Genomic DNA, 71,576 nt, shown 5'->3' with positions numbered 1-71,576 from the left:
ATTTTTGTGTTTGCGTTTTGAGGGTTCTTTGTTTTTGGGTTTTTCGGGGTTTAGTTTTTTTATCTCCATCTTTTGTACTCTTTATTCTTTTGCTATTATAGTAAAATTATCTTTGCCTGTGGTTTTTTTTATCCTTTTTGTAGGAATTTTTCACGTTAAATTTGTGTGTTCAATTTCTCAAATTCTTTCGCTATTTTTACTCGTTTGTTGCTTAATCGAGTCGATTCCCAACAGTAGATTTGATTTGAGTATATATCATCAGAAAATACATTCATTTGGAAATTTATAATTATTAATATAACATATTTAAATAATACATATGATGGATCAAAATTATTTGCATCTACATTTTTCTTTTTAAAATACATTCATTTGAAAATTTATATCATCAATATTCACATTTTAAAAGAACGAAACTATACCCAAAAAAATAAAAATAAAACAAATAATCCAAGATGAAAAAATAATGATATTTAAAATATTTTACATATAACAATAATAATGGTATTTGAAATAATTATTTGGTTTTATAATATTAGAAATAACCATATAGGTGGAGAAAATAAATATTTGAAATATAAATATTATATATAAAAAATATATTAAAAGAATCTACTGATGTTTTTAAAAAATAAAATATATTTAACATAATGATAAATATAAGAAATATATATTTCTATTATATAGTTATTAATTTCATTTTTTTTTACAAAGACTGGGCTGCAATTTTATTTAAAAGAGGTCAAAGAAACAAAATAAGAAACAAAAGAAACATAACATAACTAAATTTTTTGGCCCAGGCCGTCCTATATAAAACCTAGCCCTTAACAATAAAATAAACTCATTTCAAAACAAAACCCTAAAAATTGATCATGACAGCCAGCCACCATTTATATAATATTTTAACTTAATGTGATATATATAATATTTTTATTATATAATTACATATTTATTATTTGATCTTTTAAATAGAAGAGTTATTAATTAAAAATGAACCCATGTGATGGCGTGATGGTTAAGGGTATTCACTGCCCCAGGTGTGACCTGGATTCGAGTCGCACTTATTGTTCGAGCTTTACCATGTTATTGTAATTCACCAAAAGAAAAGATGAATTAAAAATAAATAAAAAAACTTTAAAACAAGAATCAAACTTGGTACACAAAGATGAAATCACTATTATTTAACAATCTAAAATACAAATATGAGAAAACGAATTCTACAGGAAGTGTTTTCAGAAAGCACATCCTAAAAGGTGCGCTTTCCTGCCACTTCAGCTAAAAACGCGTCCAACAGTTTTTCCCTCCAAAATCGGTCTATTTCCCTAAATTTTAGAAAAATCGACATAAAACCTTAAATAACTTTTAAAACTTACATATTCTTAAAAAAACTAACCATGGATTCTTACCAATTTATAATATAATATTAATTCTTAATAAAAATATAGACTTTAAAATTTATTTGATTCTTAAAAAATATTTACTCTTAGTGAAATATTAATGGTAAGATAGTATAATATACAATACTTTAGTGATCATTATGAAATAAAATAATACTAAATGTGAATATTATACCAAACCATATATAGTAAGGTTTTCATATATTTTAGTAAACATTAGTTAGTGATGAGTTCAACTTGTAATAAATATCACTTCTCATTACATATAACCTAAACATTTTGTACTATTATAAAAAGAGAGACCCATTTTTAAATACAATTTTAGTAAATTATTAAAAATAATTTTTTATACATTTAAATGAATTTTAACATACATTTCTAATTTATTAATTCTTTAAAAATTATGTCATCTATTTTTCATAAATAATGTCAATAAATAAATAAAAATATTTTTAATGAGTTTTAAAATGTATTATTGATTTCATACACAATCCAATAACCTAAAAATAATTATAATTTTGATCTTTCTATTAATTGATTTAAAACTTTATATAAATATTTTTGCTAAAAAGTTGTCTTATACACCATTATTTAGTTACTCTTTTTTTGATAATAGTGTTGAAAATAATTTTGTCATTTTGTTTAATTCACACGTTTTTTAAAAAAAAATCCATTTTAATATTATTGTTTAATTTAATTATATGTTTTATATGCTTAATTTTTTTTACTTATTTAGTATTTAAAAGCAAGTTTTTATCTTCTTATGTATTAATTTTGTAGTTAGATTATTAGTGAAATCTTAAGTTAATTAATACAAAATTTAAACAAATCATGTAATATAATTCAGTTAATACATATATCCAAACTCGTTTGATCGGAATAAAAAAACTAGTTAGTGGATATATTGAAATGGATTTTATCTAAACCCAATCTCAACTTGATCCCAGAAATTCTAATAAAAATGTCTCATCCCTTTTCAAGATTCAATTTTCGAAATAGAAATAGAACACGCAACCCCAAATCATTATATCTCCTTTGTTAGGGATTTTCAGACAGACTAATGAAAGCATAAAGAATTTAAAATCATGTTATTTGTTAACATAAGCCATAAAGTTTAGGGTGAGGAAGAAGAACATGATATAGTGCTAAGAGTTAGAAGAGAAAGTTTAAGTTGCGATGGTTGAAGGTCTTGGATTTATCTATAATTTTTTAGATAATTTGTGACCTTAGGGTTTTTTTTCCAATATACTTGTGACTTAACATAATAAATGGTAGAATTGGACTATTTGTACCTTTCTTGATGGGTTACCCATGGTGCAAGTGTCAAGTTTAGGGAAGTTTAATGGAAATCATGGATGACCTTAACACTTGCATTGGAAGTGACTGGAATGTGTTGTCCTATTTAAGGGTTTTTGTATGGGTTCAGTGCGACTTGGAAAGAACAAACCCATTAAGTATGCAAAATTTGATTGTCTAAAAAGAGGATTAGTCATTCATATCTCATTATTAGTCCTTGGCTTGAGGCTTGTAAAAGCCACATTTCCTTATGAAAAATAGTTTATCTAGACATCTTTTGTCTTATCACAATCTTGTTAAGGTCAATGATATTTGAACTAGATCGGATTGACCGATCGAATCTGATCAAGAATTAATTAGGGTATTGGTTCGAAGAAAGGTATTGAATCGGTTGGATTGAAAATCGATACATGAATCTGCTAAAAGACCTATTAAATTGAGGTTTTTTTAAATATTTTCTTGAATTTTTTATATTTTTTAATCAAACTAATTGGATCGAAAAATCAATGGCCTGACAAGTTCAAGCATTGGTCCAATTTTATAAACATTGGTTAAGGTGATTTCATGACCTTCCCTTTTGCCAGGGACAATTGTTAGGCTCCAAAATAACCATACTTCATTTGCTACTGTGGTTAAGGAAACACGATTAAGCCATACTGAGTTGTAAACCAAACACCGTACCAAAGAAGAGTCTTATCGCCAAACATGATAAAGAATCACTACGCCAAAAATGACAAGATCACACAATGTTGAGGATGACAATAAGGCTGCCTTTTTGCTCATCCCAACTCTAACTCTATTTGAGGTGTTCCACAATTTGAAGCTTAAGAAAAAGGGGAGAAGAGTTGATATGGCAGTTAAAATGGATATAAATAAAGTGTATGTAGGATTGAATGAGACTTTCTTAAAGAAATGTTGCTTAGAATGGGTTTTGATAACAAATGGGTGAGTTCAATAATAGAGCGTGTCTCTTCTATTTCCTACAATATTATTGTTAATAGTAAACAAACTAACACAATCATTCCTACTAAAGGCCTTAGGCAAGGAGATCATTTATCCCTTTACCTTTTCCTGTTTATTTTTTATGTCCTTTCTAGGACTATCAACTTTGCAATTTAGTTTAGAAAGTTGAGTAGAGTTAAGATTGGTAAGGATTGTCCCACATTGTTTCATGTATTTTTGCAGATGACTCATTATTTTTTTCTTGTAGCTACTAATGATAATTGTAACAACCTTAATAGTATCTTGAAGGAATACGAAGATGCATCTGGGCAAGTTGTCAACTTGAGTAAATCAAGTATTTTTTTTTAGTGCAAATGCTAATGATGGTAGGAAATGAGCTATTGAGGCTAGAGTGGGAATTTTGGGTGTACCATATTTTTGGGATAAAAAGAAGATTGTTGTTGTAGCTCATAGTAAGGAGAGAATTATGGGAAGACTTTAGAGTTGGAAGAAAAAATTTGTTGTCACAAAGTGGAAAAAATGTGCTTATTAAAGTTGTTGCAAGTGCAATTCCATTTATTTGATGCAATGTGTTTTTTTTTCAAAGAAAGTTTGTGATGAGATTAATGTTATGGTGACTATATTTTAGGGAGAGGCAAGTTGAAGATGAAAGGAAAGGTCATTGGATTGGATGGGAAAGTTAATGTTTCAAAACCAGTGTGGTGAGTTGGGTTTTAAAGATATGCATGTGATGAATAAATCATTATTAGCTAAGCAATATTGGAGACTGCTTGCAAATTCTGATGCTTTATAGGTGAGATTTTTGAAGGGTAGATATTTTTCTAATAGATCTTTTATAGAAACTTGGAAAGGGCTAGAGCATCTTTGATTTGGTCTAGTTTTTTGGAAGGTAGAGAGATGATTAGATCTAAAATGAAATGGCATATTTTTAATGGTTAGAAAGTGAATATTTGGTATGACAGTTAGATTACAGATATTAGATTGTAAGTTCTTGACAATTTGGAAAATATGGATGCTAGAATTCCTTGTAAAGTTCCTCAAATTATGTGTAGGGAAGAGGGAGTGAGAAATTTGGATGGAATCAAGGATAAAATTTTAGAGGAAGAAGCTGTAACTATTAAGAAAATTCCAATATGTAGATTCAATGGTAGTGATAGGATTGTTTGGCCTAAGAATGTCAATGGTGATTTTTCTGTCAAGTTAGGCTATTTTGTTATTAAAAAGGAGATTAGAAGACATGATACTACGGGGCCATGCTCATCCCATGTGGTTAATGATGTGGTATCGAAGCTAGTAGGGCAGATTTCAGTTCACAATAAAATCAAGATTTTTTTATGGAGAGCACCGAGCAATGCTTTAGCTACAAATTGTAATTTAATTAGAAGAAAGGTGAGAGGAGATTTATTCTGCTTGATTTGTGGTAGTGTAGTGGAATCTGTTGAACATGTATTTTTATTGTATGATTAGATGAGTTGTGTTTGGTTTGGATTGGGGTTAAGGTATAGAGTGAATAAAGAGAATTACTACACTGGATGACTGGCTTATTGTTGTTGTTAATGATAATAAATTGCAGGCTAGGGAGAAACAATGGGTATCTATTGTTATTAGTCACACTTTTTGGGTCATTTGGCCGGGGATGTTGTTAAGGTTATAAATTGAGTTGCTGCTGAAAGCTAGGGATCAATAGAAAGAGTGGAGAACAAAAAAACAACTTTGAAACGAGTTGAAGGGTGGATTCCACTAGAGGAAGATTAAGTTAAGCTCAACTGTGATGCTGCTTTTGGTGAGAATAAGGTTGGGTATGGGGTTGTTGTAAAGAGTTGTAATGGTTTTTTAGTGGATGGAACTAGCAAGTAGATTAATGTAAATACCTATATTGAAGTTCAACCCATTATTGTTGTTGAAGGTGTTTCCTTAACCTAGAGAAAATGTTTTAAAAATGTGAAGAGGAAGTCTGATAGTGAAGTAGTGGTAGTTGGACTTAAGAAGAAGGATGGTAAACAATGGAGGATTGAACCAATTTTAAGAGTTGTTTAGGAAATGAAGGACTTGTTTGAGAATTTACAGTTTAGAAAGATTAGTAGAGCAACTACTAAAGTTGTTGATTGGGTCACAAAACAATTCAATGAGAGAATAGGATTTACAAATTGGGTGAATCAACCCCCATTCTCTCTTGTTGACATCTTGGATAAAGATGGATTAACGGCTCCCCTATTTTCTTAGTGCTTTGAGTTTGGATTTTTTTTAGAGTTTCATGTTGATTGATCTCCTTTCTGAAATATCTAGATTTGTTTCTTTTCCAATGCTAATGTTGTTTACGTGCGTGGTGATAAAAGTGTTGCTCATGTTTAATGCTACAGGGGTCTTTTATTATGGTAAAATGTGTCTTTTTGTGCCAATAGCTTGATCATGTTGTACTTTTGTGGTTGATTGAAATGATTTTTGATGTTTCGGCCAAAAAAAAAACTCCAACTCTATTTTTATTTAATTGAACAAAACAAACTATATTTTTATTTATTTACTTGAATAAGTTTAGTTACAAATTTTATTTAGGGTAAACTATACTATCAATCACCTAAGTATTAGTTTATTTTTATTTGGTCCCCCAACTACAACAATTTTAACCTTTCTCACAATGTTATCAATATTAATTTTTTTTTACTTCTCATATAACAACTAGATTTTTAGTGGTGTCAAAAACTGTAGTTTTAAAACCTCATTTTCGTAGTGTGAGTTTGTAAATATTAATATTTAATATTTGCGAGGCTAGAATTAGAGTTTATTAAAGTTTGGTCTTGTAATTTTATCAAATTGATAGTTAATTAAGGTACAGGGACTAAATTGTAAAATTGTTTTCGTTATAAATTTTAAATGACCAAGGGATCAATTAAACTATTTGACCATTTTAAATTGGACAAATAGTGGTGGATGACCAATGGATCAATTAAGCTTAAAGTTTTGTCTAATTAATGTTTAATTAATGTTTAAACAAACAAGGGATCAAATACATTTTTATTTCTTCTATTCATCTTCTTCATGAAGAAAAATAGAAAAAAAATAGAGTTTTGAGCTTTAAACATTCTATCCCTCAAATTGGTAAGTTTTCTAGTCATTTTCTTATAATTTTTATGTTTTGGGGGTCATGAGAGCTTGATTTAGCTAGTTCATGTACCAATTTGTAAAAATTTTAAAGTTTCTAAAACTTGCCATTGACGACTTAAATATATTAATGTCAAATTGATAGATTTTAAGTTTAGATATGAAAAAGGATTAAATTGTCAAGTTTAATTGTTAGTTTTGTCCAAAAGGACCAAAGTTTAAAAATTGAATATTTGATGTAAAATTTCTATAATTATCGATATTAGAGGGTCCTAAAAGGATGTAATTGAGATCGATTTTGAAACCGAAGCTCAAAATTGAAAGTTATGACAATTTTGGTTTTAGGGACTAAATTGAATAAAATGTAAAACTTTAGGGGTATTCAAAAAACAAAATTAGTCTAATTTATGCATTTAATAGGAGGTTATAAAATGTTTGGAATTAATAAATTGAACTGAATTATTGTATAGATCAGGAATTGAACCAAAATGAAGATAATTGAGGAAAAGGTAAAATTGCTTATTAGTCCTTAAAGACTTGTTCGTTTGTCGTTTTGCCAGGTAAGTTGATATGGAACTTACTATTTTACTTCATGTTTTAATTGAATTTTAATTATTTTTCTTATTAGTTTATATAAATGTGAATTTGGCGTCAATTGAGTTGAATTGCAAAATATGAAAAATATGGTATTTATGAATAGGTACAAGGTGCCAAAATAGAATGGAATGTTTATAAGATTGGTATGACATGTATATGCTGTTACAAGGATTAAAATGATATGATTACAATAATAGTGTTTGTGGAAACTTAGTAAACAGTTAGGATACATATGACATGTCATTAGGGTCAAATATGGAAATGACCAGGCATTTACATAGTTATATGAGATCCAGCATTTGTTACGAATTATAGGATTATATGTATCATTAGTTTAGCCTGGACTGGTAACATTGATACAATGTTAACTTGTCACACCCTAAAATCGACGAATCCGAAAAGGTGAGTAAAGTATGTATGTGAACTATTTGGCGCTCTCTAGTAACATAATCCGCCACCCTGTTGACCTGATGGCAAGTCAGAGTATTAACGCATCTAGCGTTAAAGCATTCACCCGTTGGCGGTATCTAAGGAATTAATTGCAAGATGTTTTCAAGTGAAGAAAGATTACACCTAAGAAATTGCGCACTTAAGAAGAGTACGCCCCAAAGTTTTGTTTGAGCACTAAGAACCTATCAAGTGTATGAGGAAGCTATAGGAGTCTTTAAGATCAAGCCAAACGTAAGTCACTACCAAGACATATTACGCCTGATTTGCATGAATATTGTTCAAGTGGGTATTGTATCAGGTTTAGTTGGGAGTTGTTGGAAATTTGCAGCAACAGAAGTAGAGATTAGAGTAAATAGCATAGTAGCAAGATGTATGAAAGATTGCTTGTACACTAAAACAAGCCAACTAAACATCATCATGACAAAATGGTTGGCCATTTCTCAATAGGAGTCAATTGGATTGATTTGACCCTTCCCATGACTGGTCAACAGTAAGGTAAACCTTCGCCAAATTTTCTTTTACCTACCCTGGATTTGGTAATGAAATTAGGGGGACCGAGGGTATAATTATGGGAAGAGGACATTTCAGATGATTTTTCTATCTACTTAATGTTCAAAATCTTTTTTTCTAACCTAACATTCTCTTATTCTTCTTTGTTAAGATCGAACTAAGAACTCTTTTAATAAGTAGATGATTCAGCCCTCTGGTAAGTCTTATAGCTTTGCATGTTAGATTATAAAAGGGAAGGGTGTTTCAAAAAGGCCCTGCTTGGGATTCGCCTGTAGTTGAAACGTTAGTAAAATGTCTGTAATGGAGATTCTAATAGAAATCTTATAATCTTTTAAGCAGTTGCTACTACGAGATTGTAAAAGACAATTGAAATAGAAACTCTAAGTCGAAGTAAAGGTAGGTTTCTGGTAAGTCTCTAAACCTGACTTCTGCACACTATATTAATGATTCCTTGTATGGTCGATGTGCATATCTTCTTAAGAAGTTACTGTGTACACGTATGGTTATATGTTCTCTGTAAAGCACTCATATGTATGCTTTGAAGTGTGTGATGCGCTGTATGAATATTACCATGTGTGGTAAGCATGCATGGGAAGTTATATGTTAGGAAGTATGACTTTATTAAGATTATGAGTGAAATCTGTGTAGATGCATCCATTATGTTATTTGAGTGGTGCAAGACAATGTATGTTGGCGTTAAGGGGGTTCGGGCGGAGTGTCGTGAAAATATGTTATACAATAACAGACCTCGTGATGGTACTTTGATGACGTCCGTCAGATAGTAAACACGAGAAAAGGCCAGTGTGGCAATTATTGTGAAAAGACCATGGCCATGACATATTCTGTGAAGCCTTTGTGGCAAACCCCCTGTAAAACCTTATTGGCGTATTATTTAGAAAGCCTTAGTGGCGGAGTAATCTGGGGAATACATGTGGCAAGTTTTTCGGAAGGTCTATATTGTAAATTCTGCAATACCTAAACGACGAGTTGATGTTACACCTTTGTGGCAAGACCTTGGCATGTCTATGAGACATTATCTGAAAAAGCTCTCGGTAGTGTACTCGTTTAATGATTCCGCCATGTTAGAGAATTTTATGTATTTGGAATATTGGTGGTGCAAGTGTCCACCAAACTTGGAATTTCTTAAGTTTTGTATTGAAGTCGTCTAGGATTCTATTGCTTGAATTAAAACGTTATATTCTTCTAAGCAAGTCTGGTTGTCTAGACTAATTTGAAAATATGATGTAACTGGTGTTCTGATAATCACTAGATCTTGTAAAGGGATTTGTCAAGAGTAGCACCTTTAGGTATCATTTTAAGAAGTGCATTAAACTACTATATGTGAAGAAAGTGTGTAACGGGATTCAGAATATGGGGTGAAGTCTGTGATCCACCAATTGGGTGAAATGTATAAAAGATGGTTAAGTGTAGAAACTGGATTATGGTTATCCACCAACTAGGAATCAGAAATGTATCTGCCAAGGTCTCAAAGGAAGTCCAGAATCTTAAAGTCAAAGATTTCAATAATAACATTAAAAGGTAATACTAGTTGAGACTCATTAGGTTCTATTGAACTTATGGGTGTTTATTTGCAATGTAGGTTTTTAGGTTTGAACCAGTTCACCAGAAGGGACCAAGCTAGGAATGCACCAAAGTAGATGATTGTAGAGCGATATTATGCATATAGAGGGACACTTTTAAGAATATGTCAAATGGTGAATAGTAATACGCCATGGTCGAGTCTGTTTTAATAAAGTTTTAAGTGGTATTGTCTTATACTATCATTGAGAAACATTTGTAATCAAACAAACATTTACCTTTAAAACCTTTGACTTAGAATAAAAATAAATAGGTAATAAGCATATTCAATAAAGTCTTCATTCGTTTTAAAACCTTTGACTTAGAATAAAAATAAATAGGTAATAAGCATATTCAATAAAGTCTTCATTCGTTTTAAAATTTTTGTTAGGGGTTTAAGTCTGGTGGCATCCTATATTTAAATCCGATAAATCAGGTCGGGTATAGGGTGTTACACAGCTTGTGTGAGCAAATTCAGAAATGTCAACTTGTATGAGCAACCTTGATCACTATCTGCTCGTGTAAGCAATATAGTCTCATGTATCCGAATTCATTTTACTAAGGTTCTTTCGGGCGAAAATGTAACTTAATGGAAATGAAATTATTAAAATAGATTAAATATGAATTGAATTACATATGCTTCCAAATTGAATATGATTTGTGTTATACATAATTTCAAATTGCATTTTTGAATATGATTTCTTTTTCTTTTTAATGTTCATGATACACAAAGTTTTAGACTAACCTATTGGTTGTATATGTTGATATGCATATGATACTTTAAAGTATGCCAAGAGATGCCATATTGATTGCCAAAGTGTATAAATGTTTAGTTTGTTGTAATGTCAAGGTAAGTTAAGTAAATTTCATATAATCTTACTAAACATTCAATATTGATATAGTTTAATTGATTGCCATATTGATCCCATTGTCTCATTTTCCTTGTAGATTGTTAACTTCTGGAACGTGTCTAGTGGATCATCCAGAAGCTCACACTATCCCATTTTCGAATCGGTAGCCTTTCGAACGTTTAAAGTCCAAAATTGTGGCATGTACATAGGTGTTATGTATTTGTTAAGCTTGAATGTTGGTATAGTTTTGAAATTTACCAATTTCATGATTTTGGCAAATTTAATTCCTAAATGAATGTGTATGCTTTGGTAAACATGTTTCAGATATCTTGGTGACCGTTGACATGGCATATTTTGATGTAAATAGGCATGTTTCAAAAAGTTTTGAGATAGGTAAATGTTTGAAATTGGCAAATGGTTTGGATTGTCTGTCATGGTATTGAAATGATATGTCTAATGATTGAATAGACGATATACATTGATACGTGATTGAAATGGTTTGTTTTGACATGTTTTGGTATGTTTGATTAAGGTAAAAATAGTGATATTGTGAGCATATGTGAATGGTTTGGTTGGTAAACTTGAAATAGATACCAAATTTGTATTTTTTGCCAAAAATAGGGGAAGTAGTAGAGGTGATATGGGCCTAAAATTTTGTCCAGGCCCAGCCCGTGGAAAAAATCCTAAGCCCAAGCCCGTCCCGGCCCATTTTTTTAGTGAAGAATTATATTATTTTACTTTTTCAAAAAGTTACAAATTTTATAACAGTTTTGAGAAAATAAATATAATATATTTTAATTAATACATATTACATAATAGTATAATACTGAACTCATATATTGCACGAGATAATAAACTAGTTATTTAACTATGCTAGCCTTGTGATACAAGATCAAACTTGTCACATGTCTTTAAGTAATACTAAAAAACACACATCATTTAGGAAAAGTCGCTAAGGTTGATTGTTTCGAAGGAAAAGGTGTGAGATAGTGATAGTAACCTGCCTGGGCCTGCTGTTTTTTTGCCTCACTAAATAGCTTGTTTTTGTAATAAAACAAAGCAAAAACAAAAAAAGATGAGATTAAATGAAAAAACTAAGCTTCTGATCTCAGCCCTGCAAATTACATGCTCTATAAAACATAAATCAATTCTCATCCAATAATAATTGAATAACACAATTTTGCTTTTAATTGTGGTAAGCTACCCTTAATCCTATAGCCTCGTATTAAACAAGTCTTCCATTACAAAGAAAAGAAGGTAGTCAAACCATAGTAGTTTATTTACATTACTAGAAATAATGTTTTACCAAGAGTGCCTTAAATCACATTTCGTACCGTCTTCTTGATAGAATAAAAGGGAGAAATATTGCATAGAGTTGTGAATAAAACATTTCTAGCATTTTCCTGCATAAGTTGTTCAGTGTTTGAGAATTTCATCCAACTTTTTCGTGTTAAATTTGATTTGAAATCGAGTCAGTTCGTATCGATAAAATCGATTAAACCTCTGGTTAAAACAACAGAGTTGTTCACACACTAACATTTGACTTATCTATCGATAGACTGATGCATCAAAAACTAAACAACACCAGAGTTGTTTCACACTAGCATTTGACTTATCTATCTATAAATTGATACATCAAAAACTATTACTTTTGCTTTAAGCAAAGGTTTGCTACGATTTTTGTCTCTGGAAAAAGAAAAGAAAAGCTAAGAAGGACATCATCAAACATGCTTTTTGAAAATCAAAGACAAAAATAAATGTTGTGTGAATCTGAATCTGTTATTGGAACATTTATTACATTCAACTTGGAAGTCAAGGTCAAGAGAAACTGGTGTTTTTTCTCATACTTGACAAAATCAAACTGTATTATAATTTTTTGTCATGTCATCAGTCCAATCTTTTAAGCTTTAAACAACATAGAAGAAGGTCATAATCATAATTTGACCTAAAACAATTTTTGTTTAATATAATAATTTGGTATTTGATTTAATAAAAAGATTGTTTTCAATTAAAATTGATTCAAATAATTATGTTTTTTTATCCAAACCAAAATGGGATAGCAAAGTAGTGAAAAGTGAATAGCCAGGACTAGGACACTGGGTTGAGAGAAACGACACTGGGAGTTAGTAAGGGAAGACTGCAATTGCTGCAAATAGTGGCAAACAGTGGCTAAGGCATAGTCCTTTGCCTGCATCTGCATGCTGTCCAATTGCAAACATCCATTACTAAAATTTCGTTTGGGGACAAGGGAAAGCTGTTTATTTTGATTATAGCTTGTGGTATAGTTATATAAGAGCACACTCCGTCAAATAGTGCAACAAAGGAATACTTTGAAGCAACGACAGATCTAAAGCTTCCACCATTCCTAGAAAAAAATTGCTACTATAATGAGCTTAAAATTTCAGATATAAAAAAGATGCTTAAACCAAACTCAAGGATCTTGACAAAATTTTGTCTTCTAAAAAAAATATAAATTAACCGATCTTCAAAAGGGGGGAGTGAATCTGAAATCAAGGGTCAAATACATCTGCATATCATCTCCGTGTCACAATAACGATTTCTCAACTGGACTCACAAGAAATCCATGGAAGATTACTTATATTTACAGTAAAGATCAGAGAAAGAAAAAAAAACAAAATATTAGAAGTGTGTGCTGAAAGATCAACAAACATATCTGTTTAAATATAGAAACGAAGAACGAGAAGAATAAATAAGAGTTACCGAATGAACTTACCAAGCGAATGTGCAGGTGGAGGTTTGTAGAAGACGTTTGTAGCTTCGCTCTAACCTCTGATTCTGGAAATGGGTGGAACCGTGGAGGACCAGAGGTGGATCGGTGGAGGTGGATTGCTGCCGGAGGTGAACTCGAATTGAGAAAAAAAGGGAGGAGGGCATGAGCTTAGAGAGAAACGTGGAAGAGGGGAAATGGGAAATGGGGAAATGGGTTAATGGGATTGGGAAATGTATTTTAAAAACAAATAAAAAATATATATTTATTATATTCGGGCCGGGCCTGGGTGAAAAATATTTTACCCAATTTTTACGCAAACCCATATTTCAGGCCTATATTTTTACCCGAACCCTTTCAAATTTCGAAAGGGCCGTCGAGCCAGGCCGGGCCGCCTAACCCATGATCACCTCTAGGAAGTAGTGGGCTGTTTCCAGAATTGTGATACCACACTCTGGATATCATGATACCAATTTGTTATATTTTGAAAGTTTTACAATTTAATCCTTAGATTGGGAAGTTTGGCTACTGTCTTTGATATCGCAATACCAAACCCTGGATATCGCGATACCCATCTGGCTTAATTTGAAGTTTAGCTACTATCTAAGGAATCGCGATACCAGGCCCTATATATTGTGATTTCCACTTGGCACATTTTGAAAATTTTCAATTCACTTCTAATTCAACCTCGAGATCACATTGAGCTTTCGTAAGCTCAATTAAGGCTCAGAATTTGATTGTGTATCATAATGTAAATGTGATAATACATGTTTGTATGATAGAATGATGTTTTACTGAATAATTTATTGTAATTGCTCTGACAACGATTGTAGCATTCTGTAGCTCAAAACCGGTGATCGGGGCAAGCAAGGGGTGTTACATCTCCATTAAATTGATGACATTTTTTATTATTAAATTAAAATAATAAAAAATTTATCTCTCAATATTTACATTTTTTAATTTGATATTGATTTTATTTAAAATTATTAAATTAAAAAATTAGAATTTTTCCAAAATAAAAAAACATTTATTATTATTAAATTGTTTAGACTAACTCAAGTGGTAGGGTTCTTACCCAACAATGCCATATAAAGGCATGGGTTCGAACTAGAGGTGTTGATGGGTTGAGTTAGGCTCTAACAAAATTTTAGGCTTGTTTGATAGGCATGACCTGAAAAATAAGCCTAAAATTTTGCCCAAGTTTGACCTGAATAAAAATTCTAAAAGCTGGGCTTAGCTCAGTCCGTCCGTATTAAATTTTTTATATAAAAAAATTAAAAACATAATACATCAAAAATACTAAAAACATTAAAATAAATGTTTCTCAACAAATTGAAAATAAATTAAAATAAGTCTTTATACTTAAATAACATAAAGATATGTGCAACCTAACAAGCAAATGCCTTTAAAATAGTAGCAAAATTAACAATAAAATAAGAGTTATACAATATTCAAACAGTAACAACAAAATAGTAGCAAAATAATAGTGAAATGACAGCAAACAGTGGGAAAACAATATCAAAATAATATTCTTTTTGCAAAATCGGGTCAAGCCAAAAAAACTTACTCGAGACTCGACATATTTTCTAAACAGGTCTTTTTTTGCCCAAACCCTCCCACTTTTCAGGCGGGGCCCGACCCATGGACAGGTCTAATTCGAACCCCACCATGAACAAAATGCTAAAACATTTCCTTAATGGATTAGGCGATCCCACTAAATTCCGTGAATCCTTTGTGCTCTCTTTGGAGTCAGGAGACAAAAACCCAGGGCTAAAACCGAGCATAGACACGTAAGGAACACTACCTTCATTGAGGGTCCCAAACACTCCTAAGTAGACACGCACTTTCAACAAATCTCATACAAAATCAATATCCCAAAATCATTCAATAAATAAAAAAAATACAATCTTGCATAAAAATCTGAATCTATAATAACAAAACTCACAATACTAATTCTCTAGATATTAGTCAATAAATCATGAAAAAGAGAGAGTTGTTATCAAATTAGATAGACCAACATGAAAGTATTGAAAGATTGAACACCTATCTAGTAAAAATTCTAAAGCAAGGGAGGAAATAAAATAAATTTGAGAGAAAAAGTAATGTGTTAGAACAAAATAAAAGAATTAAAAGTTTTTGAATTTTAGTGGGTAGAGAGAGATTAATTTGTTTTTATATAAATGACTTTATTTTATAAAATAATTCATTTTAGTCGCATTCCAAACACGTAGAAAAACGTAATTTTTAGGCTTTTTGGGCCTTCTAAGACCTATAATTTCAAAAGAGAAGAAGAGAATAGGGAGCCATCAGAGAGTATTGAAGAAAACAATTCGAAGAACACCATTGAAGCTGACTCTGAAGTAGATTTCCATCAAGATTGAAGACCTTCTTTTAATTTCTCTGAAGTTTTTATGAGTTTCTTTATTTCTTGTGATTATATTGTCTTTGAGATATTTTTATCTACAATTATGAACTAATTCTCTAGATACCTAGGGAAGTCTAGAGAAGATGAACCCTATGATGAATACTATTATTTTATTTATGTTTTACGCGATAAATACTTGATTCTTGTTATTAGTTATGTGTGCTTATCTCTTATTTTAATATTTCCTGAATATTAATGCATGTTTAATATGCTTAAATTAGAGGAGGAAAAGTCTCTGTTTAAGAGTAGGTCTAGCATAATTAAGTGAAGTTGCATACAATCCTAGAAATAGGATGACATAAATCTACTAGATTAGAGTCAAATCTAATAAGGGGATCCATAGATCGAGTTAATGGGACAATAGGAGTTTTAATTAGAAAGAAATTTCAATTAATCAACCAAGAGTCAGTTGCTCTTACTATCAAAAGAGATATTAGCATAATTTAGGGATTTCTATGGATTAAGATACCAAGTTAATAAATCGTGGCGAATAAACTGAATACTTCATTTCTAATTAGAAAATAACTAAATACATAAATGTCTGAAAACAAAGATAAAGCAAATAAAATACAAACTCTTACTAAACCATGTTGTCCACAAATAATATAACACCCATATGAGCAGTATGCTCATAGAAGACCTTGGGTGGTAAACCTTTTGTGAGCAGATCCGCTATCATGGAGTTTGTCCCAATGTGCTCAATGGATATTTATCCACTTTGCGCTCTCTCTTTCACAACTAGGAACTTTATGTCAATATGCTTTGACTTAGATGAGCTCCTGTTGTTGTTGGAATATAACACCGTTGACTTATTGTCACAAATTAATTTGAATGGTCTTTCTACATTCTCCAAAATACGCAACGTAGTGACAAAGTTCCATAACCATATTTCGCGGTTTGAAGCCTCGTAGCATGATATAAACTCTATTTCTATAGTGGAAAAAGCTATAAGTGTCTGTTTAACACTCTTTCAAGATATAGCTCCTCCAGCTAATAGGTAAATATAGTCTGATGTAGATTTCCTGCTATCTTGGCACCCAGCTAAATCAAAATCAGAATACCATACAACTTCTAAATGACTTGATCTCTTATAAGTGAGAATATAATATTTTGTTGTCTGAAAAACCCTCATAACCCATTTGGCTGTTATCCAATGGTCCATACCAATTTGCTTAAATATCTTCTTAACATCACAACAATGTATACAATATCTGGGTGCATACATACTTGAGCATAAATTAGACTTCCAACAGTTGATGTATAGAGCATCTTTTGCATTTCCTGAATTTCAAGGTTACATTTAGGGCATTGAGTAAGACTAAGTTTGTCTCCTTTAGCAACAGGGGTGTCACCTAATCTATAACCTTACATGTCAAACCTCTTGAGTACTTTATCAATATAGCTTTTTTGTGACAATCCAAGAATACCCCAAGATCAGTCTCGATGTATCTAAATTCCTAAAACAAAAGAGAAGTCCCCAAGATCTTTCATCTCAAAATGCTTAGATAAAAACCTCTTAGTTTCGTGCAATAAGCCAATATCATTAATGGCAAGCAAAATGTCACCGACATATAGAAATAAGAACATATATACTTACTCTCACTGAATTTATGATACACAAAATTATCAATAATATTCATCTCAAAATTGAACAAGACAACTACTTGGTAAAACTTGTTGTACCATTGACGGGAAGCTTGTTTGAGTCCATAGATGAATTTTTAAAAAAAATTTCAAATCATATTCTTTGGATCTCCCGACTCAATTTTTTGGTTCCACCATATAAATTATTTCTTCAATGTCACCATTGAGAAATGTAACCTTAACATCCATCTGATGTAACTCAAGATCAAGATGACCAACAAGCACCATGATTGTCCTGAAACATTCTTTCGATGAAACTGCAGAGAAAGTCTATTTAAAATTAATGTCATCTTTCTGAGTATATCCTTTAGCTACAAGATGTGCTTTATACCTCTCCACATTACCATTTGCATCCCTCTTGATTTTAAATATTCATTTACAACCAATTGGTTTTGCACCTTCAGGTAATGGGACAAGTTCCCAAACTTCATTGTTTTGCATTGTATCAATCCACTTTTGAGAATTAGAACTCTTTATGGCCTGACAAAAGTTGATTGGATCATCTTCCATCATTCTATTGTCATCCTTATATTCTTGGAGAAATGCAACATAATCATCTAAAATAGCATTTATCTTCTCTCTCGTAGACCTCCTTGATGACACTTGTTTTTGAGGTTGTTGAGTTTGTTCTTCTGGAACAATTACCTCATCTTGAATAGGGAGTTGTTTAATATTGTCTTATTGAGATTCTCGATTCATTTCTTGATCAATGATAAGTATGAGAACCTGAACATCTTCAAAAGTGAAATCAGGAATTGAGTTAGAATCTAATTCCTCTTCAAAAGCAATGTCTCTAACCTTATTTCTCCCTCCAAACTCAAAATCCTCAAAAAATGTTGTAGTTGTCGTCTAAAAAATATTCCTAATTGTAGGATCATAAAACTTATAGCCTCTAGATCGCTCAGAATAACAAATAAAGTAACTGCTCATTGTTTTGGAGTCTAATTTCTTTTTATGTAGCCTATAAAGACTTGTCTCAATAGGACATTTCCAAATATGAAAGTGCTTTAGACTAGGCTTTCGAACTATCCAAAGCTTATAAGGTGTTTTTGTAGCTGCCTTAGTGGGTACTTTATTCAGAATGTAAGCTATTGTCTTTAGAGGCATTGGCCAAATGAGTAGTTTTAAACTTATTATGCATCAACAGTTCTTCCTCTTGCACACAATGAGTAATGAGCTTATTTAGAGTGCATTTTTCCTTATGATAGTTGTTACTAATTTTAAATTGGTTAAACTGTGCAAGAAGCAATACCAAAATCATAAGAACAAACAATTCATCAAAAATCTTGATCTTAAGTGTCTTAAGTCTTGAAGCAACATGGAACATCTCCATAATGTACTCCCTCACATTTCCTTGACCCTTATAGTTCATAGACATCAAAGAAGTCAGAAGTAATGTCATCTCAACCTTATCATTTTTGGCAAAATGTTTCTTAATTTCGTCATGGAAACCCTTGGCCTGAGTAATGTTTTCAGATTCTGTGTCTCTAAAGGCTTCTAGAATGTTGTGCTTCATGATCATTAGACTCATGCGATTTGAATTATCCCACCTCTCAAAATCTCTTTTAGCATCAGGGGTGTTTGCCACAGTGAGAGGTACAAGTTGTTCTCTCCTTAGTGCAAGTTCTATGTCCAAATAGTCAATCACTATAAGTAAGTGTCTTTTACATTTCTTGAAATTGGTCCCTTTAAGCATAGGTGTATAATTGATATTAGCAGATATTGTGGCAGCAAAAGATGAACTAGCTAAGTATAAAATAAAAATAAAAACAAGCTCACATCAATATTCATAAGTAAACAATAAATTCAAAATAATGACTAATTTTATCTCAAGATACCAAACACAACATTAATATAAAGTCTTTGGACTGTAATATTAACAGTAAGCAATACTCTTGTTGTAACAATCCTCTTGTTGTAGCAATCAAACATTGACAATAAATTATGTCAAACAATAAACCAATCTAATATATTATTCACATAGAGTACCTTATAATTGCCACACATTTATCACAACATATTTCATTGAAATTCTACCAAACATTAACTTATCTTTGGATCAATTAATAAACGCATGAATCACAAATACATATAATCATCTTGATATTTTAAATAAACTAAGCTATGCAAAAGAGGTCACTTTGGTGACATTTTGTTTCAACTAATCTATTTAAAATATTAGACATCCTTAATTAAAACCCAAAGCCAAAATCTAAATTTATTTGTTTCAAAATATTTCTCTTAATTTCATCTTTGGACAAGAATATTAACTTGTAAGTGATATCTTATTGTAGTAGTCAAAGATTAACAATAAAAACATGTCAAACAATAAATCTTCCTTTGGGTTGATTTATTACTCACATGTGAAACCAAATAGTTGTCACATGTTTATTACCACAATTGCACATGTAATTTTGTTAAATATTAACTTTCCTTTAGGCCAATCAATTTTAATGTAGCTTAAGTTACATGCACACAAACTTTTATATTTTAAAACAAAATAATTTCAACAGAAGTCACTTTGGCAACTTATTGTTTCAATTAAATTATTTTAAAAATTATATATAAAAATATCAATATTCAAATATAAAATTTTCATAACAGTTAAAATTGAAAATTTTTATTCCACTATAATTTCTGAAATAACCCAAAATAGACGCTATCAAAAACAAAAACAAAAAAAATCATAATCTTTGATTGATTTTATACAACCAAAACTCTTTTACATCAAATTTTAGAACCATTAATTTAAAATAATTAAATTAAATATTTAAAAATAAAATTATAATAATTGACAAATCCTTTAGTTCAGTAAACTATATCATCACACCTTAATAAAAAATTCGAAATGATAAAATTTCAAAACCAAATATTATTAAATTCCTTAAAGCATGCATCATGCTTGACATTAATTTACATCAAAATACCCGACATGAATATAATAACAAATATACGAAGATAGAGGCAAAACCATATCCATAATAAAACTATATAACTCAAAAATAAATAAGTAAATAAATAATATATATGTGATTTCACAATGAAACCCAACTATTAAAACTTAATTTTTAATAGAATTTTATGTTATTTCTCAAATCAATAAAAGCTTTATCAGAGAAACACCAAAACACTCAACAACCCTATCAACATTCAAGAATTAATGATTATATGGATTGAATTCAATCCCACAATTGTTCAACAAGATTCTAATTAAAAAATGTTAGTATCGTCCCGATTAAGCAACAAATAAGTAAAAATAGTAGAAGAAATTGAGAAGATGAACACACAAATTTAACGTGGAAAAACCCCTCCAAAGAGGATAAAAAACCACGGGCAAAGATAATTTTACTATAATGACAAAAGAATGAAGAGTACAAAAGATGGAGATAAAACTAAACCCCGAAAAACAAAGACCCACAAAACGTAAACACAAAATTCTCTGAATGTGTTATGAGTTCTAATCTAATGGGTGTGTATTTACTAATGTTGTAAAAGAGCCTATTTATAGGCTAAATTCATATGTCAAATAATAATAAAATAATCCAAACTAATCAGTGTTTGACTGAAACAAATAAACAGAGTTTAACTAAAAGATTTTTCTCAAATTTGACTAAAAATAGGAGTCATACTTAACAAAAAACGATTATAATAAAACCCTAAAAAATTAATTGATAAAAATTAAAATTAAAAATATTATATATAATCAAAGTATCAAATTCATAAAATTTAAAAAACGATTCAACCAAAAAATAATAGAGAATCAATTTGTTCTCAATGATTCCATATGACGAGGCTTGGATGCCACTTGTTACAATTCAAAGAATATGATATAAACCTCAATAAATCAAGATTTGTCATGTAAAATTATCGAGAACAAAATTAAATGCGGAAACGTACCTGAATCTATTGATTTCTTGGAATCTTTGATCTCGTGGTTTTAATATTCCAATTTAGCACACAAGTAATAAAGAGAAAGTGACTCCCTCTTTTATAAATATGGGATATTAGAAATGTATGTGTAATTTGGGGACCATAACCCTGATATATAATTTTTGCACGTTAACCCTAATTTATTAGATGAATCTCTTTTGCACGTTAACACTACTTTTAATTTGGACTAATATTTTATGAAAGAAAATAATAACAAGTAATTACTATTATTATATATATGATGTCCATATTTTTCAATAAAACATGCATAGTAGGATCTTTTTTCTTTATTTGCATAGAGAAGGAAGGTTACATGCAAAAGTAATGCTTCACAACAACATTTTAATTTTTTTTATAAGTTTCATGTATTATTTTAATATTTATATTTTTTTGAACTTTTATGTATTTTTTAAGTTTTTATAATATTTTGAGTTACTAAACTTTTATTTGAAATTTTTTATATTTTTTATGTATTATAAATTTTTAAATAAAATTAAGACCAAATTGATAGAATATGTAAATGTTAAGAAATAAATTTAATAAAATAAAAAAACCTTAATATAGTTATTGACAAAATTGAAATTTTTTATAATTGGATAATCAAAACAAAACACACTAGTTAGGCAACAATGGTGTAATTACCCTTTTATTAAATATTTTAGCACTCGGTTTTGCTCTCATCCCCACAAGAATTTTTTTTCTGATCCGCATCTCATCCATCTTGAACTTTTATGTAATATATTTTTTTAACATTAATCTTATTAGGTTCTTATCATACCTATTTTTTTGACACAATGATCAGAACTACCCATAACCCTCCCCTAACTCATAAGAGAATAGTACACTCAAACCTACGTTCTCCTACATTGACAATATCCATACCCTACCCCAATATTGAATGGATGTTTACAAAACAAAACATATGTTATAAAAACTTGTAATCAAATTAATATACATTATAAAGCTTTAGTAAATTAAGAAAAGGTAAAAATATAAAAAAAAATATAAAAGAAAAAACATTTGTCTTGACTTATATAAAGTGATAGTTAATGTTATTATCATAGACTTGTTTGACACGGACGCATCCCTTACCCCAATATTGCATAAAAAGAAAAAAAGAGAAGACATGTTTAAATATAGGTGAATGTATTTGAGAGGTCCATCTATTATAGAGACCTGATCAAATTAATCCTTTTATTATTTAAATGGATCAATTCAGTCTTTATATTGTTAAAAATAATCAAATAAGGTCAAATTAAAATGGAGTTAACAATTACTATTTTAAAAATATTATTTACCGTTTACCAAAGTTAATATTTTTAAAGCTTTTATGGTTTTATGATTTTATAAATGAAATCTTTTGTTTGGAATAAAAATAATAATTTTAAAAATATTTTTATACAATTAATAAATATTAACTATGTTACAACTTAAACTTATTTCATTTTTTAATAATAATAAAAATACTAATTTAATTCAGTCCATATAATAGAGCACAGGTACCCAAGTCCTTTAACCAACTTATTACTACTTTTTAGCCAAGAATGAAATTATTTGTTGATTGACTACTCGGGAGGGAAATTTGGTCTTTTTTTCTCAAAAAACGACAGTTTATAAATATAATACAAGATCTTGTTGGGGAAGGTCATGCATCCAAAATTTTAAATATTTTAATATGATTATTGTTGTCAAGAAAACGTGAGTTTTAGTGCGTTAGAGTGTATTATTTTCTTATTTATGAGTTAAAGAGAGGGCTATGAATAGTTCTAGATATTGTCTAAAAAAACAGATATGATCAGTACTTATAATGAAATTATTAAAAAATATTTTATTTATTTGTTATAATTTAAAAAAATTATATTCAACGATAATTTTTTTTAATCAAATATTTTTTTAAACAAATTTTGATATAATTAATATATTTTTTGTAAACTTTATCTTAAAAAGGATATAGATACAAATGGTTGGACCCATGGCCAATTGGCCAACCTTTTGTTTTTACATGTTAATTGATTGTATAAAATCAAATATAAGCTTCTAAATTTGCTGACATGGGAAGTGTAAAAAAAAAAAAGACACAAAAAAGCGTGACAAAATAATGTATCATAAATCACTTTATTTACTACTATTAAGCTTCACGTGCTTTAATAAAAATAGGAATGGACCCTGCTTGCTTGCTTGCTTTTTCACATTTTCATTTCTTAATTTCCAAATGGTAAATTGTAGGATACAATACATTATTTGCCTCTTCAATTTTATTAAAAAAATCATGTTAGTTATTCATTTAATTTTTATATTTTTAACCCTTTAACTTGCATTATTTGTCAAATTACCTCAAATTAATGTTTATTAACGTTACGAACGTGATATATACGTGGATTACCACAATGATTTAGTCATTATGTCTACTACCTGATGTTGACTGCCACAATAAACTAATTCAAGTGCACCATCCCTAGTAAGATTCCTTAGAAAATGAAATCTCACATCAATATGCTTACTGTGACCATGCATAACTAGATTTTTGGGCAACTTAATGGTTGAATTGTTGTCACACATTACAGTAATACGACTTTCATTTGAGTACCCCAGCTCCTTTAAAATTCTTTTCATCCAAATTCCTTGGCAAGCACAAATTGCAACTACTACAAACTCAAGTTCTGTCGTGGATAAAGTCACAATTTGTTGTTTCTCTTTAACACCATGAAACAACTCCTGAACATATTAAAAACACATATCAAAATGTACTTTTCATGTCCTCCTTATCTCCAGCATAGTTACTATTCGTGAACCCCGACAACTCACCATCTCTTTCTTTCTTATAATGAATTCCATAGTTTCCAATCTCTTTTAAATATCGAAGAGCTCTCTTAATTGCTTGTAGATGAATCTCCTTTGGTTTTGCCATATATCTACTTATGAGAAGTAACAAACATCATGTCAGGCCTAGTAGCGGTAAGATACATCAAACTTCCAACTAGTTGTTTGTAATGAGTTTCATCAACAGAGATTCCATCTTCATCTTTGCTTACTTTGAAGCCTGGAACAATTGGATTCCTTACTGAATTACTTTCAACCATACCAAACTTCTTCAAATTTTGCATGGCATATTTTTTTTGGCATATAAAAATACCATTAGATTTTTGCAACACCTCAATTCCAAGAAAAAATCTCATCTTGTTGGAAAATAATGGATATTTTGGACCTTTGAGGCATATTATTTTATTGATAAAATTGATGGTTTGAATAATAAATTATGGATTTATATTCTATATAATATGCTCAAAATTGTTGAGTGGTGAATGATAAATTGATACTCAAATTAAACAATAGTTCTGTCTCTTGATGAACAGTTGTATCTTTTGAACAATTGTATCTCTTGGTGAATAGATTCATTGCTTTTGGTTTAATATTGGATCTTTTCATTCATTGTGTCTGTTCACTTATATTTATTAACTTTTCAACAAAACTCTTCATGAATCGGTCTAAATCTCTTCATTCATTTCCTCTCCTCTATATAAAGCCAAGTTAGGAGACTTCCAAAACACATCATCAAAAACTATCAATATAAAAAATTCCTTCTAAATTCATTCCTCCTGATGATAGAGAAATACAAGATTGTGTTCGATTGATTACTTTTGTTGTGCTACTACTGTGATCGTTTGTTGTTGTATCCTGGAATACAGACGCCCAACGTTACTCAAAACACCGAGGAGAGGTTGAATTTGTCTTAAGGAAACTGTTCATACAGGCCTCAACAAAATTCTTCTTCTAATTTTTAACTCTGTCTGATTACAGGTATTTTGTTGTGTTACTGCTACTGCATTGTATTGCATTATTACTGTTACTGACATATTAATACTACATACGGTATTATATTTTCTTACATTCTTAAGATAGATAATTTGTTTTAGTTTTAATCTAAGGCGTACAGATTACCATTGTAACTTATTTAGGTTAGTTTATACTTCTGTTTCAAATTTTAATTTATTTATGGATCCTAGTTTTTCATTCTAAATACAGAAAAATGTCTCATACGTCAAACTCATCCAATTCAAGGGCTCAGGCTGCGAGCCAAAAGTTACCTATGACTATGAGTCACAATGAAAAGCCTGCGAAATTCACTGGAGAGAATTTTAAAACATGGCAACAGAAAATGTTGTTCTATTTGACCATGTTGAATATGGCTAAATTTCTGAAAGATGATCCTCCTATTTTTAGAGAGGATGAGGAAGATGGTATTACAGCTTTCAACATTGTCGAAGCATGAAACAACTCTGATTTCATATGTCGTAACTATATTTTGAACGGTTTATCTAATGAACTTTATGAAGTATACAATATCAAGAAAATAACTAAGGAATTATGGGAATCGCTGGACCATAAATACAAAATTGAAGATGATGGTGCTAAGAAATTCTTAGTTGCTAAGTCCTTAAACTTTGTAATGGTTGATTCTAAAGCTGTTGTAAACCAGGTTCAGGAATTCCAATTGATCATTCACGATATTCTCGCAGAAGGCATGGTTATAAGTGAATCCTTTCAGGTGGCAGCCATTATTGAAAAATTTCCCCCTACTTGGAATGACTTAAAGAACTATCTTAAGTATAAGAGAAAAGAAATGACAGTGGAAAATCTGATTGTTAGACTTCGAATTGAAGAAGACAACCGAGGTGCGACTAAAAGGCTAAAAAAAACAACCAATCCTAACTTTGCTAAAGGAAACATAGTGGAAGTCAAGAAGGACTCTAAGAAAAGAAAACATTCTTAGACTAGGTCTAAACTAGGACCAAAAAGCGGTGTCTTTAAGAAGCCAAAATTCCTAGGAAAATGCTTTAATTGCAATAAGATGAGACACAAGTCATCCGGTTATAGGATTCCAAATAGGGTCAAAACAAACGAGGCCAATGCTGTGGAAAATATTTTTAAGGCAATATCTGATCTTGACCTCTACACTGTGATTTATGAAGTCAACTTGGTTGATTCAAATCCAAGAGAATGGTGGCTTGATACTAGTGCCACACGTCAAATTTTCTGTGACAATGACTCCTTTGTTGAGTTGGTTCCTTACGAGAAAGGGGAGAAGCTCTATATGGCAATGCTGCAACTTCCAAGATCAAGGGGAAATGCACTGTGATTTTGAAGATGACTTCTAGTAAAGAGTTGAAACTTCAAAATGTGTTGTATGTGCCTGACATACGCAAGAACCTTGTCTCTGGGATCCTTCTAAGTATGCATGGCTCTAGAATGATATTTGAATCCCAAAAGTTAGTTTTATCAAAATGGGGAACGTTTGTGAGAAGGGGATATGTATTAAATGATATGTGGAAACTCAATGCTACCTCTATAAAAGCTAATACTATGAATAAGAATGATGCTTCTTTTTCTATTTATATGCTTGAGTCATTTGATTTATGGTATGATCGGCTCGGACATGTTAATTTTAATACTTTACATAGATTAATTAACTTAGAGTAAATTCTTTCATTTCACATTAATTATAATCATAAATGTGAAATGTATGTTGCGGCAAAATTAACAAGGTCTTCATTTCAACCTGTTAAAAGAAATATTGAACTACTTGATCTAATACATAGTGATATTTGTGACTTAAAGTTTATTCAAATTAGAGGAGAGAATAAACATTTATTACCTTCATTGATGATAGCACAAAATATTGCTATGTATATTTGCTTTAAAGCAAAGATGAAGCTATAGAGAAATTTGTTCTCTATAAGTAGGAAGTTGAAACCCAACTTAATAAAAGAATTAAGAGGGTGAGAAGTGACCGTGGTGGTGAATATGTTAAACCATTTGGTAAATTTTGTGCACAACATGGTATTATTCATAAAGTGACACCATCATACTCTCTTCAATCCAATGAAGTAGCAGAGTGAAAAAATCGAACCCTAAAGGAAATGATGAACACAATACTAGAAAGTTTTGGGTTGTCACATAACCTGTGAGGGGAAGTTGTTTTATCAGTGACTTACATTTTAAATAAGGCGCCCCGCAAGAAAAAGAACAAGACACTATATAAGTTATGAAAGGGTAGAAAACCTTCCTACAACTACTTGAAAGTGTGAGGGTGTCTTGCAAAGTTAATGGTTCCTTTACTGAAGCAAATGAAAATAGGTCCTAAAATAGTGGATTGTAATTTCATTGGTTGTGCACGCCATAACAACGCATATCGATTTCTTATGCATGGATCAAAAAATCTTGAAATTCATAAGAATACGATATTAGAATCTAAAAATGCTTCATTCTTTAAAAATATATTCCCTTGTAAGACTAGGGAATTTGGGTCAAGTTCAACAACGAACTTCAGAGATTATTGATAGTCAAGACTTTCAACAAGAGGTTGAAGTCGAGGGAGAGCCAAGAAGAAGTAAAAGGGCAAGGGTGGAAAAGCCATTTGGATTGAATTTTCTAACCTATATGTTAGAGACTAAACCTCAAACTTATAGTGAAGCTATATGCTCATCTGAAAACACTCTTTGGAAAAATGCTATCAAGATTGAAATTGATTCCATCATGAAAAATCATATGTAGGAATTAGTGGATCTACCTCAGGGAATTAAACCACTAAATTCAAAATGGATTTTCAAATGAAAAATGAAAGCATATGAAACAATTGATAAGTACGAGGCCAGATTGGTTATAAAAGGTTATAGACAAAAGGAAGGCATTGATTACTTTGATACATTTTCTCCTGTATCAAGAATAACTTCTATAAGGATAATACTTGCTATTGCTACTTTGCAAAATCTAGAAGTTAATTAAATGGATGTTAAGACAGCTTTACTAAATGGAAATCTTGATGAGTAGATTTACATGAAACAATCTGAGGGTCATGTCGCTCTAGGGTAAGAAAGAAAAGTATGTAGATTGGTGAAGCCTTTGTATGGACTTAAGCAAGCACCAAAGCAGTGGCATGAAAAGTTTGACAGTGTCATGATATCAAATGGATTTAAAATTAATGAGTGTGAAAATGTGCGTATGTCAAAACCATTGTTGATGAATATGTAATTTTATGTTTATATGTTGACGACATACTCATTGTTAGAAGTAAAAATGAAATGGTAAAACGTACCAAAAACTTGTTAAATTCAAAATTTGACATGAAGATATGGGACTTTCTGACATGATTTTAGACATCCAAATCAAAAGGTGATCTGAAGGTCTCATATTGACTCAATCACACTACGTAGACAAGATTCTTAAAAAATTTGGCAAGGATGATTTTGGTGTAGCCAGAACTCTGATAGATATAAGTCAACATATGTCTAAAAAAAAGGTGAAAGTGTTGACCAAGTGAAATATGCAAGAGTCATAGGCAGCCTAATGTACCTTATGAGTTGCACTAGAGTTGATATTGTTTTCACTGTAAGCAGTTTAAGCAGATTCACAAGCAATCCAAGAGAGAATCACTAAAAGGCGATTGTGAGAGTACTGAGATATCTCAGATATACTCAAAGCTATGAATTATATTATTCCAAAGATCTTGCTATGTTAGAAAGATTCTTCGATGCCAGTTGGATATCTGATATTTAATATACCAAATGCACAAGTGATTATATTTTCACATTAGGAGGAGGATTTGTATCATGGAAATCCTCAAGGAAAATGATTATAATCAGATCCATAATGGAATATGAGTTTGTAGCTCTAAACAAATCTGGAGAAGAGGCAGAATGGCTACGAAGCTATTTAGAGGATATTCCTAAATGGCCAAAGCCTGTGCCCATAATGTGCATATATTGTGATAACTAAGCAACAATTAGTAGAGCACAGAACGTAATGTATAATGGTAAGTCAAGACATATGCGTCGTCAACACAATATCGTTGGACAATTGATCTCAACTAGAGTTATCTCTATTGATTTTGTAATATCAAAAGACAACACTATGGATCCGCTAACCAAAGGGTTAAACTGAGATCAATTTAATAACATACCGAAAGGAATGGGACTAAAGCCCATGAATATTTAAGGCGCTATGTGAAGGAAAACCCAACCTAGTTGATTGAAGATCCCAAGATCTAGGTTCAATGGGACAATCTACTTGTATAGACCTTGTGAGGCCACTGTGGAGGCTCTTATCCCAAGTCTATTCCTATGATGAAAACGGTGATTAAAATGTGAACAAGGTTAAGCAATGCTTTTAATGACCATTGTGTGTTTCGGTGAAACGAACAACATAAGTCACCTATGTGAGAGTGAAGTGGGGCCGCTTCAAGAAGACTATTGGGGAATAGTACTCTAAACTCTCATAGAACCAGGAAGATGTTCACGACCATATGAACATACCCATGAGAACCAAAATCTTGCCAGAGAGGTATTTGTGTGAGGTATGTCATCGTTTACACAAACGGTAGAACAGTTCAAGGACATCGCGTCTACTGGTCAACTAGTAAAGTAAATATACTTTCACAATGGAAGTTTCAAGGGTTGATGCCTACCTATCCTATGCAAATATCAAACGTAGAATCTATCACCTCTTTGAGTCTTGTTGATCCATCAATTTCACTCATGAGGGGACTATTGGAAAGTAATGGATATTTTGGAACTTTGAGGCATATTATTTTATTGATAAAATTAGAGTTTTGAATAATAAATTATGGATTTATATTCTATATAATATACTCAAAATTGTTGAGTGATGAATGATAAATTGATGCTCAAATTAAACAATAGTTCTATCTCTTGATGAACAGTTGTATCATTTGAACAATTATATCTCTTGGTGAACAGATTCATTACTTTTGGTTTAGTATTGCATCTTTTCATTCATTGTGTCTGTTCACTTATATCTATTAACTTTTCAACAAAACTCTTTATGAATCAGTCTAAATCTCTTTATTCATTTCCTCTCTTCTATATAAATCCAAGTTAGGAGACTTCCAAAACACATCATCAAAAACCATCAATATAAAAAATTCCTTCTAAATTCATTCCTCTTGGTGATAGAGAAAGGTAAGATTGTGTTCGATTGATCACTTCTTCTTTCCTAAATTAGTCATATCAAATTCTATCAACATAGAGTTTTTAAATTCAAACATCATAACTTCACCATCATCAGTAAAAATTAAATCATCAACGTAAACACTTATAATGATAATTTTCCCTTCGCTGTTTTTTTGTAAATAGTGTTTACTCGCTGTTGCACCTTTGAAATCCTTCTTCGATGAAGTGCGCTTCAATTTGACTAAACCAAACTAGTGGAGCCTGTTTTAATCTATACAAAGCTTTGTGTAATTTGAAGACCAGATGCTCTTTACCCTTTTTTTTCATATCCTCTTGGTTGTTCCACATAAATGTCTTCACTTAGCTCACCATGGAGAAAAGTCGACTTAACATCTAGTTGAAAAACTTCCAACTCTTTTGTACAGCTAGAGCAATAATCATCCTTGATGTATCCATCCTTGCTGCTAGTGCAAAAATTTCAATGTAGTCTACTGCATGTTGTTGAGAGTACCTTTTTTCAACTAAACATGCCTTGTACTTGTCAATCTTTCCATGTTCATTGTACTTTGCTTTGAAAACCCACTTCACACCATTTTTTTGCTTTAATTGGCAGCTCAATAAGTGTCTATGTTTTTTCTTCTCAATGGATTTGATTTCGCTTTCCATGGCCATTTTTCAATTTGCACTTTTCACTGCTTCCTCAAAGTATAATGGATCATTCGATACTACTTGAGTCATATTGTCACACTTGGATTTCCTCTAAACAAAAAAATTAGGGACAAATTAGAGGTAAAAGAAAGACACCATAAGCTGGTCCCTGTAACACCCCTAACACCATAACCTGTTTTTCTAAAAGAAAGACACTTGGATTTCTATTGGAAAACAGGAAAAAATAGAAATGATATTGGACAAGGTTGAAATCCAATTCTGGTTCGGTTGGATTAGAACCAGCTGGTCCCTGTAACACCCCTAACTTGTCTTCGTCTTCAATTTAGGGTTACGAAGTATTACTGTATAATTAAAAACTTTCAAACATTATAATATTCAATAATTTAATCATTTCATAAATTGTTCGTAAACATGCATGTTGTCCCTAATTTGAACCGTCGAGGCCCCAAAAATAGCTTAGAAGTAATTTGGGACTAATTTAAAACAAGGCAAGAAGTTTAGGAAAAAGATGCAAAATTTGTAAAACAGAGGTCACATGGTCGTGTGACTAGACTGTGTGCTTTACATGGCTGTGCCACATGCCCGTGTCCCCAACTGTGTAACTCACTGAGCAAAGTCACATGGTCGTGTGTCGGGCCGTGTAACTCTCTGAGTTGCCTTATATGCCCGTGTGCCAAGTCATATGTTAGGCCGTGTAACTCACTGACTTGCAACCTAAAGAAATCATCAGATGACAGATGATCGTGTCACTAGGCCATGTGCCTCACGCGGTTGAGTCACACACCTGTGTCTCAGGCCATGTGGACCCAAATTTACGTAAAATCAAGTCATTTCCAAAACCATTTCATGCATGACCTTTCAACCCATTTAAACACATTTTAAAAGTACCTAAACATCACCAAATCACACATCAAAATACCATTTCAAAATCCTAATTCAACTAACCAATATGCCATTCAAAGGCACCTCAAATGCATACAAACAACATTAACCTAGTCATGTAAAAAATTACCACATTTCAAGCATCATATCCTAGTTCAACACTTACCAAAACATACCACATATTGACCATTCTAAACCCATTTAAAACATACCATAAAGGACCTTATAAACATGTATAATAAGGTAACCAAAGTGATAATTTGTCAAGGCATCAAATGGTACCAAACCAACATGACTTCTAAAGTTTATACATGCCAAAGTATCAACAACACATTCATCAAAATATTATTACAAAACACTCTATACATGCCATTTTAAACCTTGGCCAAAATGTTCAAAAACTACCGAAAACAGGTGGATAGTGTGACTTGAGTGCTGATCCGGTCGTCTAGACTTCAAGAATATCTACAAGAACAGAAATCAACACAGGTAAGCTTATTGAAGCTTAGTAAGTTCGACTTGTAGAATAATAAATCTTACCGTAGTAAATATAACAATTAAATTGAAAATAATTTAACAATAAGTGTTTCCTGCCATCCACAAAGTCGAACCAGTGAATTCCATAATTCAACACAAAGTTCAAATGGAAATTCTCAGAAAACATATATATATACATGTTCACCATGAAATCAATTCAAGAGATTAAATACATGCTATTCCATTCGAAATTACTAATAAGTTGTAGCATAATAATTTACAATCTGATGAATGACTTACGGATATGAGTACATCGATATTCCAATCGAAACACACCAGATGCTCATACGAGCCAGTCCACCCGATAACACACTAATGGCTCCGAAGAGCTAATCCAACTAAAAACACACCAAAACAGGGAGTATAACACTAGAGTTCGCAACAAATGCTGAACCTCGATCTACTCAGGAAACATATATATATCACTCACAACCATCTCCACTCCAATCCCCCATAACACACCATGTCTCAAATGTACTCTATCTCGTATTCAATCCGATCCAAATATTGAAATTCAATAATATTTCTTAAATAACCTTACATCAATAATAAAACAATTGTATCTATTAAATCATATTATATCATCAAACATTGCATATAGATATTAAATTATAAACCGTATGAACCTACTTGGACTAAGTTGTAAAAGTTCCAAAAGTTCAAAGACTATTCCGTAAATTTTCCTTTTCCACGTAAATCAACAAGGTCTTAATCTATAATGTAAAATTCTCATTTATTAGCTTACCTTTCATTTTCCAATTTACTTTACATTTTATACCCTTATATTTTTCAAAATTACACAATTGTACTTTTACAACTTTTGCAATTTAGTCCCTTAACCCGAAAATAATCAAATTAACCATTTTCCTCAAAATCATATTACATCCAAATATTATAGGCCCTAAAACAATCCACAAAACACCTCTTATTCACCAATAAACCATGTAATTTTAATATTTTAACAATTTAATCCTTTAATCAAAAACTAACTAAAATCACTTTACAAAACAACCAAAAATCACATTCAAAGCTTCAAACACATAATTATCATCAAAAGCAACCAATATTTATCAGTGGTAACTTCCAAAATTTTTAACAGATTCAAAAACGAAAGTACGAGATAGATGGACCTAGTTGCAACGATATCAAAAACATAAAATTACAAGAAATGGGTATAGAAATCACTCACATGCAAGGTATTATGTTTGGCCGATTCTCCAAGCTTTATTTCCATGGTATTTCGGCAAGGTTGAAGATAAATGAAGAAAGTGTTTATTCTTTACTTAATTTTGTTTTAATTATAAAATTGCCATTATACTTAATTTTCATTCAATTTTATCTTTAGAATAAACCCCATTACCGTCCACTATCTAAAATAAAGACTAATTTCCCTATCGGTCCTCCAAAATTTATTAATTAATCCATTAAATCATCTAAATGCATTAATTAATAAGTTTTGTACCTTTTACAATTTAGTCTTTTTTCTTTAATTAGCTATCTAAACGATAAAATTTTTTAACCAAAAATTAATACGACCTTAATGACTCTATAATATTATATAAATAATATTTATAAGCAGACACGATAGAAATTTGTGGTCTCAAAATCACTATTCTGTCACCACTAAAAAATGACTCTTACAGTCCCTTAGTGGGGGAAAAATTATTAAAATAAGTGGATTTTATACGATGAGAAACTGTACACAAAAGGTTATAAATAGTTGAGAGATGAATTATCAGGGGGATTTCTCTCAATTCTGTTTCATTCTCTCTTATTTATCTTCTTCCTTGGTTGCTTCGAGGAAGCGATGGTTATGAGAAGCTCTGCATGGAATAATGATTGTGAGGAATTTATTGGAAAAGTAGAAAACCCGAGAAGCTGGTAAGGTACTTAGTCCTTCTGTACACGTAAAATTAATAAGGTAAGCTAATGATTCTTAGAAAACCTTTCTAAGGGTACTGTATGTTTCTAAGAACCAAGTTTAAATGAATATTATGAACTTAACTATGATTTTGGTTTATATGTTTAACTACCAGGAGAGAGAATGAGCTCTAACATTTGGGAAAGTTAAGCTGGGCGAAGAAGGTGAAGAAGCTTTAGGTGAGTTTCTATCCCCTATTTATGGGATGTTGTATGAATAGCAAGAACTCTGTGATGATACATGTTAAAGTTGGTATGGACTATGTTACTATGCTTATGTGATTATGTTTGTGCTTGTATGTGTGATGATTTGTGAAACACAGCGGGAAATTATCGTCTGGTTAAATGAAGTTAAGACTTGGGAAATAGGGTGGTTCTATTAGATACCGACATACGGTGTTGTTGGGGACACTGTGGTGTTCGAGTATCAAGGTTAGAAATGGTGAAATAGAGGAATGGATAGACTGAAACAGAAAAGTAAACAGAAAGATCATGGTGAGGCCATGAGTTCAATATGAGGCTATACGTCTAAAAATGAGTAAGATCATAGCTGAAAGATGTTATGGCATCATGATAAAAATGAGTAAGATCATAGCTGAAAGATGCTATGGCATCATGATATAAATAATTAAAACTATAGCTGAAAGACATTATGGCATCATGTGAAAACATGTCAAAATGGATAAATAGGATTAAGACCATGGCTGAAAGATGCTATGGCATCCTTTAATAGTTGTCGGGATAGTCCACCAGGACAATAAATACAGGATAGTCCGTCGTGATAGTAAACACGAGGGTTACGATGTGTAAGATTATAGCTTGGTTATGGCAGCCAATGGAGTCTGCCAGGACATAAGGTGTAAAACCATAGCTCGATTGTGGTAATATATCAAGTCTGTCGAGACAATAAACACAAGTGGAAAAAAATCAAGACAGTAAACTTGGGGAATCCCAAAAAAAGAATAAAAATTTGGAAGAAAAAGGGTAAGTAATGGAAAATGATAGTGAGCCAGTAGATTATTGGGAAAAAAATTCATCGAGTAAGGAAAAAAGAGATAGAAAAGGGAAATAGTTCGCCAAATAGTAATCATGGAAGCCAAAAAGGCAAGAGGGTGGTAACCCGACAGGAAACAGTCATGTAAACCGTCGAGCTAATAATGCTTACTGTATAAGTGAATCGTAGAGAGAGTAAATGAAGGATCACGGTAAGGATCTGTCGTTAAGAACCACAGGTAGATGCTCAATGAAACAAGTAAGTTAGAGTTAAGTTCATAAGCACCCCAACAAAAGAGACTTGGAATAGAAGGGTCAATTGGGACCCAAGATAGAGAAGTACTAAGAGTGATGATACAAGTGACAAGTATGTCTGTCAAGACTATTCCTCTTTAAGGGGAAATCAATAAGGAAGTGTCAGCCAAAAAAGCTAGTTAGTTGGGGATGTAGTAAGAAAGAGAACTCGTGAACCCAGATGGTTACTCAGCGATAGTGGCTGAGTATTATAGGCCATAATGGTCCATAGCAAGAGGATGTTCTACACTTAAGGGTAATGCGAACAAGGCGAATTACAAAGAGGTAATCCTACCATTATGTAAACTATGTGAGATCTAATCCGCTAGAGTGGCGTAGGACCCGACAGTAGTACTAAAGAAAGGAATGTGGGCAAGTCTTATGGGATTAAGATAAGAAAAGAGTTAGCTATGGACTAAATAGATTTTAAAGACACCTCGAGGACCTTTAGAGGGGTAGGCCTAATGGGCTACCTCATAATACCATGGTAGGTAGAGGGATTCGCGCTAAGAATAAGTGGAAGAATAAAAATAAGTAAAAGAAATGATAGAACCCTAGAGATTGCGAGACATTTAAAGGAACTATCAAGGTTGATCGAATGTCATAGAATGGTCAGAAGGAAATCACTCAATGATCTATCCGCTAGTAGATAGGATCGGGAATAGGATAAAGTCCTCTACATTGATTTAAGAGAAATGTACCAAATGAGCAAGGAGTTTGTTATATTTAGTATTATTTATTTGAACCCTAGCAAGTTGGGGTATGTTTAGTATAATAAAGAAACTCAGTAAGTTTATTTGAACTTACAAGGGTTGACTTGTTATTACAGGATTCATGGAAGAAGGAACTCGAAGAGAAACTGAGCTAGATTGTGAAAAGTCAAAGGGTATTGAAGGCAAGTGTCATGCACATAAGATAGGGGAACTTTTAGGAACTTCATCAAGGGGGCGATTATATTGTATTTTCTTAGATTCCTTTGAGTCTAAAGTCTGGACAGAAAACTTTGTTTAAAATTTTTTGACTCTGTTGTAAGCTTTTATAAATAGGAAATACAATATGTTTTAACGTAGAGAGATCTTAGTATGAACGATAACCCAGTGTTGTTATGGCACCCACACCTAGATCTAGTGATTAGGTCGGGTGAGATTGTTACACATATGAACCTCATCATCAGATAGGTTCAGACCCTTTCCACTAACATAATCACCCATTTGAATAAGAGGTCTCCTAACCCTCTCTTCACTCTCACTAGAGCTATCTTCCTCTCCTCCAACTTCCTCATTACTCAGTTCTTCATCAGTACTAAGGGTGTGTTTAGTTTTTCTTCGAAGAAGCACTTTTGGGACAAAATCATTCATAAACAAGTTGCTTTTGAGAGAAAAAGTGCTTTTCCTAAGCCAAAAAGTGGTCCAAAAGTACTTTTTTCGAAGCTAAAAATTTTAGCTTTTCCCCAATAGTACTTTCTGAAAAAAATCACTTTTGAGAAACAATGCTAAACTAAGCCTAACTCTATTCTCAGGGCACTTACTAGTTTATGACATTTTTAACATTCCACCATTATTTTTTTGAAACTTGCTCGACCTCTCCCTCTTCTTCTTCTTCTATAGGAACTGCGACCACGACCTCTTACTCCATCATATGTCATTTTCAAAACCTGCCCCTCTCCATGATGCCTTTGAAATATTTGTTCATGTACTATTAATGAGATTTGTAATTCATCAATAGTGAGAGTATCAATGTCTTTTGATTCCTCAATAAAACAAACAACATAGTTAAACTTCTTAGTTAAAAAGTATAGAATTTTTCTACTACTTTAACATCCTGCACATCTTCTCCATAAGTTCGCATCTTATTTGCCACAGTCATGACCCTTGAGAAGTACTCTATCAGTCCTTTATCATTTCCCATCTCAAGCGTTTCAAATTCTCTGCGAAGAGCTTGAAGATGAGATCTTTTGACCTGTGCACTTCCTTCATATTTCTTCTTCATGGCATCTCATATTTCTTTGGCTATATTCTTGTTGAGAATGGTGTTAAGAATTGTGCGATCGATAGCCTGAAAGAGATAGTTCTTCATTTTCAAATCTTTTAACTTTGTCTCATCATTCTTCTTTCATTATGCATCTGATTGAGTTGCTTCTCTTGCTGGTTCAACATAGCCAGAATCCACCAACTCCCAATATTCTTTAGAACGCAAAAAATTTTCCATTAGCATGACCCAATAATCATAGTGACCATCAAAGCAAGGAATAGCATATAAAGTTGTCAAAATTCATCTTTTGAGTCATCTTCTATGCTGCTGCTAGAATTTCTCAAGCCCAGTGGGGGTTCTGATACCAAATTGTTGGAACTTTGATATGATATGAGACACAAGAACACAAGTAAACAACAAGCTGGACTTTTAATGACTTAAGTTTTATTGATGATGACCTTAGCTTATATAGCCATATAATAAGATCTTAATAGAAAATAAAAATTGCACACTCAAATCAAATCAAAGACGAGAGAAAACGTAGAATAATTCAAATACCAATATCCTAAAGAATAAGAACTTATTCTAACAATAAGATCTCCAAGATATTCCTTCAAAAATTATAAAATATATATTTAAAATTTTTAGTTTTAAAAAATTAACTAATTCCTTACGGTCCACGTGGATGCCACATCCATACATTTGTAGTGATTTGACAAACAATACAAGTTTAAAAGCTAAAAGAGACAAAAAATTAAATGAAAAGCTAAAATGCTTTTCTTATAAAGTCGAAAGGTCAAATAAATCATTATGCCTAACTTGTAAAATGTAGATTTAGATCTGCCTCCATTTTATACATTTTTAAGATTTTTAAAATTTAATCAATATTTTTTATTTACATGAATTTTGGTCTATTTATTTATTGTCTAATTTTCAATAAAATTTATATTAAATTTAAATACGATGATATTTTAATATTGTATATGAAATATTTTTTAATTAAATTAATGTTAGTTAAATTTTGTGACACCAATTTATTCAACAACTTAATATAAATATAATATATAATAAAATAATGAAGCCGTAAAATGTACTAAAATGATATTTATATATTTATGTTTGGTATATATACACAATTAATAAATTAAATGACGATAAATAATCTATTGATTTATATAATCTCATTGCATCCAATAATTATTATTAGATTCTAAAAACACAAGAGAAAGAGAATGATGATGTTTAAACTCTTCGGAGCTTTCTGCTATTTTGTCTTTTATTACGTAATGAAAAAGAATGTTTTGTGCTCATATATGATTTTTTTTTTAATTTTCGGACAATCGAATTATGTAGATTTAAAAAAAAAATTTGACTGATGAATTCTAAACGATGGTTTGACGATCCATAAATGAGTAGAGTAATGCACCTTAAATCCAAGTTGATTTAATGATCAGTGTCGGAGATCAAAGAAGAAAACTGTTTCGATTTTGATTTATAGATTCGTGATGTTTTAAAGTTGGTTCATGAAAAAAATGAATTGTAAAAGAGAAAGGAAATGAAAGCTTTCAATGAGTGCATGCAATGCAAATAAAAAAGGCTATACAACAATGATTTTAATAGTCTAGTGACTTAAATGAAAACTTTCGAATAATTCAGTAATCATTTTATAACTTTTTGAAGTTGAAAGACCAAAATACAAGCTTATTAATATTTTACTGACCTTAGTGTAGTTTACCCATTAGGTAATTATTTGACATAGAATTGATTAGTCAAGAATATTTCCGACACTATTTATCAGACAAATCTAATAAGATGTATGAGAGGATTGTATGAAATAAAGATATTATCTCTTTTCCACGTCAACAATTTCATCTTGAATTTCAAGATTTTCATTTAAATTTAATTTCCCAATAAAAATAACAGCTACATAACATTTTCAGCATCATCATCATTGGCAACACACAAAAATGGTCACTGTTTATTGTGCTGAGACTTGAGTGAGTTCACCTTCTCCTCGGTTGCCTTCAATGCATTCCCATATTTGCTTATTAACTGTGCAAATCAATGTTTGTCAGAAAAAAAAAACTGTGCAAATCAATAACTTCTCATCACCTTTTTATCATATCAACTGCTATAATTTATATATCTTTTATTAATAGAGAAATTCTATTTAGAGTTTAAGTTAGATTCGACTTTAAATTTAATTTGTACTCAGAACTTGCCTCATCAACCTCTTTTGGACTAATTATAAAGGGTGGAGACATCATTATGGTGTCACCGGCAACACGAACTAGCATCCCTTGCTTCTCGCACTGTCCTCCAAAATATGCACCAATTCCTATACACAAAATCATCAATGATTTGTCATTAGTGTTTTGCACCCAAATATGTATATTTATTTTGGTATTTTCAATGGTTGGGTTCATAAATATCTTTTCTAATAATGTTGTTCATTGCATTCAACGTAACAGTTCATCCAAACAAATATTATGGTTATCTCTATTAGACCTCCATTAATATTGGCAAATGAAATCTGATAAGAAATAAAGAAGAGAAAGTAGAACTTGCCCCATTCAGGAGGGAAAGGTTCATTGGGTGACTTGTTGTCTGTAAATTCTGTACTCAGTATCAAGCCCGTACCTCGGATCTGCAATGGTTACAAATTTATGTTTGTTTTTTTTGGCATGCTTACTAAAATATCAATGGGGATTAAGTGAAAAAATGCAGTGTTTCACCTCTCCAACAATAGGGCTGTCTGAAAATGATTTTAAACCATCTTGAAACCTTGGAGATATGCTCTTCACTTTCTCAACAATATTCCTTTCCCTGCAAAGATTTGTCATTATCTATGTTATTCATGAATGCGTGTTGGTCATGTTTTTATTTAGAAGATCACATTTCCGTATCCATATATTTGGAAATATGTATTTAGATCGAGGATAGAACACACTTGTAGAGCTTGATTGATTCACTTGCAACAGCGCAGGCTACAGGGTGTCCGGTGTAGGTAAATCCATGAGAGAAATTACCTGAAAACGACTAAAATTTTAGTCAATGGACTAACAAAGAGAATATTACGTATTCGGTTGTGAGTGTTGGATACAGGTTTTAACTTACCAAGCTTGTTGCTTTGAGAATAAACGACTTCTGTTACTTGAGGGCTCACCATGACTGCTCCAATGGGCATATATCCTGAAGAAAGGGCCTGACCAATATATAAGGAATTAATAATATGAGGGTCAAAAGCCTATTTTATATCTGAATATTTTGGTTACAGCTTCTTCACCTTTGCAAGTGAAACAAGATCTGGTTTTATATTGTATTTATCACATCCAAACATTGTCCCAAGCCTCCCAAATGCGGAAATAACCTACAATGCAATGCACAAAACCCCACTTATGAACAAACCATCCAAACATCTCTCATATGTTACCTGGACTTGAGCTCGAGTGTAGGAGGAAACGGTTATAGGAAATATTTCAAGCAAAATGAAGAGCCGGAGATCGAGATTTAGCAAATTACCTCGTCTGCAATGAAAAGTATGTCGTATTTTTTCACAACAGCTTGTACCTGCATGGTATTTGACAATGCTACATTAGTAAAGCCATGTTCATAATGATAAATATAAGCCATTTTAAGAACTCTCACCTTCTCAAAATAAGTAGCAGGAGGAGGTATAACACCACCTGCTCCCATCACAGGCTCAGCAATAAATGCAGCAATCTGATATATATAAAACCAGCTATGATTAGCTACACATACAAGGCTCTTGTAGTTGCAAAAGGGTTCCTCATTTCATTTTCAAAAAACTTACTGTCTCTGGACCCTCTTTGAGAATAAGGTTTTCTAAATTGTTGGCTAATCTGGTTGAGAAATCCTTCTCAGTTTCACCTGATGAATTGAAACAATAAACATGGCTATATCAAATTTTAAACACCGAAACTTATATCCATGAAACAGATTGGTCAAAAAAGAAGAAGAAGAAAAAACCTGGTAAATGATAGCGCCAATAATGAGGGCAATCAGTGTGCAACACAAATGGAGGTGGCAGGTCGAAGTTTTGATGCAGAGGTGGAAGTCTGTAATGGTAAATCTATATATCTGTTAAACAATCAAGTAAAACCATTTTTTACCAATAAAAAAAAGTAACATTTTTACCCTGAAAGACTAGCTGATATCCAAGTTGAACCATGGTATCTGAAGAAATTTAAAGAAAGAGAAATTATGTTATGCAAGTGAACTAAATAATGACACATGGTTTGAAGGTTAGTGGATTTTTGAATTTTACGCTTTGGCTCGAGCAATAAATTTCTTCTTCTTTGGTCTTCCAAGTGCATTATTATAATACCAAACAAGCTTCACCTATACATATAAATTCAAGCATCAAATTAGACTCATTACTGATATGAATGCTTGTAAAGACAAAAAGAACTTAAAACTAACAATATATGTTATATAAGTGAAAAACCTGAGTATCATTTGCTTCAGATCCACTATTTGTAAAGAAGACTTTTGCCATTTTGGTTGCAGTAAAAGTTTCAGTAAGTTCCTTAGCAAGATCCTGTAAGGTCCAATCTTCTCAGATTCTGTACAATAAATATCATGAGATTTTGATTCAAAGAATATATCATTGGATGGATGGATGGATGGATGATATACTAATGATGGTTTAGTTGTACGATTCCAAAAGGAATGGTAAAATGGCAACTTATTCAATTGATCGGTTGCAGCAGCCACAAGTCGAGATTCATTTCCTCCTGCAAAAAAAATGGAGTTTTCATAAAGGACCTGAACAAATTTCTTCTACTAAAACAAATCATAGCGTTAAGCTCATTTGCTTTTTCCTGTTTAGACATGAAAATGGAGTGGATTTGCACTGCTTTTCACCAAGAATTTGACTCTGAAATACATTACCTAATGCTGTACACCATAGACCAGCAAGAGTATCCAGATACTTTTTCTCATTGATATCATACACATAGCTTCCCTGTGCAAGATAAAATTTGTTATATGATAGTAACAAAGAGTAGCTTAAACTTTCTTCATTGCTACAACTCTTCATAACCTGTAACTGACTCATATTTGTGTATGTGTATAAAGATAAGACACTAACAGGACACATACCCAAGTTAACGAAAGGACACACCTTAGACACATACCTCTGACTTAACAATAACCAAAGGATTCACTTCGGTAGTCTGCCACCCAGGTGTGAATGGAGCCAGCATATTATGCCCCTTGAAACATGTGTTGGTACTACACCATCTGGCCCCACATCGACCCTTGATTGGATACTCCAATAAGCTTTTGCATGCTGCAGCATTCTTTATATATGAACCAAGCTGCAAACAGGAAGGGTGCAACATACATGTTGGTTGAAAACTATGTTTCCAAATGATTCAGAAGAACACAACGTGATGGTAAAGTCTGATCCAGAATCATGGAATGACTACTAATTGATTTAAACCCTAAATAACACCGATACATGTTCGTATTTTCTCAGGAACCAAACAGAACCTAGATTAGAATTTCTCTACTGTAAATGATCCTAGATAAATGGATATAATTTTTAGTTCTAAGTAGTTTAAAATGTGATTACACAATAAGTCCAATACAGCATCAAGTCATCAACTGATCCATAAAAGCAGAAACAGTGTAACACTATACAAATGAACGAATGATCATGACAATAATGGCATAAAAAAAACTGGGTTCTCTAATCACGATCCACACATTTCCAGTGGTTTTGTTAAAGATTGATCAAACATTACACACTTAAGAAAAGAAAGATGAATTATATGAGTAATGGAGAATTGGAACCTGGGTTTTCAGAGTTGATCGAAGGTACTTGTTAGAAACCATTTTTTTTAGTTTAGTTATTTGAATCTAAGAGAACACATGCAAAGAAGAGAGAGTGGTGGGAATGAAACAGTTAAAAACGTATTCATACGTATTGTAGGCTATTTTTATGGTTGATTTGGTCTGGTACATGCAAATTTACGTACAAATAATGCATGCCACCCCACCTGTCTGATTATAGTAGTAGACTCGTGTCTATTTCTAAAATTATTAAAATTAAACAAATATATCTCAAAAATAATTATCATCTGAATTAATTAATACAAAATGCAATTAAAATAAATAAATTTAGATAAGGTAGAAGGGAGAGAGATAAGATCATCCATAAAGCTTTCACTCAACTCCGACACTCGACCTGATGCCCAGAAAAACTGACAACCACCATGGAAGCAGGATGATGAAACGACGGAAAAAGAAACTTGTCACAGACCTCTGGCCACCAAAGGTGCATTGTAACTAAGAAAGTCGTTTTTCGACCAGCAAGAGGCCAGTGGCGACGGCGGCTTCAAGCGATGAGACCGGGGGCTTGCTGGTGATCAGAAACAAAAATAAAAAAGAGACCGTAAAGTGGTCAGAACGTTTTATTATATCGAGAGACCGGATCAAGGGGATTGATGGTAAGACTGGATCAAGACCATTGTCAGAAAAAAATTGAAAGTTCCATGTACAATACTAAAAATAAATTCACCTGTACAGGCTCGAAATTAAAAAAAAAAATTAGACCACCCAAATTAAATTATATATTTTTATTATAGTAAAAATATAATTTTATTATTTTAATAATTTATATGTTTATAATTTTTAAAAGATTACAAAAAGATTAAATATTTTTTTTATCATTTTTGAGATGTCAGTGTAATTTTACTATTACTAATTTAAAATAGAATAAATTTCATTTTAAAGAGAGCCGAGGTCTCTACCAACCTCCCCTAGATCCACCCTTGCACTCGATCAAAGTTTAAGAGTAGTTTTTATCATATAACACTACTAGAGGTTGTGGATTTAATATTCATAATATTACTTTAATTTAATTAGTTAAGGGTTTGCAAGGTTTATAAATAATTTAAAAAATATTAAAAAAAATCATACCCTCTTAGTTAAATATTGTTTTATGTTTTTTTAATATATTTTAAAAAGTATTTTGCTAAAACTTCAAGTTATACCTTTTTTTTTTCAAGAATAGTATCTATACTTGGAATTTAGTTCCTATATTTTTTTATTTGTAAGAATTTAGATCATTTACTCTTAGATTTCAAAATTTAAATCTAATTATTAAGGCTGTTAAAAACATTTTATTCAGTTTAGATTCATTATAACTTATATTACTATCGAGTGAGGTTTTTCTTATTTCAAAAAGTTACGGTAACAAATTTAACGATTTATGTTTTCATATAAATTGATCTTCTTTGGAAAAAATGATGGGCAAATAATACATGGAATGTAACGAATTTAAGCGTGGCCGGTAACATAGGGAAGGTTTTGAATTTCCTTAATAAATGTTTGTTATGTCGACATTCTATAAACACCTCTCCATCTTCCCAAACATTTCTAAACACTTCCTCTTTTATCTACAGAAAACATGACCTCATTATTCTTCCATCATTTACACAATCCAATTGCTACAACACTTCCATGCTCACAATGCCCCACTATAAAACGCTTCCTTTTGTACTTCTCCTTCAATCCCTTTCATAGTTTTCCAACCATGATCAAATTCAACCAAGCCCAACTCTTCACATTTCTTTGCTTCTTTTTCATCTTGTTTTCTCCCTTGGTACGAGGAGACTGCACATGTGAACCCGAGGATGAAGATCGGAACAAGCCACTAGCTTTGAAATACAAGATGGCCGCTATAGTTTCGATTCTTGTAGCTGGAGCCATCGGTGTTTGTTTTCCGCTACTAGGGAAAACTATCGACGCTTTACGTCCTGAAAAGGACATTTTCTTCGTCATCAAAGCTTTTGCGGCCGGTGTCATATTGTCCACTGGGTTTATCCATGTTCTCCCCGATGCTACTGAGAACTTGACATCTCCTTGCCTCAATCAAAACCCTTGGGGGAAGTTTCCTTTTGCTGGATTAGTCGCGATGGTATCCGCAATTGCTACGTTGTTGGTAGATACGTTTGTCACTTCTCATTACACCAAGTCTCACCTAAATAACACCCAACAGGGCCATGGCGACGAAGAGAAGAAAACGAAGGAAAATGAAATAGATGTTGTACATGTTCATGCTCATGCAAGTTCAATTTCGGGTTCAACTCAGCTTCTCCGATACCGAGTAGTATCACAGGTTTTGGAATTGGGAATAGTGGTGCACTCTGTGATAATAGGGATATCTTTGGGTGCTTCTGAAAGTCCCAAGACTATAAAACCATTGGTGGCTGCACTCACTTTTCATCAGTTCTTTGAAGGCATGGGACTCGGTGGATGCATTTTGCAGGCACGACACAAGGCTCGATCTGTGGCGATTATGGTACTGTTTTTCGCATTGACGACGCCGGTGGGAATTGGAATAGGAATAGGAATATCAAATACATACAATGAGAACAGCCCGACGGCATTAGTTGTGGAAGGGATGTTGAATGCGGCATCGGCGGGGATCTTAATATATATGGCGCTGGTGGATCTTTTGGCTGCTGATTTCATGAACCCAAAGTTGCAAAATAATGGAAAAGTGGGTGCAAGCGCCAGTGTTTCCCTTCTTCTTGGCTCTGCTCTAATGTCCCTTTTAGCTGTGTGGGCTTAAAACTTGTATACTACAATTCAATGCAAAAGTTTCTTCATTCTTTTTCAGGATAATAAGATTCATTGTATTTTTAATTTCAGATATTTATCTGTTTGGTGAATTTTAATTTCAATTCCTAATACATTTTTTTTAATTTTGAAATTTTTTTTATGTAAATTGTGAATTCAATTCGATATTTTTTAATACTAAGATTTCAATTTTTAAAAATTTATTTTGGTTAAATTTAATAAGTAAGTGTAACGAGTCAACTAGACACTAATTCAATTATTAAAATTATTTAAAAATCAATATTATTAAAATAAGATTTAAAGATAAACTATAAAAATAATCATTTATGTATGATTTAAATTACATTTTGGTCACTAAATTTTAATTTGTTATATTTTAGTCTAATGTTATCAATCGTAAAATTTAGTCACCCGCGGACTTAACAAACGTTATGGAATGTTACGGAAGTCTGACAAGGAACCAATTGTGCAATTAAAAATTTCCCCTTCTCCTTCCCTTTCTTTTTTCACGTCAGATCATATGGGTTTTTTAACTTCTTTTTTAAAAAATTTTAACCTATCCGCAGCCCAACTATTGCCACCGTTGTTCGGTGCTATTTCCGACCAAACTCACCTCCAAAATGCTCCCCTCTCCATCTTCTTTCACCTTCTCATATTAGATTTCCTTAAAACTCACTTGAGAGCTTCGAAAACACAAAGCCAAAGATCGGAAAGGAGTGATCTGATCAGCCTTTCGTCGTCGTCTGACCGCCACGATGCTTTAGCCGTGTCTTCCTATTATTCCAACGCCTCCTTTCACCATGGGGATTCTCCAATTGATACCCTGAAACTTAAAAGACCCACAAACCCCAAATGGGTCTTGGATTTACCTTGATTCACTTCTTCTCTTCTCTCTTTTTTCTTTCTAATTTCCGATTGCTGATTTTTTTTTATTTCAGCTGTTCACTTCCTTCTCGATGGGATTCAGGAATACCCTTTTTTTGTTTGTTTGTTTGTTGTTGCTGAGTAGTGGGTTGAGGGATTTGATTTCGGTTATGGGCGTAATAGGGATAGCGTGTAAAGAACGATCAGTGTAGTTGAGGCAGTGGGGTCGAGAGAGGTGGAGATGATGGTGATGTTGAATTGTGGGGTGTGTAGATGGTAGGAGTGAATGTTGTGAGGCTTAGAGAAAATGAGCTATTGGAGAGGGTGAGCTGGGAGAAACCGAGAAAGTGTATGGTGGTGTTGCTGGTTTGGTTGGCAATGACTAAGAACAGGGAGTAGGGAGAGACGAGGGAGGAAATGAAGTAAAAGTTCAAAAATGTATATAATCACATGGTTGGTGATTAAAATATTATGATTAATTAAAATTTAATGATTAAACTATACATAAATGTTTATTTTTATAGTTTAGTCAAAACAATTAAAAATTAATGATATTTGGTACGAGTTAAATCATCTGAATTAAATAATGATAAAATTACTTTCATTTTATTTATTTCTATTAATATTAAAATTTTACTGAGTTTAATATTAATTTAATTGGAAAGTGACCAAGATCTTCTTATTTTATCATTTATTTCACCTCTACTAATATTAAATCTTTTGTTAAGTGTTATGTTACGAGTCAATCGCACACTAACTCACTTGAGTAATGATAAAAATATTTATTTTATAAAGTAAATTATATTATTTTAAAATTATTTTTGTCATTTCAAATATTTTATATAGAAATATAAATATTTGAATTCAAATTTTCATAATTTTCAATATTTGTATTTTACTATTTAGTTAATTATATCTATTTTTTATCAATATATTTATTATGTAATTCTGTTTTTTTTTTGGTTATATTTTAATACAAATTAAAGGCTAAATCTTATGGGGGGAAATTAGATAGTATAAATTCCAAGGTTTAAAAAAAAATTGTCCTTTTTGATAATTCGCCTCGTTTGGGCTTTCAAAAGTTCGCCCATTCTACTTGAATATACCTTTTACATGCTTGAAAAACCCTGAAGGGAGTGCCATAGGCTCAATTTTTCTTGCGCCGTCATTATCCCTCCCAGCCAAAGGTGCTCTCTTTCTTTACTCTGATTTCTTTTCCCCAAGTTTATTTTCAGATTTTGTTATCATCATTTAACATTTCGGTTTGGTTTGTTTTGTTTTGTTTATGCTAAATCACACAGGTAAGCCATGGTTAAACATAACAATGTTGTGCCAAATGGCCATTTCAAGAAGCATTGGCAGAACTATGTGAAAACTTGGTTCAATCAGCCTGCAAGGAAGGCTAGAAGAAGAATTGGTGAGCTAATCTACTTTGGTTTTCTTTTTGGTTAATTAATGATTATGTTTTTTTTATTGGCTAACATTTGATTTGTAATGGGGTTTTGGGTTTTTTGCAGCAAGGCAAAAGAAGGCCGTGAGGATCTTCCCAAGGCCAACTGCTGGACCTCTACGCCCTATTGTCCATGGACAGACTTTGAAGTATAACATGAAGTTGAGAGCTGGCAAGGGTTTCACCCTTGAAGAGCTTAAAGTATGGATCTTTTTATTTTCTCTGGTTTTAGGGTTTTCCATTTAATCCTATATTAGATTTTTGGGTTTTCAATTTTATCTGTGGACTATCAAGTTTATAAGCTTCATTTGAATCTTAGTGGTGCTTTTGTAAGCTTGTAAATGGATGTGTATAGTTGTTATGTTTAGTGTGTTTAGATAAGATGGATTTCCCATCTCGATATTGTTTGCATATGGATTCATCGATTCACGTTCATAAGTGCTAACTGTTGTTTCTGACCAGGCTGCGGGTATTTCAAAGAAACTTGCACCCACCATCGGTATCTCAGTTGATCACCGTCGTAAGAACCGATCTCTTGAAGGTCTTCAAGCCAATGTTCAGAGGCTTAAGACTTACAAGGCCAAACTTGTTGTCTTCCCTAGACGTGCTCGCAAGTCTAAGGTAAACCTTGTATAGGGTTTTATTTTCAGTATGTAATTGTTGAATCCTTTATGTGTTGTTTGGTGTTTCTAAATGTTGTTTGTTTTGTGTGTCCCTGTAGGCCGGTGATTCTACTGCTGAGGAGCTTGCAACTGCAACCCAAATGCAAGGACCATACATGCCTATTTCCCGTGAGAAGCCTTCTGTTGAGCTGGTGAAGGTCACCGAGGAGATGAAGTCATTCAAGGCCTACAACAAGCTTCGTGTCGAACGTACGAATGCACGACATATCGGTGCCAGATTGAAGAAGGCTGCTGAGGCTGAGAAAGAAGATAAGAAGTAAGGTAGTTTCTTCAAGGGCTATGATCTGCTGTTTTGACTTGGTTAAAAGCATTAGTTCATTCTGTTTTTCATATCATCAGACAGTTTTAGAACAGCATTTAGAAAACTTTGGTATAAAACTTGTAAGCCTGATTTCGAGTATTTAATCGATGACATGAGATGAGACGAGATCTGCCATTTCTCAATTTCCATTGTGCTCCATATAGTAATATTATGCAAGTCTTACTAACATGATTGATTGCTATTGAACCATATGATTAGATCTCATATTGCTTCTGGTGCTGCTCTTTGCGGCTATGGTGTCTAAATATGCATGAGAACATTTTCTAAAAGGTTGACCCTTAGATTTAGTGATATCTTGTAGAAAGCGTACATTGTAGCTGGTTATCTTCGGTTTTAGCCTTCGATGAAGTCTGGGTATTTGACAGTGAAGTAGTTATGGAAATTAGGTTTAGGTTAGTTTAGCATAACTTTTGAAACTTTTGAAAAGTTTAAGGGTTGGTTTATCATTGAGGTTGAAAAGTTCTTTTGAGAAAGTGTTCATGAAGAATTTGATAGTGTTCACTATTGCTGTCAGAAAGTACTTTTGAAAAGGTAAAATGTTCATTTTAGACGTGACTTTCTTAGGTAAAAGATTTAATGGGGATAAATAATAATAATTTTATCAAAAAGCATTTATTCAAAAGCCAACATTTTTTACTTGGGTTAAAATTTCAATTTAAAATCAAGGTTTAGTTTGAAAAATTACTTGTTTATCATTTATTTTTCGGTTGAAATGGGCTTTTCAAGCTTAATGATGGTAAACAAAGCTCAAGTGCTAAACTAACATGTAGTTAAATGATACTTAAATTTGTTAATATTATAAAATGATGAAATGACAATTTAAATTATAATAAAAATATAAAAAAAATAATTTAGTATAATTTAGTGTTAATATTTTGGGACAAATTTTAAGTTTATGTTGATTTTTAAAAAAATATTTAGGGATTCAGGTTTTCTTTTATATATTTAGAGAAATAAATTGATTTTGAAAAGGGAAAGAGTAAATAAGTTTAGTTGAGGTGGCAGAAAGTGCGTCCTATAGGATGTGTATTTTGAAAATGCTTTCTACAAAATGCGTTTTTTTTTCTTTTACATATTAATTTCTTTAGTTAGATGATTAAATTTTACTGGTTTTTTTCGTAGGTCTCGGGTTTGAATCCTCTTTTACTCACATTCGTATTTTTTTATTTCATGTTGTTTAAATTTTTTTTATTTTTAATTAATGTTTTTATCACACCATGATAATTATGAATATTTGTTTTAGATTTTGATTGGTCAAAATTATTTTAATATAAGATCTTTTATTATTTAATTAATGGTTAAAAATAAAAAGAAAAAGATGATGGAAATTTCTCCATCTTTCAAGCTCACATCCACCATTCTTGAAGAAAAGAAAATTTCGCTTTCTTTGCAATTTGGTCATTTCCATTAAAATTTACTATTTTCATCTAGAAATCAAAAGAATTTTCATAGCCATTAAGAGGGAAAAATGATAAGAAGACCATGGTGAACATAAATATCAATTTGGATTCAAGAAAGATAGAATTGGAGGAGAGAGAAAATCAAGTTAATGCTTGAAATCATGAGAACAATGTATGAATTTCAAGGTTTCATCGTGTTTTTAAGTTTAATATTGTTATAAAAGTAAGGAAGTGATGTTAAAATAAAGAATTCTCTGAAAAAGTTTCATGTTCTTGATATGTTGAAGAAAGAGATAGAACAAGTTATTCAAGCGAAAAAAAGAGAGAAAAACAAGTGATTTTAGGTTGAAGTGAGGTAAGTACCCTTGAATCCTCTTGTTATCTAATGATTAAAATGTAAACGTTGTGAAAGTTGTGGTAAATTAGTAAAATAACGTATAAAATAATTTGACATGTGAAGTAGAATATTATGATAGAAAGTTTAATGGATGTCCAATAAGATGATGAAATAAACATAAAGTGATGTTAAAGTGAAATTATAGTAAATAATGAATTTTCATGATGTCAAGGATTAAATTGTAAACTTTGTGAAATTTAAAATTGAAATAAGAGAAGTGAAATGCATAAAAAATTGATATGTGAAATAAGATATTATGATGAATTATCTGATTAAAATGTTATGTGATAGTAAATTTGAATGAAAGGTAAAGTTAGAAGAATATTATAATAATTATTCAATTTTTATAATGTTAATAACTAGATTGCAATATACCTAGAAATGACTACAAGTATTAAAAATATTAGAAAAGCTTTATTCAAGTAAAGTGTTACATGGAAGAGAATTGATTTAAAGTGCTTATGTAGTAAAAAAAAATCTTATATTGAAAAGGATCAAATTGTAAAATATACAAAAGTGACTAAGTGTATTAAGATTTTGAAGTAACATATTCAAGTGTAATGATATATAAAAGTGAAGTGATTACTAAGTGAGAAGATGGTGATTAATGAAAATATATGTCAGTACGAACTAAATCGATAATATTGTAAAGTAAGTGAAGTGAAGTTTATGCAAAGAAGGCTAGTTAGCAAAGTGATCAAAATTTGATATATATAATAAAATATTAATGGAGAATTTTAGTGAAGTGTTTATGATAGTGAGTTTAATTCTAAGTGATATTAAAGTGTTAATTTAATGAACATTGATTTTCTTAAAAATAATGACTAAATTGTAATGAGTGTGAAGTTTTATATGACATTAATTGATAAATGATGGCGATGAAAATGACAATATAATACCTAAGTAGACAAGATATGGACATGTTGCATATGGATGGATAATGGTTAATACAGTGAATTTGCACTTCAATGCAAATCAGTGACAGTGGCATTTCGGTGCAAATGAAAGCGATTGTTTTACATATCCTATGTGTTCTATTGAGTCTAATGTGGGCAAAACGAAAAGTGTTAAGTAAAATCAATAGTGAACCGGTAAGATTTGAAGTATAAGTAGTAAATATATTGATTAGTCTCTAGATTTAAATAACTTGTTAATGAAACTATATTAGTAATATTGTTACTATTAATTAAATTAAAGGAACAGTAAAATTTAAATTCATAGGTACTTATTAAGCTTTCACGAACTTAACGCGTTATCTTCAACGCATAGGTGAAAGATCGAATTGAAGGTTTTGTGCGAAATGATAACCTCAAACATCTCATCACATCATCGAAGCTTTGAAAAAAAAGGGATATGAAACAAATTTCATGGTATAGAGTATTGCATGGACATAGGTGAAGTAAGAAATAAGGTGTCTAGTTATTTTAATATTTGAGTTTAATGTGTTTTGAACGGTAAATATCAATTAAAGGTATGTGGTAGTTTTTTTTAATAATGTATTAAATAATTTTTTATTAGAAATTCAAATATGTAGTGATATATATTTAAATGGTTTTTAGAAATGGATTAATATCAATTGGTAGAATCGAAAAAATTGGTTCAACTAATACCATTGAACTAAAGAAAGGTTGAATGAGTAAAATAAAATTAAAGTCATTTAAATTGAAATTTAGCTAGTTTAAATATTTAAATATATATATAATTTATAAAAAGAATGTTGATGTTTCTACTGTTATTTATTTGGTTTTTTTTATTGTTGATTCTATTATTTTATTATTAAATCAAGAATTGGTAGGTCTGAAGTTGAGTTTGCATGATTAATCCTATAAGTGGCATTGTTGGTGTGAAGTTGAGCCAACAAATGAGGGAGGTGGACTAATACCCCATCCAAATGCAGCTATAAGAATGGAAACTATAGCGGCCATCTTGTACTTCAAAGTTACTGGCTTGTTCCGATCTTCGTTCTCGAGTTCACACGTGCAGTCTCCTCATACCAAGGGAGAAAACAAGATGAAAAAGAATGAAAGAAATGTGAGGAGCTGGGATTGGTTGAATTTGATCATGGTTGGGAAACTATGAAAGGGATTGAAGGGAAGTGTTATTTATAGTGGGGCGTTGTGAGCAATCCCTTTTACTTTCATGCTTCATGCTCACAATGTCCCACTATAAATAACACATTCTCTTTTACTTTCCCTTCAATCCTTTTCGTAGTTTCCCAACCATGATCAAATTCAACCAACCCCAGCTCTTCACATTTCTTCCCTTTTCCATCTTGTTTCCTCCCCTGGTACGAGGAGACTGCACATGCGACCTCGGGAATGAAGATCGAAGTAAGGCACTAGCTTTGAAGTACAAGATGGCCGCTATAGTTTCCATTCTTGTAGCCACAGCCATCGGTGTTTGTTTTCCGCTACTAGGAAAAACTATCGATGCTTTATATCCCGAAATGGACGTTTTCTTTGTCATCAAAGCGTTTGCAGTCTGTGTCATATTGTCCACTAGGTTTATCCATGTTCTACCCGATGCTATCGAGAACTTCACATCTCATTGCCTCGATGAAAACCCTTGGTGGAAGTTCTCGTTTGTCGGAATAGTCGCGTGGTATCAACGATTACTACATTGTTGGTAGATACGTTTGCTACTTCTCATTGCACCAAGTCTCACCTAAATAACACCCAACAGGCCCATTGCGACGAAAAGAAGAAAACAGAGGAAAATGAAATAATGTTGTACATGTTCATACTCATGCAAGTTCAATTTCGAGTTCAACTCAGCTTCTTCGATACCTAGTATCACAGGTTTTGGAATTGAGAATAGTGATGCACTCTGTGATAATAGGGATATTTTCGGATGCTTCTAAAAGTCCTAAGACTATAAAACTATTGACGGCTGCACTCACTTTTCATCAGTTCTTTGAAGGCATGGGACTCGGTGGATGCATTTTGCAGGCACGATTCAAGGCTCGATCTGTGGCGATTATGGTACTGTTTTTCTCATTGACTACGCCGGTGGGAATTGGGATAGGAATAAGAATATCAAATACATACAATGAGAACAACCCGATGACATTAGTTGTGGAAGGGATGTTGAATGCAGCGTCGGCCTGGAACTTAATATATATGGCGCTGGTGGATCTTTTGGCTGTTGATTTCATGAACCCAAAGTTGCAAAACGATGGAAAAATGGGTCCCTTCTTGGTTCTGCTGTAATGTGACATTTAGCTGTGTACGATCCATTTTATTTTTAATTTCAACCAATTCCAGAGACCGACTTTCAATAATTGGTAATTAATTTAACGGATTTTAGGTTTCAAGTTATTAGCATAATTATATTTAGTTTGATCAAATGATTTTGTTATGATCACAAGAACTTGTGATAGTTTCTTAGAAGTTCAAATATGTAGTTATATATTTAAAATAATTTCAATAATTTCCTAATGTGAAATAATCATGATGCTAGAAATGGATTAATATCAATTGGTCAAATCAAAAAAATTGACTAAATTGATACGATTAAACTAAAGATGGGTTGAATTAGTGAAGAAGATTAAAAGTAATTTAAATTGACTTTTAGCTAGTTTAAGTATTTAATTTTAATTTTATAATTTATAAACTGAATGTTCATATTCCTATTATTATTTATTTGGTTTGTTGATTTTGTGATTTTATTATTAAATCGAGTAGGCAGCAAATATCAGAAGGCTTAAATATGTAACAATGGAGATGAATCTTAGCTTCTTTAATGCTGTTTGCCTAACCTCATTGGGAAGCATTTCGCCATGGACTCAACCTTGGAACTTAGTGTGTCCTTCAAAACAAAATTGCAGACCCTATTGTTAAAGTTTCGTATGTGAATTTGTTTGATCACATCATTCGTTAACAAGGTGATCTCGAGACTAAACACATGGCATGGCATGCACCGACTGCAACGGATAGCACGTAATGGGCTCCCAATCCGTCGTCCTCCATTAGAAAATTGACTTCAACAGGACTTGCTTGAACCTCTGGTAATCCAGGAACTCCCAGTTGTTGATCTTTTGCATTCCCCCACATGTATAACTTCCCTTCATCTGTTTAGAACCAAAAATATCAGTAAAATGCACAAACAAGCTCAGTTGTTGGTTTTTAGGGCTATGTACAGAACCTAGGTCCGAGTCAAGCTATGAAACTAGTTTATATTGCTGAGCAAAAAAGTCGTATATTTGAATAATTCATACTGGCAGAGATTTACATAAAAGCTGACATTATTTCTGACTGCATAAATATGAAAGATATAAAAGGGTGGACACTTTTCATGGCTAAATTGTTATATGATTGAAACTACAAGCTTGAGCTATCTAATACACAATATTTACCAAAAACATATACATGACATACCGGTTATAGCTGCCGAAGATGAACCTCCACAGGCGATATAGACAACACGTTTATCAGCCAAAGCTTCAATTGTTGCAGGAACTTTTTGATTTTGTATAGAAGAATGGCCCAACTGACCATGTCCCCCATGGCCCCATGAAAGTACTTTACCTTCATCTAAAATAATACAGAAGGAATAATCAATAATTATAGTATACCAATAAAAGGAAAAGACTAAAGGAAAAGAAAGGACATGTGGCACTGGTTTTACCTGTTAATGCAAGAGAATGATATCCACCACTTGCTATCTGAACGATATGAGTACTTTCAAGGCTAGGAATTGGTTTCGGTTTCCAACCACCAACCTTATCACCTCTTCCAAGCTCATAGTTAGAGTTTGCTGAGTAAACATAAAAAATAGATATAGATATAGACATTCAGCAAACTATTCCAGGAAGGTGATGCATCGTGAAATAGATAAAATGAAAATTAATCAAAACAAACAAATAAAAAACAAGTCGCAGGAAATCAATATAAAGATATCTTCACCACAAACTAAAAAGATCAAATGAAAAAAAAAGCAGGTTAAGGAAGTAAATTGATGAATTCAACTAAACCAAGCTCTTTAATCCTTGAGCCATCCTTAACAGGCTCATTACATGTTCCAGTACTGTAAGATTTCAGTTTTCAGTATGCAGTAAACATATTTTTCCCCATGCTCTACTATAACCATAACTCACACCTTGTTGACCCTAATTCCTAGTTTCAAGAGTATGTTGCCTGTCCATGTAGTATGCTTGGCAAACAAGGGTACAAGTTTCAAAAAATATTTGAAGTCGTGGTATTATATTATGGCTACGTTTTGCTCCTTAATTAGTGTTTGTCTCAGTAGACATTAGATAGTTTATCTTTCTAATCTATCTTTTGGATAAAAAAATAATTAAATACCCATAGGAACAATATAACGAAATGTAAAATATATAGACAGGTAGAGAGACATTACCACCCCAATTCCAAAGTTTTCCATCCTCCGTCAATGCCATTGTGAAGAAACCACCACAAGAAACTGCAGCAACAGGAGTAGGTAATTCTTTCACTTTGGATGGGATACTAAGTCCACCTCCCTCATTTGGGCCCCGACCAGGACCAAGACCTAATCTGCCATCCCCTTCCTCTCGGCCCCAGGTGTACAAGTCTCCTAATTCAACGAATAACAGCTGTATTCAGATCAGGCAAAGCAACAAAACATATATACGAAGATGACCACCTATAATGTGAGAAATGAGCACACATGATAGATAGCATGACATCTAAAACCTGTTAATAACACCAATTTGCTATTTTTTCAGCATACATTAAGGTACATGATTCTCCTTCGATTTCCCATTGTTTGCTGCATTCTTCTTCAAAGTTTCAATTTATAGTTATCATTAACTAAACCAATCCCTTCTGCCATCAATACACTCTTCCCTTCTCCTTTCTACTATATTTTACCTTCTGTACAGACAAAAATGCTGCAGGGCATGTTATCCATGTGCTAAATAGAAAGTATTATTATCTTCTCCGTTCTGAATGTACTTCTTTTATCAGTTTTCATATCTGACGACAAGAGAGATTCCACATACAGGGAAATGGAAGTACCGAGCATGTCAGAAGTTATTTTACAGACTAGTGTTGCAGTTTGATGGTTCACAAAGTTCACCTTCATTTATTAAACAAGTGATTGAACATACAAAGATACACAAAAAGAAAGCAGAGAATAAGCTGTATGATGCTTGAAAAATGATATATTGCATTGCATTCAAATTATCCAGGTTTGTAAAAAAAATCAAATCTGATACTATGGCTTGAGGCAAATTTTCTTCCAAAAAGTTGATGATAAACTAGAAATGTGATAAGTATTGAGATTGCATTAAGTATCTTTGTCTTTTGAGAACATACATTCAGGTTCAATTTATTTCTTAATTGTTTCCACATTCTAAGCACAGGGACTTTACGTACCATGATTCATTAAAATGACAAAAGTTAATCATTGACATGAGTTTCATAAAGCAAGATCACAGGTAAAGGCAGTCGAGATCTATATTATGATGATTGACAACATTGAAAACCTGATTCAGTGACGGCAGCAGTATGTGTCCCACTAGTTGCGATATGACGTATATTTCTACTCCAGTTTCCTTCTACCAATCTTGGGACGAGTTCTCTATGATAAACACGATGTCCAAGTGCACCAAAACCCCCATAACCCCTGCAAACTTCATTTTAAGAAGAGAAATAGTTTGTACTAATGGTTTTGGCCAAAAACAATTCAACTGAAGCAAGAGTACCACAGACTCGTAACTTAATAGACAGCTAATTAAGAAAAAAGCTTCACCACTTCTATCCTATAAAGAGGATTCAGTTGATAGTTAATCAAATAATAATAAAAAAAGAACATCTACAAAGAATTAGCTTGAACTGTCTTCTTCCTCCACCTCTCCAACACACTTGCCAGTTGAGAGGTAAGGACGGCCTCTACCACAAAGTCCCTAATCATGGCCAGCTTTTACCCAAATAATTTCCAGGATACAAATCTCAAAATAACATCTATTTTCCTTATCTAACTCTCTCACTCTATAACTTATTTAAAAGGGAAAAAGAAGAAAAAGTGTACAAAAAAACAAATGAAAATCCAAAATTCATGCAGTAGGATTAATGATTATAAAGAATCATTTGGTTTACTTAAAAGCTTCAATTTTATATCTCTAATATGTGAATTCTGATATAAAACATTCTAATGGGTATTCGTTAATCACACATCTCTGGTGCAGTAGTATAAGAAATCTTGAGCTTGATCTTGAAAAAGATGTTTGGCCTCATTGATCCATATAAACCTTCTATATTTAACATACATTGAAGTAACATTTATACATTCAATCATCAAAACTAGAGCTCACGTAGTCTCTACCTATCTTTCATTTATCTATCTCCTCAATCCCATGTTTCCTCTCCAATAGATTTAACTCCTTCCACTGACCTAGAACGCTAAGGCTATAACCATAGGAAAAGGCTCCACTTCCACTATCATTTTTCTTCTGTTATCCTGAATAAGCTTTTTGAATATCAACTTGAATTCTCATATAATGTTATAAACTTAGTTTCTGGTATCTAGTCAACTGTATGTTTCAGCTGACTAATTATCAAAAATCACTCAAAGGAGAAAATAACACGGAGCAAAGTTCTTTATATCAAGGATAATAGCTAGAATTGGATGAACATCAAGGAAGACGAAGAGAACTGACCAAGTAAAGACCTCGCCTTTAGAAGTTAGAGCCACAGAATGAAGACCACCAAGAGCGACAAAGGAAACAGAATCCCAGTGAGGGTTCAAAGTAGGCACAAAAGCAGGATTTTCATGACCAAAACCGAGACGACCTCCATCACCTTTGCCCCACATCCACAACTTGCCGCCGATAACCAAACCCGAATGGAACAACCCGCATGATATCCCAACCGAATGCAAAGTTTGATCCTTTTGATCTTGGTTTTGGGTTTTGCCTGGGGTTGGGGAGAGGGAAAAGGAAGCATGGGGAAAGAGGAGATTGGCTACTGGAGATGGGTATATTCTGATTTCTTCAATGCCACCACCTAGTTGGCCTGATGCTCCCCTGCCCCATGAAAGGACTTGGAGTGTCACGGCTTCATTTCCGTTGTCTTCGTTGATCTCTGGGCTTTTGTAAAGAAGAGGAACTTTGCCTTTGGTGGCGGTGCTAAATGAAGAAGAGAGGCGGCGGTAGAGAGGACTTGAAAGGCGGTGTGCCATCACTCTTTAGGCCCAGTCTCAGTCTGCACTCCCAATTAAATACAAATAAATATAAAGAGACTCGGGCCAATAGGGAAATGGGAGGAGGCTGACTTGGGGCCTAGCTAGTGCCTATTGTATTCTACAAATGGAAGATAAATAGATTTATTTCACTCAGTCAAAAGGGTTCCTTTTATTTTACAGTTCCAGTGCTGTGCCGGATTCCGATGGAGATGGAGCAGCTCTTAAGCATGGGATTCTCAAGTGAATTAGCAGCACAGGCTCTAGCGGCCACCGGCGGCAAATCCACCCTCAAAGCCACCGAATGGATCCTTTCCCACAAATCCTCCAATCCAAACCCGAACCAGAACCCAAACCCCTCTCCTCCTCCCTTTCAACCAAAACTCGACCGCTTCTTCCATCTTCACACCAAGCTTTCCACTTCCCCTTCATCCCCTGAACCCACTGCCACCGCCCCAAGCATCCATACTGTACCCGAACACGACCCAGATGATGATTCCACCACCCCATCTCCGCACCATAACAAACGTCAAAAGTTGCAACATCCCAAACCCACCATTCAACTAGGCAAAACCGATCGAACCCATGAGCCTTTGTCGGAACGGATGCGTCCTCGTACTGTTTTCGAAGTTGTTGGTCAAGAACACATTCTAGGTAACAATTCTCTTCTCCATTCTGCTATTGATCGCAATAGAATCCCTTCCATTATTTTTTGGGGTCCTCCTGGTACTGGTAAGACTTCCATTGCTAAATCCATTATTAACTCGGCTCAAGACCGGTCTATGTATCGATTCGTATCTTTATCTGCTGTTACTTGTGGGGTTAAGGATGTTAGAGATGCTGTTGAGGAAGCTAGGAAAATGAGGGTTAAGAATAATAAGAGGACTCTGCTTTTTGTTGATGAAGTTCATAGGTTTAATAAATCACAACAGGATTCTTTCTTGCCTGTGATTGAAGATGGAAGCATTGTGTTTATGGGGGCAACCACTGAGAACCCTTCGTTTCATTTGATTACACCATTGTTGTCTAGGTGTAGGGTTCTTACATTGAATCCTATAAAACCCCATCATATTGAAACTCTTTTGAAGAGATCAGCTAATGATAATGAGAAGGGATTGTCTCAGAGCGTGGGCATGAGGGTCGATGTTAAGGATGATGCTATTTATTTTTTGTCCATGAATTGTGATGGTGATGCTCGTGTGGCATTGAATGCTTTGGAAATCGCTGCCACCACGGCGGCTGCTCGAGTGGCTGATAATCAACTAGAACAAAATGATGAAGCAGTTGTTACAGTGGATGATGTCAAAGAAGCTCTCCAATGCAAGCATCTTGCATATGACAAAGCAGGGGAAGAGCATTACAATTTGATCAGTGCCCTCCACAAGTCGATGCGAGGAAGCGACGCGGATGCAGCAATCTATTGGTTGGCAAGAATGCTGGAAGGAGGTGAAGAGCCTCTATATATTGCACGAAGACTAATAAGGTTTGCCAGTGAGGATGTTGGGTTGGCTGATCCATTAGCCCTAAACCAAGCTGTTGCCTGCTATCAAGCTTGTCATTTCTTGGGCATGCCCGAGTGCAATGTGATTCTTGCACAATGTGCTGCTTACTTGGCTTTGGCTCCTAAGTCTATCTCAGTGTATCGAGCCATCGGAGCTGCACAGAAGGTTGTTCGGGAATCTGTAGGACAAAACGAGGGAGTGCCGCTTCATTTAAGGAATGCACCAACCAAGCTTATGAAGGAACTTGGATATGGAAAGGATTATATATATCCCCCTGATAACCCATCATCGTCAACTCAGTCATATCTACCACCTTCTCTTCTTGGGTACAAGTTCCTCGATTGGCCAGATCAAAATTCAACACAACAATAAGAGTCATGCCATCATGCTTCGGGAGTTCAGGGAAATTCTTTCTGAATTCGGTAATCTTCACTGTTCATCAAAGTCTTTTGTGGATATGCCTTTCTATAGGTGAAAGAAAGTTCAGAAATATGGTATATTATCTTGGATCATCTTTTCTTTTGACTATTACAAGACATAGTTGACTTTTACAACGAAGTAGTCAACCAACCTTTTGTAGATGAAGCTATTAACTGCCATGTGTCCATCGTTAATATTGATGGATCTATGATACTGCATATAATGTTGGACAGTGATAGATTGATAATTATTAATGAAAGTGATGGAGCCTTATGAAAAGATCCTCACGTTAATAACACAAAGATGTCAGGCCAAAATATAACACAAATATGTTAACAGATACACAATCCATTAGCAACTGTTAGACCTCTTAACTCTAAGCAATGCGTATTATAGGGCATCCAATTACATTCACGTGATTTGCATTAATACAACAAATCCATGAAGCCAAAACTTACAACTACTACTGCAAGAAGACACTCCCTAAAAGAAGAGCATCTTAAAAATAAAGGAACCGATGGGAATTTTCGAAAGGATTGAAAGAAACTCAACCAGAAGTATCAGATCCATTCCTTAGGATTGATGCAGGCATCTAACAGTTTCCACTCTTCACTTCCCTCTTCTGGTTTCTGTATGTCATACAAAGAAAAAGACCCTCTATTATAAGTTACAGCTTCTTGGAATATATCACAGTGAATATTTACAAAGAACTATGTCAATTTTTTTTTAGAACTTGGACTGAAACGGGAAGGAAGCTTACATGATCATATTCCCATCGTGCAGATAAAGGGAGAGAAACAAGAATACTTTCAATTCGACCTCCAGTTTTCAGTCCGAATGTAGTACCTCGATCATAGACCTTACATTAACAAATGAAATATAATTTAAAGCCCATATTTTAAGAGAAATTTAAGATTTCCAATCTCTCTAGTTTAGTTATTGATCAGTTCAATACCAAGTTGAATTCTACATAGCGGCCCCTTCGCAGCTGTTGCCATGCTTTTTGGCTCTCATTGAATGGTGTATCCTTCCTTTTCTCTATGATAGGTATGTATGCAGGAACCACAGAATTCGCACATTCTGCAAATTGATAGTAAATTGGTACATTAAAAAACACAAACCCACTAGAGTTGCTTCCTTTAGGTGGGGAACACTCAAAATTAATCTGAGTCTTGAGGAATTACCAGTGGCAAATGAAAGAAGCATCTCTTGATCATAGTCATTTAGATCATCAAAAAATATTCCCCCAAGCCCTCGTCTTTCACCTCGATGCTGCATATAACATTAAAAGTAAACATAAAGTTTAATAATTAAATTCAAAATTAAATGGAGAAAAAGGTGAAATTATGAGAATGGTCAACAAGAGGAAATAATTATATATAAAGAAAGCCTTTAGAACATTTATGATCACCAAACAAGCTACTGATGTTATCTTTAATGTAGATGACTGTTTCATAGTTACCCAAATCATCTCAATTTCACCAAAAAGAAAAAAAAACGTTGTGCATTAAGTATAATACCCCCATTTTTTATTCTTCCCAATATAGCACATATTAAATATATAGGTAATAAAAGATTACAAACTAAGGAATCCAAAGAGGCATATAAGTCAAGCTAAGCTTGTTGTGCACCATTCACCTTAAAAATAAAAACATGCTTAGTGCAAAAGGAGTGTGCCTAATCTCGGGTGATCTCACCCAATTGATGGAAGGTGCTTCAGTTGGTTTGCACCGCACCCTACCACCTTGGTGCATGCCTTGACAATAGTGATAACCATTACACTGTTTCTGACACAACACTCTTAAGACTCTTTCCCCAATATGAAACATAATTAGTAATATTATCATGGAGCAAAAATGAAAAAGCAATAATCACAGTGTCACGCATTGACTGGCAATATTTTCTATGTTTGTTAATTCAAATGCTATAAAACTCTAAAACAGGGGAAAATAAATTATGGAACATCATGTATGACACTGAAAAGATCTGGTAGAACCATACCTTAATGTAAAAATAGTCATCGCACCATTTCTTGAATCGAGGATAAAAGGATGGATCAAACTTGTCACAGGCCTTTTTTTGTATCTAAAAATGAAAGCCAACATCAGCAAAAGAACATCCAGAAACATATTTCATTGTCCAAATAATATTTTACAAGCTAGAATTAATGATCTCTACATACATATCTACTGCAATAGGAATAAAAATTTTGCAGGTTATCTTTTAAGATTGGCATGTGCAATCCAATGGTAGTAGAGTCTCCAATTGACGTACCAAGTTATACTAAAACCTAAAAAGGAACAGAAGTTACTACACTTTAAAGGATTTCATCCATGTGCTTTCCAGTAAATCTGTAAACAATATTTAGTAAGATGTTCAAATAAAAAGGTCTATTCAAATATTTGAATTTCTTCAAATTTGACTTTATCAAATGGAAACCACCAATATTTGAACTAATTTAACTTGTGAACCTCCTTGGTCTCTCAATCCTGTTAAATGCAGATATTTCAAGTTTTACTGGGGGTAGAATTAAAGAAGAAAAAGGGCATAAGAAAGAAAGAAAAATCCAACTTACTGAATGGAAGTGCTTGACATCCTCCTCAAAGATGTAAGCTGGAGTCAAATCAGTTCCACCACCAAACCACCATTGCCTAGGTGCTCCAGGAGTATCTGCACATTTCAAAGATGAGTCGCAAAATAAACCCATGTTACTTGGACTCTAATGTGAGTGTCAGATATGTCTTTAACACAAGCATGTTCGATTCTTTCAAATATTTGCTTGTATTTGGAGGGTCTTTGGACCCATGTCTGAATAAGTCTTGGGCATGGGTGTTGAACACGAATACTTCAATAAAAATGAAGAGTCCGAATGCACGAAAAAGACTAATGCTATGCACAATGACAATGTACAGTGAAAGCAACTGAGGTAAGTAACGCAAATTTAATAATTTCATCAACAAACTATCCCTCTTTTTGTTTGTGAAGAACAGGTAAGAAAGCAAACTATAAAGCATATATTCATTGCTACTGAATTGCCAATGAAAAGAAATGCATTCATATCCTTCTAAACTACCATTTCAGCAGCAGCAGCAGCAACAGCAACAGCAACAGCAACAGCAAATAATAATGGATAAATTAAGTACCTTTAGGAGCATCAGTTTCGAAATATCTATAATTAAAATGCAATGTAGGAGCAAACGGGTTCTTTGGATGCAAAACCTGAAAAAAACACCGAAATACAGTATTATCACATTTGGATCTTTCAATGGAATTGACCAAAAATCAAGAAAATAAATGGGAAACAGTGAATTACCGAGCTGATTCCTGCTGCGAAAAAAGGAACGGGACCGGGCTTCTGATCATCAGCAGCAGCCTTGGCAGCTCGATAAGCTTCAGGGGGCATAACACCATAAACAACGGAGATATTAACACCAGCCTTTTCAAAAACAGCACCGTCTTGCAACACCCTACTAATACCCCCACCGCCACCAGGCCTCGTCCAAGCGTCTTCCTTGAACTTGCCAGCTCCGTCAACAGCCTCGAGGGCAGCGCACACGCTTTCCTGGGCCTCCAATATCATGCGCTGGAAGCGAGACCTGACGGAACCGTCATCTCCTCCGTCGGCTTCACGGAGAAAAGTGTGGGGGCGCTCGGAGATGAGGGTTTCTTTCTCGATGGAAACGGCGGAGAGAGGGGTGAGGTTGCGAAGAGGGGTTTTGGGCTTGGAGAGGGAAGGGAATTTGGGGAGAGTGGGGGGGGCGGGGCAGAAGCTGCTGACATGGGGATTATTGGAGGAAGAGAAGGAAGAAAGGGGAAGAGAGATGGAGAAGAAGATGAAGGAACAGAGAGGGTAGCTGTTGGTGGTGGCATTGCAAATAAAAATGGAGACAAATTGAGATTTTGAGCTCCTATAATAGTGTTTTGCTTTGATTTATAGCGCAAGGAAGATGACGAAAGGATTGGGGAGAGAGAAAATAGGTGTGATAAGGTAAGGATCGTCGATCACCCCACTACTCTCACTCTATTCCTTGGTTTTTACCTCTATAACATCATCCCCAACTCAATTTTAATTTTTTATGTCTTTAACTTATAATTTTCATATAATACTTACAAAAAAAATCATATACTTTTGATTAATTGATTTAGCAACTATCATTCAAAACTTATTCTCCTTTTTTTTAATTATCTAAATCAAATCTTCGGTTTTCGTGTTAATTGATGGTAATAACTTCTTCAACAATCCACACTCTTGTATTTTATGTTTTGTTCACTTTATTTTCTTTGAAAACCATCATTCTTTGCAATAAAGTCAATGTACTATTCCTAAAATCTAAAACTTCACCTTTTTGCATCATAATGTAATTGATCTCTTATAACTTTTTGGTTGACTAGAGTTCATCATCAAATTAATTGGAACAATTTAATTAAAATAATGCATCTCTAATTTATTTTTAAATTAAATGGCATTCGAACATAAGTTAGTGTCTCTATTTATAATAGTATTTCCTTCAAAATTCATAACTTGGATATAATAGTAAAAATTGACTTTTTTTTTAATCAATACAAAGCATTTTTTTTCTTCAATAAATAACTATCAAAATGGAAAATAAAAAATCAAACTCAAACTCAAACCCTAATACCACAATGATTGATTTTATAGATTCTCTCATCTTTATTTTTTTTTCCAAATTCTTTTAAATGTGTTGCACATTATATCATGTTCAAATTTTACTAAATTAACTACGAGTTAAGCAAATAAAAGCCAATCTCTCCTTTGATGAGGCTATGGTATAGTTTTCTTCTTCTTTTTAAGAAAAAAACCGATTTGAGTCAGACTCGGACCAAGCCCTAAGCTCGGACCTCAAGTCATTCATAAAATATTTATATGTTAAGTTTATAACAAATTTAAATAATTTTCGGAGAAATGACTCAGATGAATAGCACTACCTTCCGATGTGTGTCACCAAGTATCTGTTTAATTCAACCAAAGCCTCACAATATAAAAAATAACAAACAGCAACACAACAGAGGGAAAAAAATGCATCATTCGATGCGTCTAAAACACCAAGTAGAGTGCTAAAATTGTGCTAACAACGAACACTATTACGGTTAAAAGTTTCGAAATAGATTACTTGATTCTCAAGGAAATGATAACTCACTAAAACCTCATTTAACGGTCATCGCCTCTAGATGTAACTTCTTTGCAGGTTAACCTTTGCAAGATGGCATTTTCAAACTGAGAAACATTGCTCCAATTAACATCACATTGTCGAAGATTCACCTGCACCGAAAATACAAAATGTTCTTCACTAATCTCTAACTTTCGATAAGTTTAGGATTTGGGATCTAGAGTTCTGGTTAGATACGAATGCTTGAAAGAAAAGATGAAAATTTCTACCTAAAACCAGTAAAGAGAATCGACCAAATGTAGAACTCAATGCATCCATTAAAAACCAATATGGTCATTTCTAAATCATTGACATTGCTACTTAATTGAAGACCAATTTAACACATCAAGAGAAGGGAAGAAACATACAAATCAAAACTCGTCTTCCAACCTCAGACTGCGAGAATTAGTCACCCTTTTTCCTGAAAGAGCAACCTTCGGTGAGTCTAGCTCGACCACCAGTTGGCTGGCATAGAACAGTCTGGCAATTACCGCACACCACCACTGTTTGAGAATGGCTAAATACTGTCGTTCTGCCAAACAACAAAACACACAAGCATAACCCATAAGAATAAGAATCCGAAATACCCTGCACAAATTTCAATTCAATACACTTCACTTTGAAGGATGTCATTGCAACCATTGCAATTTGTAAAAACACCAAATCAGAAATCAAACCGGTGAGAATTCAAAATCATTGATTCAACCAGTGAGGCTAATTGAACTTGATATATATAAATATACATTTAGCTAAACAATATGGATTTTAATATAAATCAAATGGTAAAAGGTTCAAATCTCAAAAGCTTATATCTAGTATTTTTCATGGTTCAAACAATTTTTTTCATCGGTTCTCTAAATTTGCAATCAAAGATATATTGAACCAAACTTGACTCCGATTCCCGATTCAATTGATCCAAAAGACCCCTTTAATTCCAATTTTTCAATTATGCATAACCATAATAATTATAATTATAAAAAAAATTAATTTTATTAAATAACTTAACACTATTAATCTTTTACTAAGAATGATAATTCACAAGTTGTAAAACAAACCTAATTCATTATCATGAGTTTAAAAAAAAATCGAAATTCTAAAATCAAATGTGAACTTACATGTTGAAGCAGCCTTGGCATTTCACATCCTTTGAAATTCAGCAAAAAAAAAGAAGCAAATTAATCCACCATATAAACAAATCAGAATACGAAAGCAAGGAAAGGTAGGTTAACTACCATGAAGAATGAATTGGGGGATTGAACGAGACGCTTGAGCTTGTGCTTCTTTTTCTCGAGCTCAGCTGGCGGATTCAACAAATCAATGTCGTTTTGCAGAACCTAAAATCGCACAGAACACAACGGCACGATTCAGATTTTACTAAATGAACAATATTACAAAAAGAGCCTGAAAAATAATGCAACTGTAAATATCGGGCATAAAGCATGAAAGAGGAAACGACGATTAGAAATTTACCATGGTTGCAGTGGAAGAGGGTTTCGCGTGCGGCTTGTTGGCCTTTGAATAGAAAACAAGCTTGAAGAGAAGGATCTCTAAGTTTGGATTTTAGGGTTTTGTTTGTTGGCCCTTTTAATTTAATTTTTATTCACGATTTAGCCCTCAAGTTATTTTTCATTTTCCACTTTGGTATTTAACCTTTTTTTAAGTTTACTTTGGTACCTAAAGTTACACTCTGTCACAAGGTTCCGTCCAATTTTTGTAACAACGTTAAAATAATTAGGTATTCAATTGCTACACAATACATGGTATTTTTTTGTTGATGCCATCAACAATGTGGAGTTTACTTGGACTGGCATTAACGGGTAAGAGTAAATTGACATTTATTGGATTTGAAGAATGATTACTATTCAGTTAAATTTTAGGATGAGAATGATTATCTGAAAGTTCTGGTCGATGGTCCGTGGGTAGCATTTGGACAATACTTAATGTGCAGACATGGACACCATCCTTTTTTACAATCCAGGATCATCCGCATAATGTGGTTGTCTGGATTAGACTACCAAGTTTGTCGAGTGTAATGTACAAGAAGAGTTTCTTAGAATCATTGGGAGCATTATAGGTCAAGTTATTAAGATTGATTGTAATGCAAATAATGGAATAAGAGGTAGGTTTGTAAGGATGGTCGTTTGTGCTGATCTACACCTAGTATTATTTTCAAATATTAAAACTAAAAATGAGGTTCAATGTGTTGAATGTGAATATCTTCCAAGTATTTGCTTTACATGTGGTAAATATGACCACATTAGCAAGGGCTTCCCATCGACACATTCCTTACTAGAGGAGGAGGAAGATGTTACACCAAAGCCACCTTTTGTGGCGACAGTCCAACATCAAGTTGAATGTGAGGACTTTAGTTCCTGATAGCCGTTGAATGATGATAAAGGAAATCATCACAAATTTGACACTTTTCCTTCATTTGGTCTCTAACTTTTTTTTTTTTGTTTAGTGTGGTATTCAAAATTGGCAAACGGCATACAAGTTAGCCCAATAAGCTAACAATGTTATTTTTATAAGGCAGCAGAAGCAGCCAATGTATAACTGTTGGGCAGTGGGAGCCCTTCTATTTGTTTGCCTTACGTGTATATACAAGTGTGGTGACAGTAACTTTATTTATGGTGAAAAGTTTGTGCCATGAGTGAATGAAAAAGAAGGAAAAGTGGAAGAGAAAATTAGTTTCTTTTCCAAAGACCAACTTTCGTATTTTTTTTCGATTGGAGGTTCACTTGGTGTCCGTTAGAGTTATTCTTTTACGGTAGCTAGTAGACTCAAATATTTGTAAAGTGTACGGTCTGATTTTTGTTTCGAGTACTATAGTTTCAGATTTTCGACTTTCAAAGTCAACCTATTTTTTGTGATATTTTCAACTTTTCTCTTAAAGTTTGCTTGAGATTATTTATTGATAGCCTTATTTGAGTTGTATACTCTTTATTTGACTTGATTGTGATATTGTAGCAAGACTTTGATTATAGTGGAATTTTTTGTGGATTTTCAAAGTCCCGTGGTTTTTACCCCTTGCTTTACAGGGGTTTTTCATGTAAAATTGTGTCTCGATTTATTGTTTTTTTCTTGTGATATTGTGGTTGATTTGTATTGATTGTTGATATATTGTGTTATTGGATTTGCCATAATTATCAAATTAATTTTTCCAGAGCAAAAGAATATCAATTGTGCTTCCGCATTGTTTCATCCCAACAAACTAATATTAGAGCTAGGTTCTTGTGTTCGGTAATCATGGAAATTAGCACTAGTAAGATGGTTATTTTGAATGACACAAATTATTAACTTTGGCAAAACAAGATGAAAGATCTTTTGTTTGTGAAAGCTTTGCACCTTCTCATTTTTGCTACTAAAAAACCTAAGTCAAAAACTAATGAAGAGTGGGAATTTGAGCATGAGCAGGTGTGTGGTTTTATTTAGTAATTTGTTGAAGAGAATGTCTATAACCATATTGATCAAGAGACACATACATGCACATTATAGAACAAGCTTGAAAACTTGTATGTTTGAAAGTCCGACAATAACAAGTTGTTCATGCTTAAGAGAATGATGACATTGAGTTACAAGGAAAGGACTTCTTGTAACATCCCCACTTAAAAAAAAGAATATTTATGGTAGAAGTCTTTGAATAAGTAATCTATAAATAAATAGTAGTATAAGAAATTGTGATCGTTTTTAGAGAAAATCGTTAGACATGAAAACACAGAGGATTATTAGTAGGACTACGTGGTTAAGTTAAAAATTCGGTATCGAGTTCAGGGATTAAATTGAATAAGTTAGAAAAGTATAGAGACTAAAGTGTAATTATCCTATTTAATTTTGATGAAAAGGACTTAATGGCAATTTTACTATTACTTAAAAAAATCAAAAGTTTCATGATGACTTTAAATCATATTTTCATTAAATAATTATTATTTAACATTTTATTTAAAATAATAGTAATTTATTAAATATTATAATATATATGTATATCACCAAAGTTTGGGAAAAAAAAAGCTTTAATCATTTTCCTTCAATTTTAAGCTTAAGGTATGATTTTTCTTCAAATTTTTTTTATAGATTTTGAATCTTTGAAGCTTACTTTACATATATATACCAATAGTTTTTGATTTTATCAAGTATTTTAGAAATTGTCATTAAAGGACATTGATGGAAGCTTAGAAAACTTAAGTGAAATAGGTATATTTTTGGATAGGAAATTATTAGAAGATGAATTCTAGCTTGTTAGAAGTGTGAAAAAGAAACAAAAATGGAAGAAAAGTTTATTTGGTATATTTGGCCATGTTAAAGGGGAAGTAGAGAACATTGGTCACTTTGTGTAATATTGATGCTAAATGATAGCTTGTGAAGCAGTGAGTACTCTGGTGAAGACGGAATTAAAAACGGATAATCGAGTCGAAAGATATGTGAATTTCGAACTAGAAAAGTTAAGTTGTCAATATGAATAATCATGCATTTTAAGTTTGTTTTTATTAGTTTTAGTTTTAGAATGGATAAATAATGTTGTTTTGTATTGAATTGCTCCTATTGTAGCTAAAAACGAAGCGAACATCTTGAAGAAGAAAGACGAAGAAAAGGAGTAGAGCGATTAAAACTTCGGTTTGTGCTAATATCTTATTTTCATTACATAAAGCTTTAAAATATTTAATTTAACACTAGTTATATTTATTTTATTTTATTTTATTTTATTTTTATGAGTTTTGGATGAGCTTGAATAATTTAGTTAATATTTATAAAATTATGTTTCGAGATGAATACTATGTTTTTCATAGGACTAAATTAGCAAATTCATGGTTATGATTTGGATTTGAGTATTATGATTTTAGGTGATTGAGCAAGAAAATATTTAATATGTTTCAAATTGGAAGCCTATTTTACATTAGGC

At 32.7% G+C, this 71,576-nt stretch overlaps 7 protein-coding genes, 1 long non-coding RNA gene and 1 pseudogene across 9 annotated transcripts; 4 read left to right on the top strand and 5 right to left on the bottom strand.

Moving 5' to 3' along the window:
- Positions 1-12,499: 12,499 nt before the first annotated feature.
- On the bottom strand, positions 12,500-13,689 carry LOC107915474 (uncharacterized). Of its 2 annotated transcripts, none has more exons than XR_001689259.2 (2): positions 13,476-13,689; positions 12,500-13,306 (listed from the first exon to the last, which is right to left on the bottom strand). It is a non-coding gene; the product is annotated as an uncharacterized lncRNA (long non-coding RNA). The 2 variants fall into 2 exon arrangements; XR_005917417.1 differs by having other exon boundaries at positions 12,978-13,336.
- Positions 13,690-39,528: 25,839 nt separating this feature from the next.
- Positions 39,529-43,585, bottom strand: LOC107908328 (vanillin aminotransferase). Its single transcript, XM_041099693.1, has 18 exons — positions 43,521-43,585; positions 42,860-43,042; positions 42,615-42,687; positions 42,360-42,457; positions 42,169-42,261; positions 41,989-42,062; positions 41,859-41,897; positions 41,691-41,779; positions 41,515-41,591; positions 41,349-41,423; positions 41,223-41,270; positions 40,987-41,070; positions 40,818-40,905; positions 40,651-40,729; positions 40,436-40,526; positions 40,269-40,347; positions 39,923-40,038; positions 39,529-39,752 (listed from the first exon to the last, which is right to left on the bottom strand). The coding sequence occupies exons 1-18, from the start codon at positions 43,560-43,562 to the stop codon at positions 39,672-39,674; spliced, it is 1,509 nt and encodes a 502-aa protein (XP_040955627.1). The 5' UTR covers positions 43,563-43,585; the 3' UTR covers positions 39,529-39,671.
- Positions 43,586-45,179: 1,594 nt separating this feature from the next.
- LOC107918788 (zinc transporter 3) lies at positions 45,180-46,407 on the top strand. Its single transcript, XM_016848379.2, has one exon. The coding sequence runs from the start codon at positions 45,265-45,267 to the stop codon at positions 46,303-46,305; it is 1,041 nt and encodes a 346-aa protein (XP_016703868.2). The 5' UTR covers positions 45,180-45,264; the 3' UTR covers positions 46,306-46,407.
- A 1,076-nt stretch (positions 46,408-47,483) lies between these two features.
- LOC107915465 (60S ribosomal protein L13-1) lies at positions 47,484-49,754 on the top strand. Its single transcript, XM_016844626.2, has 5 exons — positions 47,484-48,364; positions 48,479-48,594; positions 48,695-48,828; positions 49,090-49,248; positions 49,349-49,754. Exons 2-5 carry the CDS (start codon positions 48,486-48,488, stop codon positions 49,568-49,570), a joined length of 624 nt encoding a protein of 207 aa, XP_016700115.2. The 5' UTR covers positions 47,484-48,364; positions 48,479-48,485; the 3' UTR covers positions 49,571-49,754.
- Positions 49,755-53,650: 3,896 nt separating this feature from the next.
- LOC107915447 (zinc transporter 8-like) lies at positions 53,651-54,709 on the top strand (annotated as a pseudogene).
- A 429-nt stretch (positions 54,710-55,138) lies between these two features.
- Positions 55,139-59,590, bottom strand: LOC107915432 (RCC1 domain-containing protein RUG3, mitochondrial). The gene is made up of 6 exons (XM_016844594.2): positions 59,069-59,590; positions 57,896-58,035; positions 56,788-56,982; positions 56,056-56,184; positions 55,806-55,961; positions 55,139-55,498 (listed from the first exon to the last, which is right to left on the bottom strand). The coding sequence occupies exons 1-6, from the start codon at positions 59,587-59,589 to the stop codon at positions 55,305-55,307; spliced, it is 1,335 nt and encodes a 444-aa protein (XP_016700083.1). The 5' UTR covers position 59,590; the 3' UTR covers positions 55,139-55,304.
- Positions 59,591-59,778: 188 nt separating this feature from the next.
- On the top strand, positions 59,779-61,790 carry LOC107915421 (ATPase WRNIP1). The gene has a single exon (XM_016844585.2). It carries the CDS (start codon positions 59,796-59,798, stop codon positions 61,461-61,463), a length of 1,668 nt encoding a protein of 555 aa, XP_016700074.2. The 5' UTR covers positions 59,779-59,795; the 3' UTR covers positions 61,464-61,790.
- A 27-nt stretch (positions 61,791-61,817) lies between these two features.
- Positions 61,818-65,542, bottom strand: LOC107915439 (oxygen-dependent coproporphyrinogen-III oxidase, chloroplastic). Its single transcript, XM_016844603.2, is given in 9 exon segments — positions 61,818-62,140; positions 62,272-62,370; positions 62,467-62,591; positions 62,696-62,783; positions 63,513-63,596; positions 64,087-64,181; positions 64,655-64,730; positions 64,825-65,343; positions 65,346-65,542. Coding segments are annotated over 9 exon segments (1,191 nt in total). The 5' UTR covers positions 65,382-65,542; the 3' UTR covers positions 61,818-62,071.
- An 898-nt stretch (positions 65,543-66,440) lies between these two features.
- On the bottom strand, positions 66,441-68,297 carry LOC107915457 (40S ribosomal protein S27-2). The gene is made up of 5 exons (XM_016844619.2): positions 68,150-68,297; positions 67,912-68,013; positions 67,795-67,823; positions 67,048-67,211; positions 66,441-66,792 (listed from the first exon to the last, which is right to left on the bottom strand). Exons 1-4 carry the CDS (start codon positions 68,150-68,152, stop codon positions 67,085-67,087), a joined length of 261 nt encoding a protein of 86 aa, XP_016700108.1. The 5' UTR covers positions 68,153-68,297; the 3' UTR covers positions 66,441-66,792; positions 67,048-67,084.
- Between the last annotated feature and the right edge of the window lie 3,279 nt (positions 68,298-71,576).

This window comes from Gossypium hirsutum, chromosome D08, assembly GCF_007990345.1.
Source record: "Gossypium hirsutum isolate 1008001.06 chromosome D08, Gossypium_hirsutum_v2.1, whole genome shotgun sequence".
Lineage (NCBI taxonomy): Eukaryota > Viridiplantae > Streptophyta > Magnoliopsida > Malvales > Malvaceae > Gossypium > Gossypium hirsutum.
The sequence above is the reverse complement of the archived record's forward strand: the minus strand, read 5'-3'. Positions and strand labels throughout refer to the sequence as shown.

Excerpts from the sequence above, each read along its gene's own strand:
- LOC107908328 (XM_041099693.1), bottom strand. The coding sequence starts at position 43,562 with ATGGTTTCTAACAAGTACCTTCGATCAACTCTGAAAACCCAG. Across the intron at positions 42,063-42,168 it reads CTGAAGCAAATGATACTCAG|GTGAAGCTTGTTTGGTATTA; the intron begins GTTTTTCACTTA and ends TTATATGTATAG. Across the intron at positions 41,592-41,690 it reads TTGGCGCTATCATTTACCAG|GTGAAACTGAGAAGGATTTC; the intron begins GTTTTTTCTTCT and ends TCAATTCATCAG.
- LOC107918788 (XM_016848379.2), top strand. The coding sequence starts at position 45,265 with ATGATCAAATTCAACCAAGCCCAACTCTTCACATTTCTTTGCTTCTTT.
- LOC107915465 (XM_016844626.2), top strand. The coding sequence starts at position 48,486 with ATGGTTAAACATAACAATGTTGTGCCAAATGGCCATTTCAAGAAGCAT. Across the intron at positions 48,595-48,694 it reads GAAGGCTAGAAGAAGAATTG|CAAGGCAAAAGAAGGCCGTG; the intron begins GTGAGCTAATCT and ends GGTTTTTTGCAG. Across the intron at positions 49,249-49,348 it reads GACGTGCTCGCAAGTCTAAG|GCCGGTGATTCTACTGCTGA; the intron begins GTAAACCTTGTA and ends GTGTCCCTGTAG.
- LOC107915432 (XM_016844594.2), bottom strand. The coding sequence starts at position 59,589 with ATGGCACACCGCCTTTCAAGTCCTCTCTACCGCCGCCTCTCTTCTTCA. Across the intron at positions 58,036-59,068 it reads AAAGGCGAGGTCTTTACTTG|GGGTTATGGGGGTTTTGGTG; the intron begins GTCAGTTCTCTT and ends TGAAGTTTGCAG. Across the intron at positions 56,983-57,895 it reads TGCTGCCGTCACTGAATCAG|GAGACTTGTACACCTGGGGC; the intron begins GTTTTCAATGTT and ends TCGTTGAATTAG.
- LOC107915421 (XM_016844585.2), top strand. The coding sequence starts at position 59,796 with ATGGAGATGGAGCAGCTCTTAAGCATGGGATTCTCAAGTGAATTAGCA.
- LOC107915457 (XM_016844619.2), bottom strand. Across the intron at positions 67,824-67,911 it reads CCCCCAATTCATTCTTCATG|GATGTGAAATGCCAAGGCTG; the intron begins GTAGTTAACCTA and ends TGAATTTCAAAG. Across the intron at positions 67,212-67,794 it reads TGCCAAGGCTGCTTCAACAT|AACGACAGTATTTAGCCATT; the intron begins GTAAGTTCACAT and ends GTTGTTTGGCAG.